Source organism: Ruditapes philippinarum, unplaced genomic scaffold (genome assembly GCF_026571515.1).
Source record: "Ruditapes philippinarum isolate M1 unplaced genomic scaffold, ASM2657151v2 ctg1665_1_1_1_1, whole genome shotgun sequence".
Classification (NCBI taxonomy): domain Eukaryota; kingdom Metazoa; phylum Mollusca; class Bivalvia; order Venerida; family Veneridae; genus Ruditapes; species Ruditapes philippinarum.
In genome coordinates this window covers 1-53,235 of record NW_026861357.1, presented here as the reverse complement: position 1 = coordinate 53,235, position 53,235 = coordinate 1, and the positions used below count along the sequence as shown (strand labels likewise).

At 34.2% G+C, this 53,235-nt stretch overlaps 1 protein-coding gene across 1 annotated transcript; it reads left to right on the top strand.

Moving 5' to 3' along the window:
- Positions 1 to 7,169: 7,169 nt before the first annotated feature.
- LOC132715353 (uncharacterized) lies at positions 7,170 to 52,529 on the top strand. Its single transcript, XM_060698343.1, has 11 exons — positions 7,170 to 7,194; positions 9,190 to 9,345; positions 12,717 to 12,764; positions 14,095 to 14,613; positions 17,637 to 17,731; positions 27,398 to 27,477; positions 38,401 to 38,574; positions 38,915 to 39,117; positions 43,642 to 43,736; positions 46,953 to 47,081; positions 52,412 to 52,529. Exons 1-11 carry the CDS (start codon positions 7,170 to 7,172, stop codon positions 52,511 to 52,513), a joined length of 1,626 nt encoding a protein of 541 aa, XP_060554326.1. The 3' UTR covers positions 52,514 to 52,529.
- The last annotated feature ends 706 nt before the right edge of the window (positions 52,530 to 53,235 follow it).

The following is a 53,235-nucleotide window of genomic DNA, read 5'->3' as shown; positions in this document are numbered from 1 at the left end:
TTTTGGTTAAAGTTTTTTGTAAAGTCAAATATCTCAATTATTGCTTGAGATATTCAACTGAAACTTACAATACTTATTTATAGTAACAATGTACATCTGATTGACAAGTTGGATAACTCTGCCTACCATATTGACAGAATTATGCCCCTTTGGAACTTAGAAATTTTGGTTAAAGTTTTTTGTAAAGTCAAATATCTCAATTATTGCTTGAGATAATCAATTGAAATTTAAAATACTTATTTATAGTAACAATGTACATCAGTTTGCAAAATTGCATAACTCTATCTGCAATATTTGCAGAATTATTTACCCCTTTGAAACTTAGAAATTTTGGTTAAAGGTTAACGGTCTTCAAAGATATTTACTTGAAACTTTACACATGCACTTAGGGTCATAATTGGAGGGTCATAATTGTATGTCACTGACCAAGTTCCATAACTCTATCTTGCATTAAGGCTGATTCATATCCCCTTTTTCTACTTAGTCTCTTGGTTAATGTTTACATGCAAGTTTTACATATCTCAATAACTATTAAAGATATTTATTTAAAACTTCACATATGCATTTAGGGTCATAATTTGTAGGTCACTGACAAAGATCCATAATTCTATCTTGCATTTAGGCTGATTTTTCTCCCCTTTTTCAACTTAGAAATTCATGGTAAAGTTTTGCTTGTAAGCTGTTATCTCAATAACTACTGAAGGGTTTGTGCCTTTTTTTGGACAATTTTATGCATTCATAATAATAAAGTAGTGATTTACTTGATAAAACATCTTAATAACAAGCCTTTGTACCTTTTCTGTCAAATTTATGTATTCATAGGTAATTAGTATTATTATACTCAATAAAAAACCCTTGTGACATTACCTTCCGAATAGTCAACCCAATTCTGTATAATTAGACTCTCTCTAAGGCCTATAACATGAATTTATAAAAAAAAATTAGCCCTTTTGTGAACTTAAAAAATTTAACAATATCAAGGCTCTTTTACTATCAAGCACTTAGAATAGTCGAGCATGCTGTCCTACAGACAGCTCTTGTTTAAATTTGATAAGTATTTGAAATAAATACCATTATAGGTTATAATATTATATATAATATGACACATACTTGCAAACAATTACTTTCATGATATAAAGAAGATTTTTTTGTTATAAATATAGTGAAATTTCCCTGGGAAAATCACAGCGACCCAGCATAATAATAATAATTATTAATATGATATATAAGTTCTGAAAGAATAAATATGATATATAAGTTCTGAAAGAATTATCAGCTATAAGTCTACATGTCATGTATCCCTGTTTCTCGTATTATCGTGGTTTCTCGTATTATCGTGGAATAATTAAAACGGATGGAAGCGACCCTCGGGACTTCCATCGATATCAGAAAACTTGTCTATTTAGCAGAGCTGCATTATCTCCAGTAAAAATAACGAAAGAAATGCAACAAAAACAGATTAAAAACAAAATAACTGTGGAAATAATCGTAAAATCCAGAGAAAAAACATTAAATTTATTATTTTTTTCCCCAAAATCATCAATTTTCTAGTTTTTTCCATGTTGCAGAAACCTGTGGCGGGTCTCTGACACAGGCGCTTCAAATGACGGTCTCACACTACTATGTGTACAATACAGCTCAAAATATTTGTTCCACAAATAGATAATATACAAAACATATGAACTCCAATTAAAAACCAATAATGAAACATTGTTTGACCTTATCATTTTTATTTTTGACATCAAAACAACAAAAACACGTGCCACTGCGATGGAAAACTGTAGTATTCATTGCTAAATGGTCATATAACTAATAAGTAAACATAAACTTAATATATTTTAGAGGGATTATGTAAACAACAACACTTAACTGAGTTCAAACTATTTTTAGAACAAACCAAATCAATTGGTAACAAACGGCGTCAATATGATCCTAAAAAGTTTGATTACGGCCTACCAAGATGTTATTAAAACACTAATAATTACATGGCCAAGCCATTTAACACTTAGGCCTAATTAAGAGTTGCACCAATGATTTGAACTGGTGTGTAGAATAAAATCATCACATACCGACCAGCCTTAACAACCAATCAAATTCCACGATAATATTAGAAAGCACCTGCTTCACATAGAGGGTGAAGGTCAGTATATATAAGCAGAAATATTTTTTGTTTTGCTTACGGTTCCGATCTTTCTTCCACTATATTTTCTTAAAGAGATATTTTTCTGGGTATCAGGCTAAAAAATAATATACCAAAATGTTTTATAAAAAATATCCAACCAAGTTTTAAGTCCTTAGCCCCACGATAATACGAGAAAACAGGATATATATTTATTCATTTTTTTAGTTATCCAAAAATTAAATACCATAAAAAGATATTGATTAATTAAAATATGTTTTTATATAACAGATAATCATAAGAACAATTAGAAGTGTGAAATTTTTTTTAATAAAGCATTATAAACACTGGTTAATTAATTACTAAATTAGCACCTTTAGAAGTGTGTCACAGGGTGAGAAAAATGTGCAGCCTGACCGGGACTCGAACCCGGGACCCTCGGAATACCGTATGGCGGCTCTACCGATTGAGCTATCCGGCCGCTTACACATTTTCTCCCCTATATAGTGAACAGTTCTGAACCGTGACATACTCCCCTGCTATATTGAAATTCGTCCTCAAATTTCACAGAGTTACAGAGCAATGTGAATTTAACTCTGATCTGTATTCAGTCATGGTGACCCTCTTTGGGTGCCAAATGTCACAGGGTGAGAAAAATTACCATTTGATGTAGGTTTAGACCTCTAATCTTTGTGCAAAATTTCAGATCATTTGCGCACTTTGTTTTTTCAGAATAATTATTCACATTGTAAATAAATGACCTAAAATGAAAAGGGTTTAAACGCTTTTCACTCAAATCGGACTAAGAAAAGCATATACATACGATTTTCAATTATTTCAAAGTATATTTCTTAACTATCTTTTGCATATATTTCTGTCTAAAGAGCCCCAACTCATTTATGTAAGAAATTCAAATGTTATGTTTTTGGGCTTTTAAACCTCAGTGGAGTCCCTTTAATCCATACAGTATACAATACTATATATAAAAAAGTAGCCGAAACGTCTAGGAGGTGTAAAGACCAAAGGTGAAACGTCCAGGAGGTGTAAAGTCCTGAAATCAGGCCCTTTTTTGCAGACACTTCACCCCTCAGACAGTTCACCCCTCATTTTAAGAAATTTGATTGAGACACTTCACCCCTCATTTTTTTAATTTTGTGTTAAACAATTATTTATGTAGATTATGTTAAATACATTCAATAGTGATTGAGTTGTTTTATTTGTTTTTAAATGACGTTATGAATGATCTTTGTATTAAATGCAGGATAATTGTGTCTGATAATGATGATAAATAATTCATATTTACTATATTTTATAAAGCAACTGATTCATTCATTCATATTCATTTATATTCATTTTATTTATTTATTTAATTTATTTATTAAGAATAAATTTAATTTTCATACAATTATACCATTTTAATTCAATTATCTAATCAATTGTGAGATAACATTGAATAAACAACTAATCAACATGTGGAATAAACAAGGTGACATGCAATAAAAACTTAATGGATGAAAGTGCTGTGATATATATTTGGCAATACAACAATTTACCTAAATCAGCTTTTAAACTTAGTAAAAATAAAGGTAATATGAAAATTTTTAATCAAAATAATACTAAAATAATAGGTAATAGGACATTTCGGACCATGGACATTTCGGACCAGACACTTCGGACCAGATTTTGGGACACTTCGGACCAGATATTTGACGTTTCGGACCATGTGTTGGACATTTCGGACAAGGAATGTCGTTGTTCTTTAATACCTGCTAGATCACGATTTAATTTGGATGAAGTTGACTTTAAATATGTAAATTCAGCGTATATCCTACGCTTACCAATATAGATCTAAAGGTATTCTATTATTGTTTAATTTTTTTTTCAATATTAAAAAATTGTCAGCGTATAGAAATACATAAATGAATTACGATAGAATTACGATATAAATATTTTACATGGAAAGTCAAAACAATGGTAATATAAGCTTATCAGAAAATGTTAAAATCGCGTCGGACAGGTCTTTACTGCATGCATTTTGAATATCATAAAATATAAAAATGTCAAATATTGTAAATACATCCTGAAATAACAAATAATTATATATAAAAGGAATATATGTTCTGGTCCGAAGTGGTCCATCATGGTCCGAAATGACCATCGCATGGTCCGATATGTCCCAAAAATCGGGTCCGAAATGACCCAAAATCTGGTCCGAAATGTCTGGTCCGAAACGTCCGTGGTCCGAAAAGTGTCCGTAATTCAATAATAAATATAAACATATATAAGCATTTTGTTGTTGACCAACTTGTTTTTATTTACTTTATAGAACAAAATTGGATGAGGGGTGAAGTGTCTTACTGATTTTGGGGGGTGAAGTGTCTTAAGGGGTGAAGTGTCTTCAAAAATTTGAGGGTTGAAGTGTCTGGGGGTGAGGTGTTACTTGCCTACCGCAGTACATTAAACGGCATATCAGAAGAATAACCGATTAATAAATGGGTTGCACTAAAAGCTGCTGACGAAATTAGCGTCACGATACATAAAAATTTTAATGGCCGGAAACTGGAAAAACAATGAAGGTGGTGGAATTCTGCGGTAGGGAGGGTAAAGAAAAACGACGGGAAATTACTATTATCTTTTTTATTTTTTATATAATTGCATGTAAAACTGTATTGCTTAATTTTGTGATGTTAGATCTTGCGAAAACGAAAGTAGAAAAGTTAAAATATGTTTAGAAATTTACATATTCAGCATTAGGCCCTGGGCCAGTGTGAAATTTTCTCGTTGAAAGATGTGCTAAATTGACCTCTTTTACACATCCAATCTTCCTAATATTATATATTCCAATTAAAAAATTCCAAAATTTCAAAAAACAAGTCCATAATATGCTATATAGTTTTATGGACTTTGTTTTTGAAATTGGAATTTTTAATTGGAATATAAGTAATAGGCCTATTAGGAAGATTGGTGTGTAAAGAGGTCAATTTAGCACTCTTCAACGCAAATTTCACACTGGCCCAGGGCTATGCATATCATTAATGAACTAATGGATTTTTTATGAGGTTAAAAACATGACAACAATCACACGTAGCTAACATTTTAAACTCTACTTTAATATCTAATTTCTATAAATCAATAGAAAGTACATTTGGTTTACATGTAGTCTGGTTTAAAAAGAACACTGATTAATGCAATTTAATGAAGTTAACCCTGATAAATTGTGAAGTTCTAGGATAACAAGAAAAAAGAAAACCCAGTGTAATATTTTCTTATACCTCCATAACATCCAACTAAACTCAACCCCAAGAAGCAAAATACTTAGGAGTCACCATTAGTTCAAGACCTTTCTATGGCATATATTATAATCTATATATATAACACAATATTACATTTAAGCAAATAACTCCCTTATATTCATTAGAAGAAATGGTAAACCCCAAATAAAAAAGATTAGGAAACTGAATAATAAAGACCTATGTTAGACCTCAGGTTGGAAATATTGCTCCATAGTTTGGCATCCTTGGTAGAAGTACTTAACTTAGAAGATAGAGCAAGTCCAAGATCAGCTGCTCCTAAATATATTTTTAATGACTAAGACTATATACTGTATACAAGTAGTTGTTTCAAAATGATAAATGATCTTAAACTGGCAACCCTTTGAACAGCGTTCGAAACATCAGTGCTGTAACCTAACTGGTATAAAATCCAGACAACATTATGTTTTTTGTTGACCACACCTGAAACACCTTAATGAAACAAGAAATCTGAAACCTACCTCAGATACCCTACTCGAGGAACAATATCATCAAAAATTCTTTTTTTCCTTAGGAGCATACATCTTTGGAATAGCCTTCCTCAAACTGTTCAGTCTAGCCCCAGTTTTTAACACATCTTTACTGAGAGGCATGACCCATTCTATAAATTCTAAATCACACTTTATGTCTTTTAAATTAATAGTCTTGTAGAACTTTTATTCTTTTTAACTTTATAAATTTGCATATTAAATAATGTCTTTTATTAACAGTTCACCTGACAACGTGCCTCGGCTAGTCATAATCAGAATTGATTTGTTAATTTTGCAGTATGATGTAGATGTTAACACTGATTTGCTTTCATATTTGAAGACCTTTATACAAGATCTTCAAGTTGACCCAGTCTCAACTTAGCTTTACCTTAACTCATAAAAGACTCTGACCTTTGAAAGTCAATATATTGAACTGTACTTTTGATTTTTGCCCATTATCCTACTGACTAATTTGGGTTAAAGAATGAATAGATTGTCTTCCTACATGTACATGGACCACAAGTTTACACTTGGTGATTTAAAAAGTCAACAATGTTCTTTATAGATCAAGTGATTTTGAATTACTTGCCAGAATCGTGGGTCTGTTTAATAGGGTATGGTAAAAACAATTTTGTGTCCAATAGGTCCATAACTTTTTTTCAATAGAAATTTGAAATTACTAATTTGGCACAACATTTCACAACAAAAGACAATGTGTCTTTTGGCAAACATAATAATCTTAATACAATGAAAACAAGTGAGTTCGAAGAAATTTGGGTTGATTCTATTATAATAAATCTATATAACAAAAATAATGCTTTTGACAAATATTGAATTATTTGATATGACCTTGAACCATTAAATTGACCTTCAATAGTCAATATATTATAACTTTGTTAATTAATTGATTGGTTCATTCTTGGGGACAAAAGAACACTTATTACAAAAAATCTGGCAATAATGATTACAGTAATTTAAATGTGACCTTGAATGTCTTAAGGTCAAATATGAAAATTTGAATAATAATTGTTTAAGACAGTTATGTTTTCTAGGGCAGTATATTTCTTCAATTTTCTTTTCTTTTTAATGGGTTCGACCTATAGAGGAGAAATTTGAGTGTAACCCCCCTGCCTGGGTTGGTGGCTCTTGTCTTTAGGTAAAGTTTTTCCCCTGTGTTTTGATTTTAAGATTTTACTATTAGTTAAACACTGCTAATTTTTTTTCTTGCAGGGTCCAGTTTTACAACCTTTACCTAAGTATAGCAGGAAAATGGCAGTGAATTTCGTTCCCTCTGGTTTGTTAATTTTATTATATTCCCTTTTATTTAGTGAATTGTTATATGAAATGTACCCCTGCCTATGTTGGGTAAAAACTCCAAGCTGGCAGATATAAAGTTAGATTAGTAATCATTTTGAAATAATTTGTTTGGCACATTAATTGATCATCAGGGCTCACAAGTAGGAAGGCAAATAAAAAATTATGTATCTTACCAGTCCGATGTATCAGAGCTCCAAGTGGCATTCATAATCAGCTTTTAAAATGATTTTTCATAGAAAAATCAATATTACACCTAATTGCAGCAATAATTTAGGGCCCCTTTAAATGAAAAAAAAATACATTGTATGTAAATTTATGGTGTGAAAGGTAGTTAAAAGTTAATGTTGCTGCTATCTATATCTTTCTGCTTTATTGGATGGGAAAAAAAAATACTGTTTCATCATACAGTAAAATAAAAGTAGTAGGAAGTACTTAATATAGCATGGCATGAATTATTGATAATGAAGCAAGTAAATATCGTAGATATTGACCTACTGAATTTTGTTCAGACATGAAATTGCTACATAATTACCAAGAATTTTCATTTCTTCAACTGAAAAATACTTTGAAAAATGTATTTCCAGCCAATAACTAACGTTCAGATTGACTTATCTTAATGAACACTTGATGTAAAGCAAGCTTATGTAATGACTTCATTTTGGATTGCACGCACACACCCGGCCCTCCCTTTCTAGGATCAAGGTCAATGTCACAGTTACTAAAAATAGAAAAATTGGTAACTGGAGTTAAAGGAACTCCACTGAGGTTTAAAAGCCTAAAAACATAACATTTGAATTTCTTACATAAATGAGATTGGGCACTTTTAAACAGGAAATAATATGCAAAGATAGTTTTAAATATTAAGAAATATACTTTGAAATAAATTTGAAAAAATCGTAGTTAATTTTTTTCTTAGCCCAATTTGAGTGAAAAGCTATTAAGCGCTTTTCATTTTGGGTCATTTTTTTTAAAATTTGAATAATTATTCTAGAAAAACAAAAGTGCGCATATTGATCTGAAATTTTGCACAAAGATTAGTGTCTATGGTACATTTATCTGCAAAAAATATTTTCAGTCCCCACCCATGTCAAAAAACCTCAGTGGAGTCCCTTTAAGGAAAGAAATGTCTCAAACTAAATCGTGTAAAATAAGTTTATGGGTTTACAGAACAGAATGCTTGCTTATTTTTTTTTTCTTATTTCACATAAAAATTTATACCAAATAGTTAATTGTACATTGCTTGTATTTTTTATTCAAAAATAGAAACCAAAACTTTAAAAAGGGAATTTAAATTTAAATTTATTTTTTTGGGTTTAATTTTCCCTTTTTTCTTTTTAAAAAAGTCACAAGTAAAAAGACCCCTAAAAAAAGACAGGGGGTGGCAAACAATGTGTATCCCAAAATTTTATAATATTTGTACCTTTGGTTTTTTCAAAATTTTTCTTTAAAACCTTGATTGACGATGGGACAGGGTTTTGGGGGGGCATCCATTTTTTCCTTTTTTTTTATTTGTTTTGGGAGTAAAAAACTTAAAAAATTAAAAAAAAAATTTTATCCTCTGAAATCAAAAAGGGGATTTTAAGTCATGAAAAATTGTTCTAGTTTTACCCTACCAAGGGGAAATGTTCAAGTGATGGCCCTGAGGTCAAAATTGGTCATGTTTCAAGGGATTTTCCTTATTAATTTTGCATATTGAAAAAAATTAAAAGCTTGTTCTGTTAGCACTCAAATGTTAGAGATTACATATTTGGCATAAAACATTGTATAAGTGGACATCTACAAAGCTTACTCATACTATAGCCCAGGTGTCAAAATTGTTAAATAAATCAATAACTTCCATAGCTTCCTTATAACAACCATTGATTTACATTGACATTTCATAGCAGTCATTGACATTCCAAAGCAACCATTGAAATCTTGTTTCTTCATTGTCTAAGTTATAAAATTAAAAATGAAGTATGTTATATTTCAGCTGCTTTAGCAAAAGCTGCATCTGAGAAGGATCTGAATCAAATTTCAGAATGCATTGGTTCCAATTGGGAAATGCTAGCACCTTTCCTTATAGAGAGAAACTCAACAGCTACAGTAGAGCAGATAAAAGATGATCATAGACAAAGGTTAAAAGCGTGTTTATTATTTACTTTACAAATGGGGTACACAAAGCAGTGAACCCCATCCCTTGGCCCCATTTATTTCACTCAATGTACCAAAACTGGTACGTCTGGGGACAATTTTTTGGAACGAAAATTTTTGACAAACTCAAAATGCCTTTAAGGATATTTAGAGCATGGGAGGGGGAGTTTTTTATTCAGTTTACTGTTTAATATCTATTTAAAAAACATAAAAAATTTTTTAATTTAGTTTTAAAAACCCCTAAAAAAAAAACGTTTCTAATTTTTTAAATATAAAAAAATTTAAAGAATATTTTTTTTAAACAGTCACTAAAAAAAAGAAAATTAAATTCCCGATGGGCAGGAGAAGTTTCTAAATTTATCACAAAAAATGGGCCCCTTTTTTAGGGTCGCCAGAATAAAAATAAAAAGCTGTCACATTTTATATTCAGGACCAATAGTTTGACCATTGGTGGTCATCTATCAACATTCTGTCATCTCCTTCAAATGGGTCATCAAAGTAACAAAATTGTTAAACCTTTAAACATATAAGTTTAATGCCAGAGCTTTTTTCCTTTAAGCACATTGGGCAGATATTCAGGGACTTTCCACTTGAAGGAAAAAACCCTGATGTTTTCCCAATTTCAATGCCTTATGGTGGTTAAAACAACATGCTATTTCTTAAAAGATATTGCCTTTGATATATACATACTGAGTTGTCCCCACCCCCCTAATCATTTGTGACTTTTATCGGCCCTAGGCCGAAGAGTGGACTCAGTCTGAATCCCTTAAACAATCAAATTCATATTGTAATGAACTTAATGGGCTGATCATTACCAGTTTTGTTCCAATTAAAGCACCAGTATAATGTTTTAGTTAACCTGAGTATAGAATGCGTAAGAGGTATGCTTTTGTGATGGCAGTGTGTACATTCTTAAAAATTTATCTGCCGCCATTTGTCATTATCCACATTGTCTATTAACAACATATACTCCTTAACCATTTGAAAGATTTTCTGGAAACTACACTGGAATGATTTTTAGCAATAGATGACCTTTAACATTAAGATAATAGAAATGGTTCGAGTCTGATGCACCAGAAGGTAACAGGAGCTAAAAACTTAAAAGAATTTTAAAATTATCTCAGAAAGAACAATACATACACCTTAGATATTATGGATGAACCATTATCTAGTAGTGGCTGTCTGCCAATTTAGATTAAGATATAGCCATGAGTTCAAAATTAGCCCAAACCTGGGAAGAAGGACTGGGTTTTCATTATCTGTATATTGTAGGAAGTAAAAATAAAAAAGACATGGCCTAATGGAAAGCTACATGTGTACCAAGGTTGTTAAAATTATAGCCTGGGGGTCAAAATTTGCCCCTCTTAAAGGGTCATAAATTTCTTAATACATGTACGTGCACAGAATTGTATTATTTCTTAAACATTTAAAGAAAAACTAAAAAATAAATTACACCACGAGATACCTTTACTCTCGACTGACAAAAAGCTAAATAAATCATTGAGATATATTGAACAATAAAGTTTACATGCAAAATCAAAACACAACACTATCCTACACTTGAAGTCCGCAGATGCGAAGTTGTCACACACTGACATCAACTTAACATCAAAGTCTAATGTCCGGTTCACTTTTTCAATGTAATTACCTCCCGTGGCGACACATTTCTTATGCCTGTGTATCCATTGGTCAAAAGTTACTTTAAACCAGTCTGAACTGAACAAAGAAGCTGTCCAAATGTGCGCCCTGGTGCATAGCTCTAATGATGTTTCAAATCATTGGCCCCTCAGGTCCTTCTTTGGAACAGACAGAAGTCTAATGGAGCCAAGTCCGAGTAGTATGGGGGGTGTGGCAGTAGACTGAAACCCGAGCAGGCTAATATCCAGTTCTTTGTCTTGAGCCCGTGTGGGGGGGCATTATCATGGTGTAGAATAACATCGTCCAGGTCTAGCTGAGGTCGCCTCCAGCGCAAGGCTTGTACAAAGTCCCGACGTAACACCTGAAAGTTGATAACGCACAACGACTGCATTACAGCAATACTTTAAAACAAATTTTCTAAAATTAAATAAACAATATCTATTAAAATATTAGAACCGGCTAGCTCTACACGTATTTATAGAAATATATAACTCTGCACCGTAACCTGCCTGTCAACGTCCAGCAGTTCTTTCACTTAAAGGCTGTTTTTCCAACAGTTACTGTAGACATCCGACGACCAGTTCTTTCGTCATCATACATTGATGTCCTTCCTTCTCTTAATCGCTCATGCCATTTATACACAAATGTCTTTCCACCAGTAGGCAATGTTTAGAGTTTAGCTCAGTGAAAGTTTCAGTCCCACACAAAACTTGATGACAACGCGTAATTCAATGTCATCTGCTGACGTCATTCTCCATTTGGTAGACATTGAGGTTAACGCTGCTGCGAAAGAACCATCCAATACATTGTCTTTAAATTTACAGGAAATGATGTCAAGACGTCATACCAACAATACACGCGTTAGCACCAATCTTGCTTAAATTTTCTTCCCAGAGTGACATTTTATGCTATATAATGTATACTTTAAAAACAGCTTGCTTCAAGTCACAGGACAGTGGTTTGCTATGGGCACATGACTGTGTATTTGTAGGCAAATTTTGATATATTATTCGGCAGTATGGAAATGTAATTAATTTTCAAACATTTTGGTTTACCTCTATTCAAGTTTTCATGTACTAGTAATTCAATAAAGTAATATGGTTTTTTAATTCTGTGAATTTATCAATCAGCCCTCATACATGTATAGTACTATAGTTAAAACTTTTAAATCTTCTCTCCATAACAAGCAATGGTAATTTTGGCTTAAATTTTGAAGTGGAACCAAAATTATAAGAATAATAGTTCTGGGGTCAAAATTGACCCTGCCCCGGGGATCATCAGTTTAATATAGTTAAAGATGAAAAATCTTCACCAGAACCCATAGATTTTAGAGATGTCAGAGATATTTAGCATGAAACAATGTGGGCCTTTGCCAAACTTGTTCTGATATTGGCCTTGTGCAGTTTTAGGTTGAAATAGGGTCCCATTCAAAAAGCAGAAAAGTGTCTTTTTTCACAACTTTAAATAAAAAATCACAGTTATAGTCATTAACAAATTTGTCATTGACTTACATGTAAATAACTTGAGAAACAAACATTAAACTATGTGACTTTGTTTTATAAGGTGTTATAAATCAAGACATTTTCCAACACATAATTAAAACTTTTTTCCCATTTAGAATAGCTAAATATATAGAATTATATAATATTAAAAATTCATATATTAAAAGTCTCTGCATGATTTATCTTTCATTACAATTTAAGTAAAGAAAATTGTTTACTTGTTTAGGTAGAACAGGATACCAGCGTCCAGAAACTCAGCAACAGCAAGCTTTAGGTAATACTTAGACTACTAGATATATATGTCACTCTATTTTATTTAGGAAATTGTTGTAGAATAATGCATGGTTCAATTTCAAATGGGCAGGAATAAAATCACAAAGGCCAATAGTTTGAGTGGTCTTTTAATTTATATAGAATATTTTTGTCTTCATTTGAGAAACTACAGTGCTCTGAGGGCTTAGATATTTAGCATGTAGCATTGCCTTGTGAACATCTGAAAAGTCCCCTAGAGTTAAAAATAATGTATCATTGTATGAAAAATTACACAGGTTCCTGCCCCATGGGTCACTTAATTGATTCTGAGTGTTATAGGTAAAATCTTGTTAAAAATGCAATCTATTATTTTCTAGAGAACCTCTACATTAATGTTCTATAAAAAATGTGCATTTGTGAACAAAACTGACTCAGCCAATGTGATTAAATTACTGTTGTTTTTTTTTTTTAATATTGTGACCTTTTCTAATCATGTATAATACTATAGATGAGAGATCTAGGGCCATCATGGCTCTCTTGTTTTCTGAGGCATGACACTTTCATTATTCTAACTTGATTTGCTGCATTTAGATGGTAGTATAGACTTAGAATAAGTTGATACAATAAGTATTATTAACTTATTTTTTTTAAAGAAGAAGTGTTATATAGCCTGATAATGTTTTTGCATTAGTGAAAACCTTAAATTTTTGATAATGTATCAAGTACATGTGAATTATACTTACAAGAAATAACAAAAATTCTAATAATCTCAAGGTGTAGATTTAATGCATTGAGTGCATTATTGTGGATTATTGCATGGTTCGAATTCAAATGTGTAGGAATATAATCATGAAGGTCAATAGGCTTTAGTGATTGATTTCAAAGCATTTAAACCATAAACTGTATTATACTATATTGTAAGAAAATTAAATATCTATTTCCATCCTAACATGCTAATAAAAATGAAAATTGATAAAAATATGTTGAAATACATTGAGTGCAGAAGTAATTTTCCTGATGTCATTTAGTGGTTTATTGATGTCATATGACATGTAAGCATTCCTTTTTTATGCTGTGCATATATCATGTAATAATGCATTTGATTGCCCTATGTACGTTGTAGCATCTAAGGTTAATTAGATATGAATTTCTAATAAATGATTATCAATTCTTAGTCAAAAATAATGTATGATCAACTGGTTGAGTTTTCATCTAGTGCTAATTAAATGGACAATTTAATTTGGACGATTTTACGATAATTTTATATTATATTTTACTGGTGATTATTTTATTATTGATATATTGAGTACAATGAAATAAACCTTCATATATAACAATTAAATCTCCTTCAGGAGAGAGAATGGATGTTGGGCAGTCTGATATTAATGAAGGTGACTTTAGAACAATTCAGCATTCTGAGCCAATGCAAGGTGTGCAAGAGAGTCGGAACAGTATGGGTCAGTTTGCTAATAATAGGCAGCCGCAGCCTTTGCAAGGTGTACAGGAAATTCCACAAAGGATCAGTGGATTCCAATCAAGTGTTGATGATGGTCATATGAGAATGGATGGTGGTCAAACAAGTGTGGATGGGAGACAAATAAGAATGGATGTGGATGGAGGTCAACCACCTGTATCAAGGGGTCAATTAAGTGTGGATGGGGGTTCAGTATCTAGGGATCAATCAAGTGTGGATGGAGGTCAACCACCTGTATCTAGGGGTCAGTCTAGTTTGAATCGGGGTCAAAGGTCCTTTAAAGATGCTTGTTTGTATGATGGTCGTTTACTTGATCTTAATGAGGATATAATTGAGAATTTAAGAAGAGAAAATAAGGAAAAAATCGGAGAAGGTGCATTTGGAAATGTATATAAAAGTGAGTACATAAAATCTACAACATTATTGGAAAGGGCTTATTTGTTTAATGCATTAAAACTTTATACATTTATATCATTTTGTTGTGTTGTTAGCTCACCTGTCACACAGTGACAAGGTGAGCTTTTGTGATCACAATTCGTCCGCTGTCTGTTTCCATAAACTTTTACTTTAAACAACATCTCCGCATTAATTAATGTACATATTTATAATTATGAACAATTTACAGTTATATATGACATAAAATATTATGCATAAAATATAGAATTTTAATATTGAAAAGAAAATTACGTAGTGCACAAAACAAATACAATGAGTCAAGACAAGACAAAATTACATAATTACCAATCTTTAGAATAACATTATTAGTCCCCTACCGGTTTAACCGGAGGGGACTTTAGTTTTACCCTCTGTCTGTCTGTCTGTCTGTCAGTCCGTCCACAAAACTGGATCCCGAGATAACGCAAAAAGTACTGAAAATATTTTTATGAAACTTGATTTATGGATAGATGGCAGTATGGAGATTATGCACGTCTTTTTCTTTTGTTCCTATGTAGAAAATTCTGGCAGTATGGAGATTATGCACGTCTTTTTCTTTTGTTCCTATGTAGAAAATTCTGGTTGCTATGGCAACAAATAGTCTGAAAATATGGCAAATTTAACACATAAACTGGATCCAGTGATAACTCAAAAAGTACTGAAAATATTTTTATGAAACTTGAAATATGGGTAGATGGCAGTCTGGAGATTATGCACATCTTTTTCTTTTCTTCTTATGTTGAAAATTCTGGTTGCTATGGCAACAAAATGAAATAGCCTGAATTTCAAGATTTCTGATTTTAATTTTTTCAGCTTTTTCACCATAAGTTCTTTATTTCTTCAGGTGTTTACTTCAAACTTTAAATATAAGTTTCTGGTCATCAACCACATCCATTCGGAACTGCCTTGGGCTATTATCTATAATAACCTCGGAAACAATACGGATTGAAAGTAGTTCTACCACGTGGTTTCATATGTAAACAGAAACAGAGATAATGTAAAACAAATGTACATATTTGACATCTAATGTCTGTTCCGATACTCTTATGCTTGAAAATATGTCTGACAACAATTTGTAATTTAAATATGCCCACTGATGTTCAATTTTAAACATATCCGACCAAATGTCAACATGTTGGTTTTTTGTATTTTCGGTTTCTACACCCATAATAATAAATATATAAATAATGTATTGTTTGCTTTTGTACCTATGAATTCACTTATTTTAGGTGGACTTTTACTAAATATATTGGAAATAAACTTGTCAACAACTCCCAGCATAAAATTACTATTTGTTTACATGTTTAGTTTCTTAGCGTAGGTTAGACCGAAATACCGCATCTGTTCTGTGTATTTATACTATTGTGTTGGAGGTCCTTATCCGAAGACTGACGGAAAGGGCAGAGTAGTTGCGATTGCAACCACATCATATGTGACAAGGTTTACAACTCTAGCACAAAAATTATCAGTATTACCTCCCTTGAACTTAGAATTTTTATAAAAAAAAATGTTGTTTTTTTTAAATAACTTCTTTATTATTTTTAAATAACTTTTTTATTTCCTAATGTATCTACTTCAAACTTCATATATATGTTTTTTATTATTCACTCAACATTTTTGAGAAGGTTAAATAGTTACTCTATCAAGACTATTTCCAGAATTATGTCCCCCTTGAACTTCTTCATTCCTTACATGATTTACTTTATAATTTCACATCTTAATAATATGACAAGGTTGTATAAACATAATTTCCTTACTTGGCAAAGAAACTTAACACATTACTGTGATATAGACAAACTTAGAACTCAAAAGATTTAAGTTCATTCATGTCATTCATTCACTTGTAAAATTGAATGGCCAATGGCCCATCAGAATGTTGCTGGGGTTCTAACCGGTAGGGGACTTATGGATTGCTTGCAATACTATGATAATTGCTTGTTTGAATGTGTAAAGCAGTATGTTTCTTGAGTTTATTTTTGTTTATTCTTGTTCCAGTTTTCTATGTATTTATGAGGGGAGTCGTTAACTTAAACCACTTGCCTCTCATTCCTGTGGGTTCAAATTCGGACAGGGACTTTGGATTCTTTCATGTGAGGAAACTATCCAGCTAGCTTATGGAACGTTGGTGGTTGTCCTTGGCCTTCCTCCACTAGTAAAGTTAGAAAGTTGCCATATGACTTATACTGTGTTAGTGCAATGTAAAACCCACCAAAAAATGAAAAATTGTTTTTATTTTTAAAGATTGTTTAGTGTAAGTAGACTAAAGGTATCCCCATAATAATATCAGTTTCAAGCATACACTTGATTAGAATCTGTAGAACCTGATGACATTCTCAAATGACCAAATTTAATTTAATTTTATTTATCAAAATGTCTTTCTATCTACTTACTAATTATGAATTGTTTTATTCAACATTGTAATAAGATACACTGGAATAAGTTTGTCCATCTATGAAGCGGCCTATTAGGTTTATTTTGACAGGGGCATTATACAATATAGTGAGCTTACAGAGTCAGTCAGTGGTTCTAACTCAGGTGCCCGTTTGGAAATAATGCACAGAGTGGCAGCTGAGGTCTTTTTCCACCAGAAAAGCTCGAAAGTCACCATAATATTAGGACCTTTACAGTGTTGGTGCATCATGTCAAACCCAACAAAAAATAAAATGAAAAAACACTTGATTAACGACAATATTGTTTTAGTATTAAAGAAATTTACTTTTACCACAATACATGTATCTATATTTTGTCAAGATTGATAACCAAAAACCCCTCTGCTCTGTGAGTATACCCTATTAGCTGCATAAAATGCTTGATCCAGAAGCTTTGTGAGCTATACTGTTAAGTGTTTATAGCTCAATTTCTGTATTTTGATTTGGAAACCATGTAATAATTATTGAATTTTGCAAACTCAAAGCAGGGCAAAACCATAGCAAAAACACATGTTTTATTTCTTAATGTATCTCTTATTTTGAAATATGACTTCAGGTGCATCTAAATCAGAGGACTTTGGAATACATGTTGTTGTCAAGAAAATACATATACCTTTAAGATATAGTTTTATAGCACACACAATAAAAAGGGTAGGTATCAACTTTATAAATTACATGCAGCTTTTAGGATAAACAAAACTGTTTTGCTCAGCCTGGTATTTTGTTGGCATAGCACTTACACTATGCTTATCATTGAGTAAAATATATTTATTACAGAAATTTATTGAAATCTATGATATTCTTACCAAATAGGTCTAATTTGAATAAAAGAATTAACTATATATTGGAAGCTGTGTCAAGTCAAGCTGAGGAAAGTCTTTTATTTAAAAAAAACGTGAGAGTTTTTTTTATTGACACTGTATATACAATTAAACGTATTGTGATCACCTATAGTGTTAAGCATAACATATCTTCTTTGTGTGGTGTCAAAACATGTTTATTTTATATTTAAGCAATTATCAATATTTTATAATATCAAATTTGAGCATAATTATTATGCCCCCTTCGAAGAAGGAAGGGTATATTGTTTTGCTAATGTTTGTCGGTCTGTCAGTCTATAGACCACATGGTTTCCGCTGATTATTTTGGAAAACTATATATCACAAAGTCTTCATATTTCACATACTGATTGGTTATAACTAGTAGATGACCCCTTTTGATTTTGGGGTTCCTAGGTCAAAGGTCAAGGTCACAGAGGCCTTAAATGTCAGAATGGTTATATTTGTTTGATAATTTATATTTTATTCCAGCTACCCTCCAACTTGTATAACTTATTAATGATAGCTTTCATTCAGATTCAGGTCATATATTGATCATTCTTTTTTATGCTCCCCGAAAAATTACGGGGGAGCATATAGTCGCTGCCTTGTCCGTCTGTCCGTCCGCTTTTCTTGTCCGGGACATAACTTTGAAACAACAAGAGGTATCAACATGAAACTTTGTAGGTAGATAGATCTCATTGAGTAGGTGTGCAGTGCACAAGAACTGTAACACTGTCTTGTCTACTTTTGGAGTCATTGCCCTTTGTTAATTTTGACACTTTGAACTTTGTCCGGGAAATTACTCGAAAATTATAAGAGATATCAACATGAAACTTTGTAGATAGATAGGGTAGAAGTGCAGTGCTTAAGAATCATTGCTCTGCCTTGCCTTATTTTGAAGTTATTGCCCTTTGTTTATTTTTACTTTTTGACTTTTGTTCGGGACATAACCTTTAAACTATTAGAGATATCAACATGAAACTTTGTAGGTAGCTAGATATCATTGGATAGATCTGCAATGCTTAAAAAATCTAAACAAAGCTGGTCTAATTTTGGAGTTGCCCTTTGTTCATTTTTACACTTTGAATTTGCCCGGAACATAACTCTGAATCTTTAAGAGATATCATCAGGAAACTTTATAGATAGATAGATCTCATTGAATAGAAGTGCAATGCAAAAAACATAACTCCACCTTGCCTTATTTTGGAGTTTTTGCCCTTTGTTCATTTTTTTATACTTTCCTGTGTCCAGAACCTTCTCGGGGAGCATCACCCGGTTCAACCAGTTCTTGTTTCCATAAGTGAACACTTCCATGTTCCATTTATAGCATGTTTCTATAAGAAAATTACCAATAATATGAGTCAAGGGCTAAAAAGGGGGGGCATATGTGTCATTCGACATTTTTTGTTATCTCTTAGATTCTACATGCAACCTCATATCTTATAAACCAGCAGTGTTTATTCTAGGATTCGAAAAACAGGGGATTTTTATCGAAAAGTGAGAATTTATAACATTTGTTGATCTTTTTCCTTCTTTGTCTATGTAAAATTTTCCCCCTTCCTCTCAAAAAATAGGGTTGAATTCTTAAAAATATGGGTGATTCCCCCCATCGCCCCTCCTAGAATAGACAATGAACCAGTGAAGGGTTTCCCTGGAGCCTTTATGCTGTGAAGCACAACTTTTCATAAAGGTTCATTTTTTCAGAACTGATAAAAGCTACTCATTTAACCTTTTACCCCATGAGCATATTGCGAAAAAATGGGCGTTTTCATTGAAAAGTCTCCTGTAACAAGTTCAAACTGCTATGAAACTATGAAAAATGCTTTAATACTGATGAAACTTCGCACAAATGTTGACTGGACTATAGTCTCTGTAACAGCATGCTCAATCCTAAATTTCCTGTTACCATGGCAACAGGGGAATGTCTCAAAATTGCCAAAAATCACTATTTTGCATTGTTTTTTTTCATCAGAACTGATTTCAAAGTGCTGCAACTTCTCAATGAAATGAGATAGAGTAAAAGGCTTTTCAGCGTCGGTAACTAGTTACCCTAAGATCGACCTGAGGCCATTTTTAGCCTGTCACATGTCCAAAATTTTCTTCGGCCCCCCCCATCAAAACCCCCCCCCCCAAATTTGGATGGGGGACTGCACCGAAAAAGTGGTCACTTTTTTTAACAACATTTCTCAAACGAAAAACAGTGTTTGGAGTCTGAATAGGGCATTTTCACTGTTTGAGGCCTCAAAAAAGAGGGAGGGTGGGGACAAAAAACCATCGAAACATGCCTATATAAGGGAAAAGGTTAATACCTTATTTTCATATAAGATGCTATTTCTTTAATTTTTAAGTTTTTAATGTTTCAAAGGGTAGATGATCTTAAAATTCATTTTGGCAAAGTTATCATCCTTTGTAACTCACCAGGTGCTGGTGCTCAAAGGTGAGCTTTTGTGATGGCCATTTTTAGTTGTCCGTTGTTTTCCACAATTTCTTTAAAACAAAACATCTACTCAACCACAGGATAGATTTTGACCAAACTTTACAGGGATGACCCTTAAGGTGGTCTTCTACAAAAGTTGTATTAGAGGTTCCAGATTGATACATAAATAAGTTCATAGGAGATTTAAAAGACTGTAAAAATTATATATTTAAAAATATCAGAAACAAGAATTCCCTGAGCCTAGATATATGGCATGTAGCATCTTCTGGGTTCTCTGCAAGTTATTAATCCCCTTCCATGTATCATAGAAATTGCTTTCGTCCGTAACACTTTTGTGTCCATAACTTTTAAACCGCTCAATTTTAAAAAAAAAAAACTTGGCACAAGTGTCACCATAATCAGACAATGTGCAGAGTGCAAAAATTGGGTTGCTACCGCACAAGGTTAAGGTCACATTTCACTATTTTTTTTTTCCCTGTATTTTACAGCCGAATAAAGGCTGTTTCCCCTGGTCCAAAATAGATATATTTTTCTCTAAAAACGCTTATATTTTCCCCTGAAAGGCCATGTGCATATTCTTTACCAGAACTGTGACTTAACAGCAGCTGTCTTATATCAGCTAGAAGTCCCTTTAGATAGCCTCTGCTTTGTACATGTACCATGCATGCTAAATTGAACAGAAATTGAAAATGTATAAAATGTGTGGGTTAATTCCATTCTTAGCTTTTGGTATTTGACTTAAGATTTCCCCACTTTTTAGCTCACCTGAGCATGCTCAGGGTGAGCTTTTAGGATCGATAATTGTCCGTCCTCTGTCGTCCGTTCACATTTAGTTGTTATCACTCTAGTGGTCGCATTTTTGCCTCAATCATCATCAAACTTGGTCAGGATGCTAATCTAGTTGATAGCTTGGATGAGTTCATACATGGGTCATTTCGGATGAAAAACTAGGTCACAAGAGCTAAAAATAGAAAAACCTCGTTAACACTCTAGAGGTCACATTTTTGCCTCAATCATCATCAAAGTTGGTTAGGATCCATGTCAAGGTGATAGCTTGGATGAGTTCGAACATGTGTCATCTCGGATGAAAAACTACCGGTAGGTCACCGGAGCTAAAAATAGAAAAACCTTGTTAACACTCTAGCAGTCACATTTTTGCCTCAATCATCATCAAACTTGGTCAGGATGCTTGTCTAGGTGATAGCTCGGATGAGTTCGAACATGGGTCATCTCGGATGAAAAACTAGGTCACAGGAGCTAAAAATAGAAAAACCTTGTTAACACTCTAGCGGTCACATTTTTGCCTCAATCATCATCAAACTTGGTCAGGATGCTTGTCTAGATGATAGCTCAGATGAGTTCGAACATGGGTCATCTTGGATGAAAAACTAGGTCACCGGAGCTAAAAATAGAAAAACCTTGTTAACACTCTAGCGGTCACATTTTTGCCTCAATCATCATCAAACTTGGTCAGGATGCTTGTCTAGGTGATAGCTCGGATGAGTTTGAACATGGGTCATCTCGGATGAAAAACTAGGTCACCGGAGCTAAAAATAGAAAAACCTTGTTAACACTCTAGCGGTCACATTTTTGCCTCAATCATCATCAAACTTGGTCAGGATGCTTGTCTAGGTGATAGCTCGGATGAGTTCGAACATGGGTCATCTCGGATGAAAAACTAGGTCACCGGAGCTAAAAATAGAAAAACCTTGTTAACACTCTAGCGGTCACATTTTTGCCTCAATCATCATCAAACTTGATCAGGATGCTTGTCTAGGTAATAGCTCGGATGAGTTCGAACATGGGTCATCTCGGATGAAAAACTAGGTCACCGGAGCTAAAAATAGAAAAACATTGTTAACACTCTAGCAGTCACATTTTTGCCTCAATCATCATCAAACTTGGTCAGGATGCTTGTCTAGGTGATAGCTTGGATGAGTTCGAACATGGGTCATCCTGGATGAAAAACTAGGTCACAGGAGCTAAAAATAGAAAAACCTTATTAACACTCTAGCGGTTATATTTTTGCCTTAATCATCATCAAAGTTGGTCAGGATGCTTGTCCAGGTGATAGCTTGGATGAGTTTGAACATGGGTCATCTCGAATGAAAAACTAGGTCACAGGAGCTAAAAATAGAAAAATCTTGTTAACACTCTAGCGGTCACATTTTTGACACAAGTGTCATCAAACTTGATCAGGATGCTTGTCTAGGTGATAGCTTGGTTCGAACATGGGTCATCTCGGATGAAAAACAAGGTCACAGGAGCTAAAAATAGAAAAATCTTGTTAACACTCTAGTGATCACAATTTTGACTCAATTGTCATCAAACTTGGTCAGGAAACTTGTCTAGGTTATTGCTCGGATGAGTTCGAACATGGGTCATCTCGGATGAAAAACTAGGTCACAGGAGCTAAAAATAGAAAAATCTTGTTAACACTCTAGTGGCTACTGTTTTGATCCAGATATCCTGTAAATTGGTCTGAAAGTTTGTTTTGATGATTTCTAAGCCAACTTCGAACATGGGTCATCTCGGATGAAAAACTAGGTCACACTGCCCAAATATGGAAAAACCTTGTTAACACTCTAGTGGTCACATTTTTGACTCAAATATCATCAAAGTAGGTCAGGATGCTTGTTAACCAGGTTTTCAGAAGGAAAAAACTGGTTGTTAGATTGAGGTATGTCGGCGGGCTGGCGGGCGGATGGGCGGGAGGGCGTACAGGCGGGCGTAAACAATTTCTTCTGTGCGCAACTCCTTCTACATTTCTCAACAGATTTTGACCAAACTTTCACAGAAGCTTTGTCATCAAGTGTCCTGGGTTATATTGTCGGGGTTTTGCGATTGTATAATATTTGACCTTATTATGGCCCTTTGTTTTTTATCCATATATAGAATATATAGTGAACAATTTCTTCTGTGCGCAAGTCCTCCTACATTTCTCAACGGATTTTGACCAAACTTTGACAGAAGCTTTGTCATCAAGTGCCCTGGCGCATATTGTCGGGGTTTTGCAATTGGATAATATTTGACCTATTTACAGCCCTTTGTTTTTTTTCCTTATAAAGAATATATAGTTAACAAATTCTTCTGTGCGCAAGTCCTCCTACATTTTCCCCCTGTATTTTGACCAAACTTTCACAGAACCTTTGTCACCAAGTGCCCTGGGGCATATTGTCGGGGTTTTGTGATTGGATAATATTTGACCTAATTATTGCCCATTGTTTTTTTTTCCTTATATAGAAAATATAGTGAACAATTTCTTCTGTGCTGAACTCCCTCTACAATTCTCAACGGATTTTGTTCAAACTTTCACAGAAGCTTTGTCATCAAGTGCCCTGGTGCATATTGTCAGGGTTTTGTGATTGGATAATATTTGACCTAATTATTGCCCTTTGTTTTTTTTCCTTATACAGAATATATAGTGAACAATTTCTATCGTGCACAACTTCTCCTACATTTCTAAACGGATTTTGACCAAACTTTCACAGAAGCTTTGTTATCAAGTGCCCTGGCGCATATTGTCGGGGTTTTGTGATTGGATAATATTTGACCTAATTATGGCCCTTTGTTTTTTTCCTTATACAGAATTATCAATATATAGTGAACAAATTCTTCTGTGCTGAACTTATCCTACATTTCTCAACGGATTTTGTTCAAACTTTCACAGAAGCTTTGTCATCAAGCGCCCTGGCACATATTGTCGGGGTTTTGTGATTGGATAATTTTTTACCTAATTATGGCCCTTGTTTTTTTCCTTATATAGTATATATAGTGAACACTTCTTCAGTGGCAAATCCTCCTACATTATTCATGTTTTACATTACACATAGTTACATTGTTTGTTGCTTGTATTTGTATTTCAAATACAACATATTTATCTACAATGGTGATAATTGAAAACCTGGTTTCATGGCATTGCCATGTTTCTTGTCTAGGTAGGTAATTGGTTGGATGAGTTTGAAATTGCATGTGAAACTATGTCACCGGAGCTAAAATCTTGTTAACACTCTAGTTGCTACTCTTTTGATCCAAGTATCCTGGAAATTGGCCTGAAAGTTTGTGTCGATGATTTCTAGGTCAAGTTTGAATATGGGTCACCTGGGTAAAAAACTAGGTCACACTGCTCAAATATGGATAATCCTTGTTAACACTGTAGTGGTCACATTTTTGACTCACCTGTCATGAAACTTGGTCAGAATGTTTCTCGGTAATTGTTCGGATGAGTTTGATGGGTCAGGTGAGTGATCTAGGGCCAGAAAGCCGCAGGTTGTTTTAAAAATTGAAAAAAAAAATCACTGCACTTGCTGGTAATATTAAAAGTCAAATGTTAAAAAGTCTACATTTCATATTAAAAAGTCTACATTTCGTGTTTGCTCCATAACTTTTTAACCGCTTAATTTTTTTTGCGGTGGCATATAGCGATTCACCTGTGTGTATGTATGTGTGTGTGTGTGTTTGTGTGTGTGTTATATAGATTATATAGTGCACTTAAAAAATCTTCTTGTGAAAAACCACTAGTCCAATTTCAACCAAACTTGGCAGGATTGTTCCTTGGGTGAAGGGCTTCCAAAGTTGTTCAAAGAATTTCATTCCATGCAGAAATCTGGTTGCCATGGCAACCAAAAGGAATAATAAGAATAAATTTAAATAATCTTCTTGTAAAGACCCAAAAGGCCTAGAGCTTAGATATTTTGCATAAGGCATTGTCTGGTAGACCTCTAACAAGATTGTTCAAATTATAGCCCTGGGGTCAAAATTGGCCCGCCCCGGGGGTCATTGATTTTCGCTATATGTACATAATTAGTAAAAACTTAAAACACCTTCTTGTAAAGACCCAATAGGCTAAGAGCTTAGATATTTTGTATAAGGCATTGTCTGGTAGACCTCTACCCAGATTGTTCAAATTATAGCCCTGGGGTCAAAATCGGCCCGCCCCAGGGGTCATTGGTTTTCCTTATATGTATATAGTAAAAACTTTAAAAAAATTCTTCTAGCAATTGACAAATGCTAAAGGTTAGATATTTTGCATGAAACATTGTGTTGTAAAACTCTAGCAAGATTGTTCAAATTATAGCCCTGGGGTCAAAATTGTCCCCGCCCTGGGGGTCATTGATTTCAATATATACATATAGTAAAAAATCAAAAAATCTTATTGCCTGAAGGTACAAGGCTTAGAGCTTTAATATTTGTTAAATAATATCATCTAAAGGTACTCTACCAAAGTTGTTCAAATTTTGCCTCTTGTGTCAAAATAAGCCCCGCCCCTGGGAGCCATAGGTTTATCCTATATGTATATAGTTAAAACTTAAAAAATCATCTTCTCTAAATTTACAAAGGATAAAGTTAAGATATTTTGCATGAAACATTGTGTAGTGAACCTCTAGCAAGATTGTTCAAATTATAGCCCTGGGGTCAAAATTGGTTCCGCCCCGGGGGTCATTGATTTTCATTATGTACATATAGTGAAAAAATTTTTTTTATCTGAAGGTTCAAGGCATAGACCTTTGATGTTTGATATATAATATCATCTATAGGTCCTCTACCAAAGTTGTTCAAATGTCAAAAATTGGCCCTGCCCGGGGGCAGTGATTCTCATTATGTACACGTAGTAAAAACAGAAAATAAAACAAATGTTTTCTGAATGGGAGAAAGCTATAGCTTAGATATTTGACTTGAAATGTTGTTTGGTGGACCTGTATCAAGATTGTTATTAAACCCTTGGGTCAAAATTATGCCTTGCCCAAGGGGACAGTGACCTACTTTCTTGTCCTTTGATGTACAGCAATGACATTTTGACCATGTGCACAGTTTTAGTTGTAAAATTGAACTTTGACCTAGATTTTGATGATGTGACCTACTTTCTTGTCCTTTGATGTACAGCTATAAAATTTGAACCATGCGGTGGCATAGCATTTTTCTCAAATGCAATCTTGTTTAGTTACTTGGCACAGCTGATCACCATTATAAGACGATGTGCAGAGCGCAATAATTGGGTTGCTACCAAAAATGTTAAGGTCATACTATAAGGTCAAATGTTAAAAAGTCTACATTTCGTGTTAGCTCCATAGTTTTTTAACTGCTGAAATATTTAAGAAATAAGTTGCACAATTGATCACCATTATTAGATCATGTGCAGAGTCCAATGATTTGGTTGCTACCCCCAAGGTAAAGTTTTCACTTATAGGCGTAAAAGGTCAATATTTCATGTCTGCTCCATATCTTTAAAACTGCTTAAAAATTTTGAATAACTTGGCACAAGATTATGAGATGATGTGCAGTGGGCAATAATTTGGTTGCTACCCCCAAGGTCACACTTAAAGGTCAAGTGTTAAAGTCTGCATTTCATGTCCACTCCATAACATTCAAACCGCTGCAATGTTTTTAAGATAACTTGGCAGAAATGACCACCATTATGACACCATTTGCAGAGCACAATAATCAAGTCACAACCCTGAAGGTCAGGGTCGCACTTGAAGGTCAAATGTAAAACATCTATTTTTCATATCCGCTCTATAGCTTATTGCCAATTCAAAAGTTTTAAAATTACTTTGCACAAATGATCCGTAGATACAACGAGCATTCTGATTCGTCAATCGCATGAATACATAATGAGAAAGATATACAGAGTGAACTCTTGCCTTGTGGCATGTATTAGACTTTGTTGATGTTGATACACATTCTTAACTAGTGGATTAACAGTTATTGGTTGTAATTGAGAAGTAAATAAATTATTAATAGACCTAGCATCGTAAATAGGTATGACAGATCATTAAAAAAATAGGGCGACTTCAAAATCACTTTAAAGTTTGTTTTAGGTAAAGTCGCTAATCAGAAGGCAATTCTTTGCCCAAGTCACCCCCTAGCTCAAGCGCTGGTACCATATGGCATAAGTCCATACCAATGTGGAATTGGGATATGGCATATTAGTCAGTACCATATGGCATAAGTATGTACCGATGTGGAATCTCAAGCATTCATGCTTGGCAGATATATCATACTTTTTTACCTCATTAAAGCATTGAATTAAAATCATGGTATCATATTATATATTTTCAGGAAATGATAACATCCAGAATTTTCCACCCATTTATTCTTCCTTTGCTAGCTGCTGTTGAGCCACCATTACAGCCAGATGGGTAAGGTTGATAGACATACTACTATAGTCTCGGTCAACATCACTAAATTTGCAACATCATTTATTTCACCGTTACAACATATGACAGGTGTTTACACTCGTCAAAATGGACCTATTTAAGTCATACACCTGAACAACCTTTGGTCTTTATGCTAAATATTTTAAATTTATAGGTGTTTTAAACTTTTAGTGATATAGAACAACATACTGATAGTCCTTTGACATTGTATGTTCTGAAACAATTATCATTTTGTAATGGTCTTATTCATAGAGAAAAAATGATTTTTTTGTTACAAAGATAAAGACAGTTTGAATATTGCTTTAACATTAAGTAGATGTGTAGTTTTAACAAAAGTGTAAGAAAGAGTAACTAACTAGTATCCAGCTAGCTTAAGGTACGTCAGTGGTTCCACTCAGGTACCCGTTCGTGCCTGAAATAATGCATGGAAGGGCACCTGAGGTCTTCCTCCACTAGTAAAGCTGGGACGTCGCAATATGACCTATACTGTGTTGATGTGATGTAAAACCCAAAACAAACAAGCAAAATAAGAAAGAGTGTAACACCAAGTATTGTTTGATTTTATTAACCTGTCAATTCCATACTGATTATACGGTCAATGCACAGAATATATTAATATTCGATAAATGTTCGGTTAATTCCGTGAAATTTAAGCAGTAAGATATGATTAAATTAATCTGGTTTCTATGCATTAGTTACACTGACTGTTATAGCGCAATAGGGTAAACTATGGGTTTAAATTTCTAAATGTCCTACGTGTTGAGATGTGTTAAGATCGAGACAGCGTATGTCCAGACATTTTTTCTAATTTATAACTATTTTCAACATTTTTTAAGTTTGTTCTCTCTGTTTTAATAGGTTTTGCACTTTTTTGTTAATTCTTTCTTTTTGTATATAACATTGTTAAAGAATTAATATTCAAAATTCATTCGGATTAAGATCAATAAATGTCATTTCAGTGCCGTAAAATACAATACAAAACGTGACAAGTCAGTGTTTCTTAGTTGTTTCATATCAATTCTGTGTAGAAAATTCTGAAAGCGCTTGATCATTTTCATTATAATATACATGTACTAAAAAATATAGGAAAAATAAGTCTAAAAATAAGTGACGTCTAAAAAAATGTCAAAAGAAGGGATCGAACGTCGGACCTTTCATACGTAAGGTAATCACTTAACCGACTTTGCTATTGCGGATGTTACGAGAACCTACATTAAGCTAGTGGGAGTTTTCCAAAAGTTAGCTATATACTCCATATTAATTCTCGTAAAATAAATGGACAAAACCGTAGTAGGATCGAATATTTGAATGAGTGCTATAATGTATTCATAATTGACAGGTCAATAAAATCAGACTATACAACAAGATTTATGTTAAGATAATGTTTTCAAAATGGCCAACACATGGTTTTTATCTGGCCTTTAAAAATGCTTTTGTTTGAATATGTTATTGTTCCCTTGTGTTGTAGAAAATAGATGAAAGTTTCAAGTGATACCAATTATTTTTATTGTTTTAGTTTATCTTTTTAGCTCACCTGTCACAAAGTGACAGGGTGAGCTTTTGTGATCGCATTTCGTCCGTCCGTCCGTCGTCCGTAAACTTTTACTTTAAATGACATCTCATAAACCGCTGAGCCAATTTCATCCAAACTTCACAGGAATGTTCCTTTGGTGGTCACCTTTAAAAATTGTTCAAAGAATTTAATTCCATGCAGAACTCTGGTTGGCATGGCAACTTAAAATAAAACTTAAAATATCTTCTTTTAAAAAACCCAAAGAGGTAGAGCTTAGATATTTGGCATGAAACATCTTCTAGTGAGTGTCTATCAAGTTTGTTCAAATAAAAGCCCTTGGGTCAAAATTGGCCCCGCCCCGGGGGTCATTGTTTTTCCCTATATGCATATAGTAAAAACTTTAAAAATCTTCTTTTAAAGAACCCAAAGAGCTAGTATTTAGCATGAAACATCTTCTAATGAGTGTATATCAAGTTTGTTCAAATAAAAGCCCTGGGGTCAAAATTGGCCCCACCCCAGGGGGTCATTGATTTTCCCTATATGCATATAGTAAAAACTTATAAAATCTTCTCTTAAAGAACCCAAATAGCTAGAGCTAAGATATTTAGCATGAAACATGTTCTTATGGGTGTCTACCAAATTTTTTCAAATAAGAGCCCTGGGGTCAAAATTGGCCTTGCCCTGGGGGTCATTGATTTTATTTATGTGTATAGCAAAAAATCTTCTTTGAAAAAAAAAAATAGCTAGAGTTAAGATATTAGGCATGAAACATCTTCCAGTTAGTGTCTTCAAAATTTGTTCAAATAAAAGCCCTAGGGTCAAAATTGGCCCTGCCCCGGGGGACATTGATTTTCCTTACATGTGTTTAGCAAAAACTTAAAAATCTTCTTTGAGAAAAAAACCAAATAGCTAGAGTTTAGATATTAAGCATGAAACATCTTCTAGTGAGTGTCATCAAAGTTTGTTTTAAAAAGCCCTGGGGCAAAACTGGCCTCGCCCTAGGGGTGTCATTGCTTTGAACTATATGTGTATAGTTAAAACTTAAAAATCATTTTTTAAAAAACTCAACGAGCTAGACCATAGACAGTCTATGCGAAAGACTTCTGAGTTTTACTGGACAGAAGGTCCTGTAAACTGAAAATTTTTACTGGACCAAACATGATTTACTGGACCGAAAAAAACCTGATTGGTATAGCATTTTGAAGTCAAATTTGAGTGTCAGCAGTCAAAAAAATTTTGTGGTACAAAAAAGAAAAAAATTGGGTATTATCAACGAAGTGAAGTTATCTTTTTTCACCACAATCAAAATGTAAACATAAATATTGTTATACATGTATTCAATGGATTTTTGCTATTTAAAACTTTAATTTTCATACAAGCAAAATGAAGAGGGTAAAAATTTTCAGCAAAAGTCTTGGCATATGTAAACAGAATTATATATATCGGTAATTTTAGTGAAGTTGACAGATTTAATTGTTCAATGATTTTGGTACCTTCACACAGTATAAGTTTAATTTTTTTCAAACATCTTGGACGATCTTTCATAGCTAAACACCAGTTGAGCACACATGTAATTTAACATTTCTCAAAGGGTCTGGGTTTTAAGACAAAAAATTTTTCCCAAAATTTTAAACTGACGCTTTCATCTCTGTAAAAAAACTAATAGCGGTTAAACCCTTTTCAAAATTTTGGGCCCGCTTATGAAATTTTTTAAAAAGGGCCGTTTAAATTAAATTTTTAATTTGGGTATATTTGGGTCGGAAAATTTTTTATCTTTTTTTGGGTTACATTAAATTTTTGGCATTTAATGAAAAAATGCAAAAACCATTTTGAAAAAGCATTGAAACGAGCTTTATATTGTGTAATGACAAAAATTTTGATTTTTTTTAAAATTCAGGAAAAATGTTTCGCCTTTCCCAAAAATTTTTTAAATGAAAAGGTTTTTTTAAAAAACCCCTTAATTTTTTCCCGGACCTTTTCCGGGCCGTAAAAAACTTTAAAATTTTTAAAATTACCTTCTGATTTTTTACCGGTCAGGGCCGACGGTCCGACGGTCTTTCGGAAAGACTGCAAAGATGTTTAGCATGAAACATCTTGTAATGGGTGTCTACCAAGTTTGTTCAAATAAAAGCCCTTGGGTTAAACTGGCCCCACTCTGGGGGCCTATATACAGGTGAGCGACTTCAGGGCCATCATGGCCCTCTTGTTTAATACTCCCACCAATGAAGTTTGGGGTGCTATATAGAAGTCAGCTTGGGGGTTGTTAGTTTATCTTTTGCAATACTCCCAACAATGAAGTTTGGGTTGCAACGAAGTTTGGGGTGCTATAAAGAAGTCAGCTTGGAGGTTGTTAGTTTATCTTTTGTAATACTCCCACCAAGGAAGTTTGGGTTGCAACGAAGTTTGGGGTGCTATAAAGAAGTCCGCTTGGGGGTTGTTAGTTTATCTTTTGTAATACTCCCACCAAGGAAGTTTAGGGTGCTATATAGAAGTCAGCTTGGAGGTTGTTCCGTCTGTAAGTCTATCAGTCCACTTCATGGTTTCTTGACAATAACAAGAGTTAGGAATGAGATATTATGATCAAAACTGAGTATATTGCAAACTTACATGAAGACCCTGGTTGTGATTGCTTTTGGTCCCTCTGGGGTCAAGGTCACTGATACTAAAAAAATAGAAAAATTGTTGTCGGAAAATAACTATATTTAGAAATGAGATATTGTAATTAAACTTTGCACAAAGTAAGCTTATATGAAGACCCCAATGAGATTGCTTTTGGACCCGCTGGGGTAAAGGTCATTGTTTTTATACCCCAGCACAATGAAGTTGTAAGGGTATACTGGAATTAGCTTGTCCATCTGACTGTCGGTTTTTCCTTGTCCGTTCAATAACTTAAGATTCCTTTGACCCACAGTCTTCATATTTGGTATTTAGATTGGTCTTGATTAATAGATGATCCCTTTCGCTTTTGAGGTCAGAGGTCTAGGTCACAGGAACCTTGATACAAAAAATTTTTTCTGCCCGAGAACTTTAGATTCCTTTGACCCACAATCTTCATATTTCGCTTGGTGGCCTTGACTAAAAAAAGCTTATCTGCCCAAAGACTTAAGAATACTTTGACCCAGTCTTCATATTTGGCATGAAGGATAGTCATGATTATTTGATGACCCCTATAGATTTTGAGGTCCAAGGTCAAGGTCACAGGGGCCTTAACACAAAAAGATTTGTCTGCCTGAGAGCTTAGGATTCCTTTGACATTTGGTATTTCGTTTGGTCATGATTAGTAGATGACCCCATCAATTTTGAGGTCAACAGGTCAGAGGTAAAGGTCACAGGGGCCTTGACTTCAACAAGCTTGTCCGCCCAATAACTTAAGCATCCTTTGACCCTCAGTCTTCATATGGGATGAAGGTTAGTCTTAACACCTATTGATTTTCAGGGCATTGGGTTAAAGGTCAAGGTCACAGGGGCCTTGACTAAAAAAGCTTGTCCACACAATAACTGAAGATTCCTTTGATCATAGTCTTCATATTTGGCACAGAGGTTAGCCATGATTAATAGATGACCCCTACTGATTTTTGGCCAGCTGAGTGCAACCCGGGTTATAGTATGGTGAATGTTGGGCGGGCGGGCGGCGGGCGGTCGGGGAAAAAACTTTCGTAATAGTTTTCTCAGCAAGTACTTATCACAGCCTTTTGATATTTGGTATACAGCATCAACACATGGTCCCATACTGTGGGATTCCATTTCATGTCTGTCGCTCATCTACATCCTGTTTGCTGACTTAGTTAAATTTTCAACATTAATGGTCAATAGTAAGAAATTTTCCTAACAGTTTTCTCAGCAACTACTTATCACAGCGTCTTGATATTTGGCACACAGCATTAACAAATGGTCCCATACCGTGGGATTTGATTTCAGGTCTGTCGCTCATCCACTTCCTGTTTGCCGAATTAGTTAAATTTTCAACATTAATGGTCAATAGTAGGAAATTTTCGTAACAGTTTTCTCAGCAACTACTTATCACAGCCTTTTTATTTTTTGGTATTCAGCATCAACACATGGTTCATACTGTGGGATTCGATTTCAGGTCTGTCGTTCATCCACTTCCTGTTTGCAGACTTAGTTAAATTTTTTAACATTAATGCGTCAATAGTAGGAAATTTTTAGCGTAACAGTTTTTCTCAGCAACTACTTATTATATAGCCTTTAGATATTTGGTATACAGCATCAACACATGGTCCCATATGTGGGATTCCATTTCAGGTCTGTCGCTCATCCACTTCCTGTTTGCCGACTTAGTTAAATTTTCAACATTAATGGTCAATAGTAGGAAATTTTCGTAAGTTTTCTCAGCAACTACTTATTACAGCCTTTTGATATTTGGTATACAGCATCAACACATGGTCCCATACTGTGGGATTCCATTTCAGGTCCGTCGCTTATCTACTTCCTGTTTGCTGACTTAGTTAAATTTTCAACATTAATGGTCAATAGTTAGAAATTTTCGTAACAGTTTTCTCAGCAACTACTTATCACAGCGTCTTGATATTTGGCACACAGCATTAACATATGGTCCCATACCGTGGGATTCGATTTCAGGTCTGTCGCTCATCCACTTCCTTTTTGCCAACTTAGTTAAATTTTCAAAATTAATGGTCAATAGTAGGAAATTTTCGTAACAGTTTTCTCAGCAACTACTTATCACATCCTTTTTATACGCCCGTTTGAAAAACGGGACGTATTATGGGAACGCCCCTGGCGGGGCGGGCGGGCGGGCGGGTGGGCGGCGTCCAATTTTGTCCGGAGCATATCTCCTACATGTATGGAGGGATTTTAATGAAACTTCATATAAATGTTCACCACTATGAGGAGCAGTGTCGCGCACATGAACCAGGTCTCTAGGTCAAAGGTCAAGGTCACACTTAGAGCTCATTGAAAAATGCTTGTCCGGAGCAAAAACTTTCCAAATGTATAGAGGGATTTCAATATTACTTGGCCACAAATGTTCACCATTGTGAGGCGGAGTGTCGCGTGCAAAGATTCAGGTCCTTGCGGCCAAGGTCAAGGTCACACTTACAGGTCAAAGTTCAGATAAAAATATGAAGATGCTGTATATGGACCATTCTAGTCATCATTTATTGAGGGATTGTAACACAAAATGGTCATTATCAAGACTATGGCTGTGATACATATAATTTAGGTCAATATATACAAAGGTCAAGGTCACTAAAGATGATGAAATATCCAGATTTTGTAAATAGAATTTAATCAAAGGGAGACAACAAAGTTATTACTTTGTTCATAAATGACTTACACACATTACTCCCCTTGATCTATTTTCTAAAAATAGAATTTAATCAAAGGGCATGAAATAATCCTCTTTCTTGGACTTGAGTATGTTGTAAAGAATGTAACATTTATTTACACATGTTTCATTCATTGGTCAAGATACTTAACTGTGATAACTATGGTGTTCTGTAGACTTGGTATTTGTTCATAAAGATCATACAGTAATTACCTTATCAAATGTAAATACTTTCTCATAGAAATTAATTATATTTTAATTTTCAAGTAAATATCAGTTCAGCTCATTCAAAGATTAAGAATTGTAATGAAATGTATTTCCCTAGAATAAAATCTTAAATCAGAATTTTTTAGTTATTAAATTACATGTACTTTTTATACGGCCCGTTTAAAAAAAGATAAAAATATGAAGATGTGTTTATAGGGACGATTTAATCATCATTTATTGAGGGATTGTAACACAAAATGGTCATTATAATGACTACGGCTGTGACACATGTACTTTAGGTCAATATATGCAAGGTCAAGGTCACTAAAGATGTGTGAAATATCCAGATTTTTGTCTGGAGCATATCTCCTACATGTATGGAAGAATTTTTTTAATACTTTATGGAAATGCTCACCACCATGATATGTATTGCTCCATGCATGATCCAGGTCTCCAGGTCAAAGGTCAAGGTCACACTTAGAGCTCATTGAAAAACGCTTGTCCGGAGCAAAACTTCTACATTCATAGGGGGTTTTCAATATAACTTGGCACAAATGTTCACCATTGTGAGGCTGAGTGTCGCATGCAAAATTCAGATCCCTGCGACCAAAGTCAAGGTTACACATAGAGGTCAAAGTTCAGATAAAAAATTTGAAGATGGTTATAGGGACCATTTAGTCATCATTTATTGATGGATTGTAGCACAAATGGTAACTATCATGACTACAGGTGTTACACATTTAATTTAAGTTAATATTTGCAAGGTCAAGGTCACTGGAGATGATTAAATATCCAGATGTTGTCCGGAGCATATTTTCTACATGCATGGAGGAATTTTAATGTTACTTTTATAGAATTGTTCACCACCATGAGACGTAGTGCCCTGCACATAAACCAAGTCTCTAGGTCAAAGGTGAAGGTCACAGTTAGAGCTCATAGAAAAACACTTGTCTGGAGCAAAACTTCTACATGCATAGAGGGATTTCAATATAATTTGGCACAAATGTTCATCATTGTGAGGCTGAGTGCCGTGCATAAAATTCAGGTCCCTGCGACCAAGGTCAAGGTCACACATTCTGTGCATATCTTCCCTATTGATTTGTTTTAAGGTTCATTTAACAACACAGTGCCAAGAATAAAAACTTGCTTGCTAGATAACACTTATCCATAATGCCCCCATCTCCATCTAAAGCTTTTTCGTAAACGGGCGTATTTTGTGACTATGGCACCCTTGTTATTTTTTGGTATACAGCATCAACACATGGTCCCATACTGTGGGATTCGATTTCAGGTCTGTCGCTCATCCACTTCCTGTTTGCCGACTTAGTTAAATTTTTAACATTAATGGTCAATAGTAGGAAATTTTCGTAACAGTTTTCTCAGCAACTACTTATTACAGCCTTTTGATATTTTTGGTATACAGCATCAACACATGGTCCCATACTGTGGGATTCGATTTCAGGTCTGTCGCTCATCCACTTCCTGTTTGCCGACTTAGTTAAATTTTTAACATTAATGGTCAATAGTAGGAAATTTTCGTAACAGTTTTCTCAGCAACTACTTATTACAGCCTTTTGATATTTGGTATACAGCATCAACACATGGTCCCATACTGTGGGATTCCATTTCAGGTCTGTCGCTCATCCACTTCCTGTTTGCCGACTTAGTTAAATTTTCAACATTAATGGTCAATAGTAAGAAATTTTCGTAACAGTTTTCTCAGCAACTCTTATCACAGCCTTTTGATATTTGGTATACAGCATTATCATGTGGTCCCATACCGTGGGATTTGATTTCAGGTCTGTAGCTCATCCACTTCCTGTTTGCCGACTTAGTTAAATTTTGACATAATTAATGATCAATAGATAGTAGGAAATTTTCGTAACAGTTTTCTCAGCAACTACTTACCACAGCCTCTTGATATGTGGTTCACAGCATTGACATGTGGTCCCATATTGTGGGATTCCATTTCAGGTCTGATGCTCATTCTTTTCCGGTTTACCAACTAAGCTAAATTTTCAACATCAATGGTCAGACAGTGGTAGAAAATTTAAGTAACGTCATCACAGCCTCATGATATTTTGTATACATATGCAACCCGGCCTTTTCTGTCTTTGACCATTTTTTTTTTTAGCTCACTAGAGCCGAAGGCTCAGGGTGAGCTATAAGTATCAAAGGGGGATGCTGTGGCGTCCGTCGTCATGCGTCAACAATCGTCTTCTTCTCTGAAACTACTAAGAAAATTTACTTCAAATTGGTCTGTGGCATCCTTGTGACAGTCACACTTGAATTTGCTCATGTCATTCCAATTGTCCTCTTTTAGGGGTCAGCAGAGCTAAAAATAGAAAAACTTTTAAACATCTTCTTCTACAGAACCAATTGATGGATGATCACCAAACTTTGTCTGTAGCATTCTTGGGTACTCTTTTATCACGTTTGCTTAATATATTAATTTGATTAGCCTCTTTTAGGGGCCACTAAAGCTAAAAATAGAAAAACCCTCGAACATCATTTCCTACTGAAATAATTGAAAGATGATCACCAAACTTTGTAGCATTCATAGGTAGTCTTTCATTAAGTTTGCTGATATTAATTTGATTAGCCCTGTTTAAGCTAAAGCTTAAAAACCCCAGGTCATGGCATTTCTTCAAATTATTGTTTAATCATATTCTATGCTCAAATTTAATGTTAGAATATATTGACATTCAAACACTGAAAAGCAGTTGTTTCTGGTGAGCGACTCTGAGGGCCATTATGGCCCTCTTGTTAATATTTAGGTAGAAATAGAAGAGATAACATGTTAACAGCTTTAGTTAGGGATAAAACAACAGATGGAAATTTTACCATGGATATGCACGTGTATCCACATCTTTTAAAATAACTTTGTTATTTTTTAAAGCTACATTAAATAAATTTCATAAAAATAGAAACAGCGACATTTCATTAATAAATCGGGTTTCATATCAACTCCAGATCTTATCATGTTGTCAAGACATCTAAAATGAGTTTTATTATCATAAATATCTGCAACCTCATTGTGACGAAATCGGAAGTACAATTTCTGTTTGCATAAGAAACTCCACATTCGGATCATCCATACATCAATATTAAATCAACAAACAAAATTGGCATTAAGTAGCAGTCCTAATATAACTGTATATTTCCGCATTGTAATGGATGTTTTCATACAAATTTAATATTTTTTATGAGATGATTACTCTTTCCTGAACGCCATGCCAAGTGTACTGTGAAGCTAAAACGGTTAAAGTGTGTTCTGTATAGCAACTTTAACACTGTGACGTAGCTCTGACACAAACTTATAATAGTCTTTATTTGCATGTTAAAATTTGTATATGTAGTAAATTAGTGTTACTGTGGGTTTTCCGTTTAAAATCGTATTTTATGAACAATGTTTGATGAAATTTACAAAAATACTATTAAAAAGATTAATGAAACTGTATAATGCTAGGTTTTTAGGCTGACTGTGAGTAAAATATTTGCTTACATATTTTTTTAATGTAGCTTTAACATTCTAGAGGCTACAGTGAAGTGTTTCGGTCCAAATATCCTGGAAATTTTCCTGAAATGTTGTCGAGATTATTTCTAGCTCAAAGTCAAATACGGGTCATCTGGGGTAAAAAATTAGGTTACACAGCCCAAATAAGGAAAAACCTTGTTTACATTTGCATTTTTCAGATGCAGTTATGAATATTATGATATCAGTTAAAGATTAAGACAAAATGTGTCTGTTTTCCATCTTTAGTTAACAATGATAATAACTGTTTATCGGGACATTAATTTTGTCCTTTTCACACATTTCTAGTTTTAATCTTTAAATCATTAATATTAAGATAAATATGCATGAACTTTAATATTTCAGGGAAAGAGAGTTTTGGTTTGTCTCTCCACTTTGTGAAAACGGTGATCTTTATAAAGTCCTCAAACATGACAGGATGCAACAGATTCCCAAACTGACTGCACCAAAAAGAGTGAAAATTCTTCTCCAAGTTGCATTAGCTATCAAGTACATCCACACTAAAGTGCATGGTGTCAGGTAACGAGTAAACCTGTTCTTTAAGTCTTTTTCCCTTCACCAATAAAAGTTGTAAACTAGTGAGCTTAATGCTAGTATTGAACTGGAATTGGCTAATTGCTGAAGTGACTTGTGCTTTGATAGGGCTTTTTGCTCTTGATAGCGGGTTTTAAAGGGAAATTACGTTCATATATTATAATATTTGATAAAAAAATTAGGAAACCCAGAAATGATGTATTTTGTACCCCATTCATGCATCTTAAGTAGTGTTGTGTTTCAGGACTGTGATTAATCTTAAAAAATTACTTTTGTTAAAAGTAATAACTGCCCTCTCTTGTAACATGTCAGTGTTGTGTTTCAGAGCTGCAATTCTTCACAAAGATATAGCCTCTAAAAATATTGTGTTGGATGACGTGTTTAATGCCCGCCTTATTGACTTTGGTTTGGCAAGAGAAGAGGATGATATGTCAAGTATAGGTGGCGGAAGAGTGTATTATTTACATCCTGAACATGGAAAAGGAAAAAGTGCAAACGAGAGCTGGGATTATTATAGTTTTGGTGTCAGTAAGTATACAAAACTTCATGAAGTGACAAAGTTAGCTTAAGTGACAGGAACTTTGGATTCTTTTATTTGAGGAATCTATCCTGCTAGCTTACTAAATAATGCATGGAAGGGCATGAAGGTCTTCCTCCACCAGTAAAGCTGGAAAGTCGCCATAATTATGACCTATACTGTATTGGTGTCATGTACAAATCAACCAAAAAAGGTTGATAAGTTGACGTATATTTTTATTATTCTCCCAAAGGGAGAGCATATAGTCACCGACTTGTCCTTCTGTCTGTCCGTCTGACCATTGTCTTGTCCAGAGCATAACTTGAAAACCCTTGGAGATAATTAATTTAAAGTTCACACAGTGGTAGAGGGCACTGAGGCAAGTCATAGAACCTTAACTCTGTTTTGTACTTTTGTAAGTAAATAGATTTCAATGGTTAGATATGCAATGCACAAGAATTGAACTCTATTCTGCCTAATTTTGGAGTATTGCCCTTTGTTCATTATAACACTTTGAACGTTGTCCGGAACATAACTCTTTGATTATAAGAGATATTAACATGAAACTTTGTAGGTAGATAGATCTCATTGGGTAGAAGTGCAGTGCAAAGAACCATAACTCTGTTAAGCCCTGTTTTTGAATTTTTTCCCCTTTTATATAAATCTTGTCCGGGACATTACTCTAAAACTATAAGAGATATCAACATGAAACCTTGTTACAATTTAGGTAGATAGATCTAAATGGGTAAATGTGCAGCACACAAGAATTGTAACTCTGCCTTGCAGCGCTATTTCTCTGCAACTACTGGCTGGAATGCAACGAAACTTTATGGGAACCATCAATACCAAGGGGAGATGCGCATATCATTGCCTTGTTCCTGTCAGACACTTTAACTCAGAATTTTGGCCCTTGATAAATTATGCAGTATGCATATAGAAAAATAATTGTTCCCATGCTATTTCTCTGCAACTGTTGGCTGGAATTTAACAAAAAAATATGAGAGCCTTCAATACCAACAGGAGATGTGCATATCGTCGCCTTGTTCCGGTCAGACACTTAAACTCAGAGTTATGGCCCTCGATATATTTTGCAGTGTCTGTGTGCATATACAGCAATAATCGTTTCTGCGCTACTTCTTTGCAACTATTGGCTGGAATTCAACAAAACTTTATGGGAATCATCAATATTAAGAGGAGATGCGCATATCATTGCCTTGTTACGGTCAGACCCTTTATCTCAGAGTTATGGCCCTTGATTAGTTATGCAGTATGCATATTGAGCAATAATAGTTTCCACGCTTCTTCTCTGCAACTTCTGACTGGAATTCAATTTAACTTTATGGGAACATGATTAATACCAAGTTGAGATGTGCACAATTTTTTGCCTTGTTCAGACCAGACCCTTCATTACAGAGTTATGGACCTTGATTAGTTATGTAGTATGCATAAAGAGCAATATTGCTATTTCTTTGCAACTGCTGTATTGATTTTAACAAAACTTTATGGCAACCATCAATACTTAAAGGCAATTAACATCTCATTGGCATGACCAGATATTACTATTTAACATAGAGTTATGGCTTTGTTATAGTTCCCGGATTCAAAACTTTATAAGCCTTTATTTAACATTTTTGTTTTTCATCTGATGTGGCATTTAAGTTTTGGATAAGACCCGTTACAAAACCTAACCAGAATAACATAAGTTGATATAACCTTATTTTTCACTTGCAAATACACTTGACCCAATCAATTCTTGTGTATTTTACGATAAAACAATTATCTTAACATTGTTCTATACAAATTAAATTATCAAAATATTAATACCGTCATTAAAATTGCCTATTTAACTGTAAAACATCAATTATGCGACTACAGTTGGCCATCAGACATTTAGGTGCCATGCGAGACCTCGAATGACGTCATTCACGGAAACCGATTAGAATAGAGTCGTGTACTATATTTAGAACATCTTTAGACATGATTTCAATATTTTTATTAAAGATAATGTTTTTATTTATTTTCATTATTTTTTAATACTTAAATATGATTTTATTGAATACAAAAGTCAGTAAATCACCTTTTTCAATATCTTTGAAAAAAGTAATTAATAAAAATATTGGAAGCACATGGGTTCGTAAAGGTCAATCTCGTTATCACGTGGTCAAACATTTTGGCAATATGACAGTCATGTGCCGAAATCTTTACCTGTCAGAAACTATTAGGTAGTTTATGTTCGTAATAAGATTTTTATTTGTCCATCCTTGGCTTATCAAGAGATTATATATAGTTTTATCAAGGTATGCTTCACTTTTACTTCATGACATGTACGAGGAATGAATACAAGCGTGTCAGATTCCTGGCACGATTATTGGTGGACTTTCCCTACGGGGTTGTCTTCAGCGTTCACGTCATGTCATAGTATATAAATGGGTACGCTGAAGACCTTAAGCTAGCTCTGTTATTGCAATGAATATCAATCATGTACAATGAATATTACTGTTTACGCAATGATAAATATATATAAATAAAGCCTTATGTCTTCAGTTGTTGTATTAGTAATAACCAGTACTCGGTGTGGGATATAAATTCAGCGAATTTGCTTTTTGCCCTTTGTTAAGTTTTACATTTTGAATTTTGTTGGGGACATAACTCTAAAATTATAAGAGATACCATATGAAACTTTGTAGGTAGATTGATCTCAATTAGTAGATGTGCAATGCACAAGAATCATTACTCTGCCTTGCCTTATTTTGGAGTTACTGCCCTTGTTCTTTTTATGCCACCGCAGCATCTGCGATGCGGTGGCATATAGCGATTCACCTGTGTGTGTGTGTGTGTGTTTGTTTGTTTGTTTGTGTGTGTGTGTGTGTGTGTGTGTTATATAGATTATATAGTGAACTTAAAAAATCTTCTTGTGAAAAACCACTAGTCCAATTTCAACCAAACTTGGCAGGATTGATCCTTGGGTGAAGGGCTTCCAAAGTTGTTCAAAGAATTTAATTCCATGCAGAAATCTGGTTGTCATGGCAACCAAAAGGAATTATAAGAATAAATTTAAAAAATCTTCTTGTAAAGACCCAAAAGGCCTAGAGCTTAGATATTTTGCATAAGGCATTGTCTGGTAGACCTCTACCAAGATTGTTCAAATTATAGCCCTGGGGTCAAAATTGGCCCGCCCCGGGGGTCATTGATTTTCACTATATGTACATATAGTAAAAACTTAAATTACCTTTTTGTAAAGACCCATAGGCCTAGAGCTTAGATATTTTGCATAAGGCATTGTCTGGTAGACCTCTACCAATATTGTTCAAATTAAAGCCCTGGGGTCAAAATCAGCCCTGCCCCGGGGGTCATGGATTTTCACTATATGTACATATAGTAAAAATTTAAAATACCTTCTTGTAAAGACCCATAGGCCTAGAGCTTAGATATTTTGCATAAGGCATTGTCTGATAGACCACTACCCAGATTGTTCAAATTATAGCCCTGGGGTCAAAATCGGCCCGGCCCCGGGGGTCATTGATTTTCCTCATATTTACATAGTAAAAACTTATAGTAAAATCTTTAAAAAAATTTCTTCTAGCAATTGACAAATGCTAGAGGTTAGATACTTTGCATGAAACATTGTGAAGTGAACCTCTAGGAAGAATGTTCAAATAATAGCCCTGGGGTCAAAATTGCCCCCGCCCCGGGGTCATTGATTTTCAATATATACATATAGTAAAAAATAAAAAAAATCTTATTGTCTGAAGGTACAAGGCTTAGAGCTTTAATATTTGTTAAATGATATCATCTATAGGTACTCTACCAAAGTTGTTCAAATTTTGCCTCTAGTGTCAAAATTAAAAGTGAACTTTGATATCAGCTGACCTAGATTTTGACAAAGTGTATTACATGTTGTCCTTTGATGCAGTCATGAAATTTTAGGCTGTGTGAAATATGACCTTCACCACCAAATTCACTAGACTCAAGTGCATTGATATATTCCTACTCTGATCTTTTATTGAGTTAACAATAGATTTAACCACTAATCTGATAATAAGAATTAGATATGCATTATGACAATCTTCAATTGTATAGAAACAAAAAAATCTGTTCCTACACTACTATTTAGTGTTGTATTATTGCGGTGGCATAGCATTTTTCTCAAATGCAATCTTGTTTACATGTTGAACTTTGTCCGGAACATAACTAAGAAACCACTAGAGGTATCAATAAGAAACTTTGTAGGTAGATAGATCTTATTAATTAGAAGTCGAGTGCTTAGAACAGTAACTCTGCCTTGCCTAATTTTAGAATAATTACACTTTGAACTTTGTCCAGGGACATAACTCTGAAACTACAAGAGGTGTACTTTCCTGTGTGGGGATCATCACCCGGTTCAAACTGGGGTTTTGTTTTGATTGTTCTCATATGACCTACTTAGTTTTTGTTGGAAATGTCAAAAATAGCTACATAAACCCTTTTGCAATGTATCTTTGCTAAAAGAAGGGTAGAATATTTGAAAATTGTCATTTTTACTTCTTAACAAATAGTTGTGAGAGAAATGATTACCACATTTGGACCAGAAGGCCAGGGACCAACACACTTGAAGAACATGGAAGCTGAATATATCACGCATAATATATATGTAAGAAAACATGTCATATCTTGTAACGATGTCATCTCTATTGTAAAGTTTATTTTTTATATGACTGTAAAGAACTTAAAAAGTTAGAGGTACTGCATTGGTTATTTCTTTGTTTTGATAGGAAACCTACTAAAAACTTTGAATAAAGTGTTAAGGTTTTTTTTTAATTGTTACATAATAGAGCATAGATTCATTAGCATAATTTATCTGTATTTGTGTTTTATGCCGATGAATGTTTTTGTTTTATTTTTCCCACTAAAAGTTTCTGCTAAGAAAAATAAATGAAGTGGAAATTTGATATATATAAATAAGTTAAAATAATTTCAGGGAAGACCCGTTGCTAATGTTGAGAGAACTTGTGGGTCAACCTTTTTGCCATATGTGTCATGTCAGTGTATTGTTACTGTTTACATGTCTTATATTTGGCAATAAAATATGTCATATATCAAGTTAAAATAAGGTTCTTTTGAATTCTTACAGATATATAAATTCTCTTTCTTGAAAATTTTAAAAGAAAATTTTACAATAAAATAATAGCCAGAGTTATGGCCCTTTAATGATTTTTATTTTTTAACATTTTTTGTCTGGGCTTCTTCTGTTATACTACTTCTGCACTTTAAATCAAACTTTACAGCATTGATTGGTACTTCAAGTTTTTGTGCATATTTTACAGGGTTTTTTTACCATGAATGTTTTTTGCTGAGTTATGGCCCTTGGATAAAATACGCATTTTGGCCTGTGAATGATTTTTTGTCTCTTGCTACACAGTAGCTGCAATATGCAATCGGCTTTCATCAGGCAACACATGTGATCACTGATCGCTCATGTCTTCTTAGTAAACTTCTCTCATAGCGAGCACAGTTAGGCCTAACAAAAATAATGTTTGTTTCCAGTGACATGGTTTTAAAAAAATAGGGTTGGTAGGTAGGCATTTTTTATTTATTTTTTAAATATTTTTTTTATATCAAGTGTATGCGACGGAAATATGAATATGCGGCGCAAAGTTTATTATGCAGCTTCAAACACAAAATGCGGCCTGTTTTCCCTCAAAAAGTTTAGGGTCGGTGGCCAAATTATAGGGTAGGTAGGGACACCGGAAACAAACAATTCTTTAGGCCTTATAGCGAACTTCCGATTATAAGGAACATTTTTTTGGCCGGAATTTTGCCCTTCTTTATTTAATATAAAAATATACGGTTATGGCTCACACGGTTATAAGAAATTATCGCTTAGGAACTCATTTGTTAGTCCCAATTTAGTTAATAGAACAGAAAAATACACTTTTATAGACGTTTTCATTTAAGCGATAACAGTCAAGGAAGATTTACTTCCCTTACCGGATGTGACGTAAATGGGGGATAAAACTATGCAGACCGCAAAGAATGTTAGCACTCGTACACTTTGAAATTGCCTATTATGAATTTAAATGGCCATTTTTATAGTTTCCTGTGTTATTTTCTGCCATTTAGAATATTCTGGCGTATTTGTGACACACATGAAAATAAGATTGCTTATGTCTTTAAATGCTTTAAAGATCCTGTATATTTTGTGTTTGATATTGTGACTGTGTGAATACCACACTTGCTAAAAAATTATATATGTATATAATTATGCAAATAAAACAATTTTCAAACATCGAAGAATATGTAAAATGTGTACTGCAAATATTTGTGTACATTATATTAAATCAATGGATCATATGCATTCTTTTTTGGAAAATTGACTTTGAATATATAGAAAATAAATTTTTAATTACCTCCCTTTATTTACATATTAAATGCGGTAATATCTTTATAAATAATGCTTATTTGAACTTACAATATTGACAAATCTTAATTTGAGCATTATATTTATGAAATAAAACCATGAAAAAATTGTGTTACAGGATTTTTAATAGAACAATAACAGAATGCATTCTGTCAATACTTACCGTTTTTTTATTAAAAAAAATATTTCAAAGAACCAGTGAAGGATATAATTTTTATAAATACGTAGTCCGGAAAAAACGAAAACCATGTGGCATTGACTTTTATAATTTAAGATTTGCAGCAGACGATAATAAGATAATTTTGATATTCACAATCTATTCTTATGGTTATAAAAATAAAGACCTTTTCCAAGTAACTTATTTCATAAATAAATAGATGTGTGCATATATAAGCGCCACTGGGCCATAACATATTAATTTACATGGTGCATATGTTGTATATACAAGCGGCACTTGGCTGTGATATCATAAATCAGCAGGGTGCATTTTTAGAGTTATAACATAACACCAGATTACGTTACTTTTGTTAGTTGTCAAAATATTCATGGTCCGAATTTTGTTATGGATCATCATAGGGACTTGATTGGTCATGCCTTACTGATTTGATACTCGACCCAGAGTCCTACCAACTGGCACAGTCAAAAATACGTAAAATTATGATTCAGTTAATAAGGAATTTCTGTGAACGTGTTTTACAACTTTTTTGTGATTTTATAAAATAATTGATAAGCAGATTATGAATTAAGAAAAGTATCAAGTTGAAAATATCACTTTGGTGTGATGTACGATTTTTTGAGAGTGCATTTTTTGGCGACACAAATAGTATACAGTCATGTACATTTAAAAGAATTTTTACATTTTATGCCTTTACATTTGTTTTAAATTACATAGATTTATATTGTTGTTTTTCTTTGTCTTAGTAATGTTTAAATCAAAACGATTTTTAATAAACCAGTATCTTGCAATTAATTATTACGCAGCCGTTTTTCGAAACTACAGAATCCTTACATTTTTGAAACTCAAAATAACTTTTGGGTATTGTATATTAGCAGAGACATAGATACATTACCTATATCATATCTCTGGTATTAGCAAGTTAGTACGATTTAACTGCCTGGTAAAATTTTCATTATTAAGAATCTAACAAAAATGGTAATCATGACCAGTTACCCAGCAATATGGTCTGCTATTAAAACAAATTGTTAACCTTATTATAGTAAACATTTTTATTCATTTCACCATCCTTTTTATCTTTTTATGTTAGTTGCACATTCCATTGTTACTTGATAAACACCGTGACAACAGGTGTATTTTTTCTGCATTATCTTGCAACTCTAATTAAGTGTCCAAAATAAGACTTTTACAGTGTAATATGACAGGAATTGTGTTAGCTCTTACCTAAAAAAACAACATAATTTAAGATACAGTTCTGTATTTATACTTTACAGAAAAAAATATGGGAACATGATCATCTAGAAAATGCACATGGAAAACTGAATTATATCGCAACAAAACTGCTAGAACAGACTGATTGGAAAGTTCAAGATTTCACATTTAATGTCATTGAGAAGTTAACAGTAAGATCTTATGATTGATGTAAAAATTGGGATGTTTTAAATGTTTCATGTTCGTTGCCTTTTTCCAATACGTCATAGAACATTGTTTGTAATGCATATTATGTACTTTTAGGCTTTTCTACCTCCCTCCCTATTTATCAGGGCCAGTTTGTCAAAGGTCAAGGTCACAATAGCCTTGACAACTGACAGCTAATCAGACCATTGAATACTTAGGCTGAAAGTTTTAAGATTTTGTGTGAAGCTAGGTCATTAGTAATACATAACTACTATTTATTTTAAGGTTTGGTCAATTTCAAGGTCATGGTGACCGTAACAAACAAAATCTTAGATCTTTAAAAATAACATTTATTACAGAATCAAATTGACTTTGCATAATTATAGTAATGTAAGATTAACAAATTATGCTCATAAGTCCCGGTTGATGCTCCCCGAAAAAAATTCCGGGGAGCAAATAGTCGTCGGGTTGCCCATCCGTCAGTCAGTCCGTCCGTCCGTACGAACGTACGTCCCGAATTCGTGTCCGGCCAATAACTTCGTTCTTTTAAGTCGGATTACACAACTATTTCACAAAAATGATCACCATTTTGAGGTGACATGTCGCTCCAACTGTTGGGTCGCTACCTTGAAGGTCAAGGTCACAGCATGACATTGCAGCAAAATCGTGTCCGGTCCATAACTTCGTTATTTGAAGTCATATTTTACAACTACATTGTATTTCACAAAAATGATCACAATATTGAGACGATATGTCACGGGCAGCAAAATTGTGTCAGGCCCATACCTTCGTTATTTGAAGTCAGATTTTACAACTAGTTCACTGGAATGATCACCATATTGAGTTGACATATTGCCCGCAATATTTGGGTCGCTACCTTGAAGGTCAAGGTCACAGCATGACCATGAAGCAAAATTGTGTCAGGCCCATAAATTTATTTAAAGTCAGATTTTACAACTATTTCACAGAAATGATAACCATGTCATGAGCAAATTTGGGTCACTACTTTGAAGGTCAAGGTCACAGCATGACCTTGCAGATTAATAGTGTCTGGCCCATAACTTCGTAATTTCAAGTCAGATTTTACAACTATTCACAGAAATGATCACTATATTGAGACAACATGTTGTGCGTATCATTAGGGTCGCTACCTTGAAGGTCATGGTCACAGAATGACCTTACAACAAAATTGTGCCTGGCCAAAACTTCATTATTTGAAGTTGGATTTTTCAACTATTTCACAGAAATGATCACCATATTGAGACGACGTGTCACATGCAACATTTGGGTCGCTTCCTTAAAGGTCAAGGTCACAGCATGACCTTGCAGCAAAATCGTGTTCGGCCCAAAACTTTGTTACAAGAAGTCGAATTTTAAAAACCTTTTCACATAAATGATCACTATACTGAGACGACTTTCTCATGCACAACATTTGGGTCGCTTCCTTGAAGGTCAAGGTCACAACATGACCTTGCAGCAATATCATTCCTCTTCATAACTTCGTTATTTGAAGTCAGATTTTACAACTATTTCACAGATATGATCACTATATTGAAACAACGTGTCGCGAGCAACATTTGGGTCGCTACCTTGAAGGTCAAGGTCACAGCATGACATTGCAGCAAAATCGTGTCTGGCCCATATATTTGTTAATTGAAAACTGATTTTACAACTTTTTTACAGAAATAATCACCATATTGAGACAACATGTCGCGCGCAACATTTGAGTTGCTACCTTGAAGGTCAAGGACACAGCATGACCTTGCAGCAAAATCGTGTCCGGCCCATAACTTCATTATTTGAAGTTGGATTTTACAACTATTTCACAAAAATGATCACCATATTGAGACGACGTGTGACGTGCCACATTTGGGTCGCCACCTTGAAGGTCAAGGTCACAGCATAACCTTGCAGCAAAATTGTGTCCGGTGCAACATTTGGGTTGCTACCTTGTTTTAACACTTTGAACTTTGTCTGTGACATAACTCTGACACTACAAGAGGTATACCCTCCTGTGCCCAAAACTTTTTTGGGGAGTATCACCCGGTTCAACCGGCTCTTCTTTCGTTTAACTATTAACCCTCCATCCTATGTCGGTCCCTAAGTAGGTGGCTACGGGAACAATAGGTAACAACAAATTTCCTTTGATGTTATTCATTCAATAAGCTTGTATGTGTTTTTTTTTCTCTTACATGGCTAAGAAACCAATAGAGAGAACAGAAGTGTAGCTACTTAAAAACCAAACTTTGAGGATGTCTTTCCGTCTGTCTGTCCATCCACAAAACTGGATCCAGTCTGAATACTGAAAATATTTTTATGGAACTTGAAATATGGATAGATTGCAGTCTGGAGATTATGCATGTTTTTTATGCCCCCAAAGGGCGGCATGTAGTAATCGCACTGTCCGTCGGATGACCTTGTCCGTGCTTCATCTCGAAAAACGCTGGTGGGATTTCAGTGGAACTTTACAGGATTGTTTGTCATCATGCCTAGTTGTGCATAGTATCTTTATTTTCTAAATGTATTTTTTGGCACAGTTATGTCTCTTTTATAGTTAAAATAGCCGCCAGATCTAAAATAGAAAACTCTTGTCCGGCTTTCACACTAGGCCAAACTTCTGGCATGATTTCAATGAAACTTCACAGAAGTGATCAGTACCATCCCTAGTTGTGCATGTGGCCGTCACGATTTCTTTCGCTGCACATGTTGGCCGCCAGAGCTTATTAACAGAAAAATTTTGTCCAGCTAACAGTCAAACTGCTGGTGGGATTTCAATAAAATTTCTCAGAAAAGATCAATACCATCCCTAGTTGTGCAAATGGCTGGAATGTTCCTTACTTTGCTGCACAAAATGTCTGTCAGAGCTTAAAATAGAAAAAACCTTGTCCTGCTTTCACCGGATGTACTGCATGTTTACTTTTAATGAAACTACACAGGTGTGATCAGTACAATCCCTAGATGTGCATATGGCCGACGGCACATTCTGTTTCACTGCACAAAAATGGCTACCAGGACTATACATAGAAAAATCTTGTCTGGCTTTCACAGGTTAAACTGCTTGTGGGATTTCAACGAAACTTCACAGACGTGATCAGTGCCATCCCTAGTTATGCATATGGCCGGCACGTTCCTCTTAGCTTCACAAAATGGCCGCCAGAGCTAAAAATAGAAAAAAGTCCTGCTTTCACAGGTCAACCTGCTAGGAGGATATCAATAAAACTTCACAGGAGTGATCAGTACCACGCCTAGTTGAACATATCGCCGGACAAATGACCGTCAGAGCTATTAATATAAAATCTTGTCCGGCTTTCTAAGGTCAAACTGCTGGCAGGATTTTGGCCAAAATTCACAGGAGTTATCAATATCATACTTAGTTTTGGGAGACAATTTTTTTTTTTTTTTTTTTTAAACCTTCTAGTTGTTCTTTGTCATCACTCAAATCATGTATGATGATGTTCATAAGTCTAGCATCTTTATTTCAAGTGTAAATACAACTTAAGTTTAAGAATTTTGCTTTTTAGCTCACGAAGTGGTCAAGGTGAGGTATAGTGATGGACTATGTCCGTCGTCGTGCGTTGTGCGTCGTCAACAATTTGGTTGTTAACAGTCTAGCAGTCACAGTTTTGATTGGATCATCATCAAACTTTGTCAGAATGTCTGTCTCAATTAAATACAGATAGAGTTAGAAGATGGGTTATCTCGGGTCACAAACTAGGTCACAGGAGCTAAAAATCTTGTTAACACTAGTGGCTGCAGTTTTGATCCAAATATTCTGGAAATTTGTCAGGAAGGTTTTTTGATAATTTCTAGGTCAAGTTCGAATATAGGTCATCTCCGGTCAAAAACAAGGTCACAGGAGCTAAAAAAATAAAAAAAGCTTGTTAACACTCTAGTGGCTGCAGTTTTGATCCAAATATTCTGGAAATTTGTCAGGAAGGTTGTTTTGATGATTTCTAGGTCAAGGTCAAAAACTTGTTATCTCCGGTCAAAAACTAGGTCACAGGAGCTTAAAATAGAAAAAGCTTGTTGACTATCTAGTGGCTGCAGTTTTGATCCAAATATTCTGTAAATTTGTCAGAAAAGATTGTTTTGATGATTTCTAGGTCAAGTTCTAATATGGATTATCTCTGGTGAAAAAACAAGGTGTCAGGAGCTAAAAATAGAAAAAGCTTGTTAACACTCTTGTGGCTGCAGTTTTGATCCAAATAATCTGGAAATTTGTCAGGAAGGTTGTTTTCATGAATTCTAGGTCAAGTGTGAAAGTGGGTCATCTCCGGTCAAAAACTAGGTCACATGAGCTAGAAATAGAAAAATCTTGTTTACACTCTAGTGGCTGCAGTTTTAATCGAAATATTCTGGAAATTTGCCAGAAAGGTTGTTTTGATGATTTCTATGTCAAGTTCTAATTTTGGTTATCTCCGGTCAAAAACTAGTTCACAGGAGCTAAAAGTAGAAAAAGCTTGTTAACACTCTAGGGGCTGCAGTTTTGATCCAAATTTCCTGAAAAAATTGTCAGGAAGGTTGTTTTGTTGACTTCTAGGTCAAGTTTGAATATGGGTCGTCTCTGGTCAAAAACTAGGTCACATTGCCCAAATATGAAAAAAACCCGTTTAACACAATAGAGGTCAGATTTTTGACTCAATCGTCATCAAACTTGGCCAGGGTGTTTGTCTAAGACATTGCTTGGATGCGTTTGATGAGTCAGGAGAAAGATCTAGGGCCAGCATGGCCCTCTTGTTAAGATGTTATATTCTGGTTACAACCAGGAATGTTTAAAGATTTGTCTTCCGTCTATCAGTCTGTCTGTCTGTCCCTAAAGACTGTTTCCTTAAAGATCACCTTTAAAGAACTTAAACAAATTCCAACAAATTTACTTGAAATAGAGAAAGTTTCATTATGAGACAATTGGATCTTTTGATTATCTGCTGTAACAAAATTTCATATTAGGTATGGAAACTAAATAACACATTACAATGACACAGATAAACTAAGAAAATAAAAGATTAAAGTTCAACCATGTCTTCCACAATTGAATAATTAAATTGCCATGGCCCTTCAGAATGCTGCTAGGATTCTAAGCTGTAGAGGACTTTTGTATTTCTTGCAATACTTTGATAATTGCTAGTAATCACCAAAAACCAATGACAAAAACATCAAGGGCAACTTTACCATTTTAACTGCTTTGCTTTTCTCTTAAACTCAAAATTTAGGGGTTTCATAATTTTTTTCATTGTATTTTGTAGGTTACTTTTAATATATCAATAAATTTGATGTTTATAAAACTTTTGAATAGCTGATTGATATTATTTAACTTAATGGTGTTTATTTCCTGCAGGAGATATATAGAGCCAATAATTGTGAAAGCTGTTTACTTAATATTTCAAAGGAACGAGGTCAGGCTTGCCATTCCTGTATGATCAATACAAAAGGTAAGTGATTACTTATTTTTCACAAAGTCTTCCAGAACATTTTCAGATGAGAACACCATGTGTCAAGTTGGATAATAATGGCCTGGAATGTTGCTTGAATCCCTAAGTTTTTTTCAAATAATTTCCCTTGGATTCAATTTTTTTATGAAAATAGAGATATATTTACAGTCATGTTGGTGTTGCCCTTGCCATCTTGTGCCTTGATAATATTTTTTTAAGTTCTTGGTGTATTGTCTTCATACTTGGCCACAATAACCCTTGGGACAAGACCTTTCAGAAGACTAGACTAAAATGAACCATCAGTCATTAAGGTCAAATGTCTAGATTTTGCTTGTTTTTTCAGATTTTTAATCCCCTTCCAGGTAGCGGGGAGAAAATTATAGCAATGGCCTCTGTCTGTTAGTTCATCCCTCCGTCCTCAGCACAATAATTGGGTTGCAACCCCAAAGGTCAAGGTCACTGTAATTGGATTTCTACTCCCAAGGTCAAGGTCACTCTTAAAGGTAGGGCCGGATATCTGAATATTAAAACCATGAAAAACGAATATGAATATTCGAAGAAAAAAAGAAATGTTTTGATTTTTAGCTCACTTGTCACAAAGTTGCATGGTGAGCTTTTGTGATGGCTTTTCATACAGCGTCTGTGGTATGTCCACTTTTACTTTAAACAACATCTTCTCATAAACCATTAAACCAATTTCATCTTAACTTCACATGACACCATTATGCAT

What these genes read in the sequence shown, in the direction of transcription:
- LOC132715353 (XM_060698343.1), top strand. Translation starts at nt 7,170, where the DNA reads ATGGCAGTGAATTTCGTTCCCTCTG. An exon ending in ATTTGGAAATGTATATAAAA is followed by an intron (nt 14,614 to 17,636) that starts GTGAGTACATAA and finishes ATATGACTTCAG; the next exon opens with GTGCATCTAAATCAGAGGAC. An exon ending in TTATTATAGTTTTGGTGTCA is followed by an intron (nt 39,118 to 43,641) that starts GTAAGTATACAA and finishes CTTAACAAATAG; the next exon opens with TTGTGAGAGAAATGATTACC.